The 72089-nt window shown below is 41.2% G+C and overlaps 1 protein-coding gene across 1 annotated transcript; it reads right to left on the minus strand.

Annotated features, from left to right (window-relative positions):
• Nucleotides 1–6807: 6807 nt before the first annotated feature.
• Rnd3 (Rho family GTPase 3) lies at nucleotides 6808–25297 on the minus strand. The gene is made up of 5 exons (XM_005068956.4): nucleotides 24874–25297; nucleotides 24387–24474; nucleotides 13122–13231; nucleotides 10031–10165; nucleotides 6808–8840 (listed from the first exon to the last, which is right to left on the minus strand). Exons 1-5 carry the CDS (start codon nucleotides 25021–25023, stop codon nucleotides 8589–8591), a joined length of 735 nt encoding a protein of 244 aa, XP_005069013.1. The 5' UTR covers nucleotides 25024–25297; the 3' UTR covers nucleotides 6808–8588.
• Between the last annotated feature and the right edge of the window lie 46792 nt (nucleotides 25298–72089).

Below are 72089 nucleotides of genomic sequence, written 5' to 3' on the forward strand. Positions count from 1 at the left end.
GAATATTTGTTCTTTTTTGAGGAGGGGTTCAAGACAGGGTTTCTCTGTGGCTTTGGAGGCTGTCTTGGAACTAGCTCTTGTAGACCAGGTTGGCCTCGAACTCACAGAGATCCGCCTGCCTCTGCCTCTCAAGTGCTGGGATTAAAGGCATGTGCCACGACTGCCCTGCTGGCTGGAACCTTTGAATTCTGTTTACTATACTGAAGCTTGAGATTTGATATCTGTCAGCTTAGTGACCTTGGCCAAGTCCTAGAATGGAACTGGTTCCCATGATCTTTATAAAACAGACAAGTTAGAAAAAAAGAATTCCTAAGCCAGAGAGTACATCCATGGATGTATATCCAGGCAAGACAATGGAGTACTTAAACTCATGGCTACCAGGGTGGATATTTGAATGTATGGATTTAGGCAGGTTTTAAGAAAAAAGACTTACAGATTTTAATAAAGTTTAATTTTTTAATGGAACTAATTAAAAGTAATAAACGTTAAAATAACCCTGAAGTGCTGACCTTTGATGTCCCTTTTCTATAAAATTTCTACTCTTCTAGGAAAACTGAGTTAGTTCACAATATGTGTTTTTCTCCTCTGATTGTCCCTTTTCTGCCTCATCACTTACCATTTTATAATAGGTAACACACTCTACATGCCTAGGCAAACTGTCCTGCTAGCTGTTCAACTGTTCAGCTCTCCAAACATCACACAAAAATGATCATAGTTATGACAGTTCTGAAGATTTTCTTCACTCAGAACATGGGTTGTTTCCCCTCAGATGTTTATGCTTCTCAGGAGCAGGGCCAGAAGTGTCCCCTACTCAAAGGAGTTTGGAGGGCACCAGGGGCTATGCAGTGAAGGGCATGTCTGTCAAGAATGCCACATAAGAGATCAGTGGGCCATCGGCTTGGGGTAGAGAACCAGTCAGATCTGTGACACTTAGGAATGGCACATCCACCATTTTTTATGAGTGACCTGGCTCTTTAGAAGCAATTCTATGCCCGAAGTCCACCATCTCTTACTCTAAAGAAGCCAGAATCAAAGGCTAAAAGAAGAGAAGCTTGTGTTTAGTATCGCTTTATTGACTCCTGTGTGATGGGAGAAGTTTCTGTTTTGCCAGGTCCTGCAGCCCTTTAGTCACAAATAAACACACTGAGGCTTATATTAATTATAAACTGTTTGGCCAATGACTTGAGCTTCTTATTTAGCTAGTTCTTTCTTAACTGTTAACCCATTTCTATTAATCTATGTATCTCCACATGTTCTTGGCTTCCCAGTGATGCCAGGGAATTCTTGCTCCCTCAGCAGCTACATGGCGTCTGTCTGGTGGCCTGTTCTCTGTCTTCCTCTTCCCAGAATTCTCCTACTCTGGTAGCCCTGCCTATCATTCCTGCCTGGCTACATCCTGCCTGCCCATTGGCCCAAACAGCTTTATTCATCAACCAATAGGAGAAACATATTTTCACAGCATACAGAAGGGCACCTCCCCCATCACCTGTGGACCACCATCTGAGTGGTTTAAAACAATGCAAATTTATCATCTTAAAAAAAAAAGCATAGACGTTTACAGTCCTTCTGCAAGCTCAGAGGAGAATCTCTTTCCATGACTTTTTCAATTTCTAGGAGGCAGCTGTGTCTTTTCAAACTCTTGTCTTTTCATGGCCTTCCTCATCCATCTTCAAAGCCACCAGCATGACATCTTCACATCTCTCTCTCTCCTCTAGTCTGAGCCTCTGGTGTCACACTGCCACTGGCTGACTCTGACTCCTCCTACATGACTTTTATAATGAGTTGTTGCTCTACAGAACTCACCGGGATACCCATGATCTCAAGTGTGTTAGCAGGGTCCAGAGCCAGTCTCCTCCACCACAGAAGCAGCATTCATGTTTAAATTCCATCCAATGGTAGGCATGATTTGGAAGCCATTATTTGGACAACTACAATACCTGTGTTTTCTTACTTTTATTTAGTTAATATGCGACACTTTTGTCTGAAGAGATGTCCTAATAAAAACTATGTGCACTTAAGGAAAGAGCAGAAAGAATTTATGTGGCTGGGTATATAAAAAAGGCCAGAAAAGAGAGCAGAACTGCATGGATAGAGCTTGAGTTTTTAATAAATCACCATCTGACTAAGGACATAAAAAAAATAAAGAAATCTTCCCCACCAATGATTTGTCAGACCTCCTGTCTCTACACTGTTTATGGAAAGGCCTGAAGAATTTGGGAAGTGTTTAAAATAATGATAATAATAAAACATACACATTAAGATAGTATTATACAAATCTTATAGCTGTACAAGAATGAAGTGAATTGCACATGTTTAGTTATGTGTTTACACACTGCTGAGTCACTTTGTGATGGATATAAAAACACAACATAAGAATGAGTAACTTCTAAAGAACAGAAATTTATTCCTCCTAGTTCTTGGGGCTTAGAAATCTAGAATCAAGGCACCAATAATTGGTAAGACCTCCTTACTGCATTTCACAAGGAAGACGCCAGAAGGAAAACAGACAAATTGTGTTTCCTCCTATGTCAGAAAGGCACAAGTGAACCTGCTCCCGGAAGCCATTGCTGTGCTATTAATGTAACTACCTGAGCAGTTCAACCAAACACCTCCCGAAAGACCCATATGCCAACAGCACCACACCGCAATCACACTTCCAGCACAAATTTATGGGGACACATTCAGACCACCACAGCTGATTAGTGCTCAGGTGATGTGTGGTAAGGGACTGCAGTGAGGAGTGGTGGCTGAGGGGGGAGAGGTGCAGAAGTGCCGGGCAGGTAGCCACATGGCCACAAGTCTTTCCTATGCTTTCCCTTCGCCTTAGGGAACTTCCAGCTCTAATAAGCTTCTGGGGAACTACAGAGAGTACTTCAGATCCAGAGTGCTAGAGAGAATCAGATCAGGACTTGGCAGTCCCAGAAGCATCCTTTCTGTTACTAGTTCAAGTCATTCATTAATTCATTAACTTGTAGCCTACTGTGGCAGGTACTGACGTACAGTGACGACTCAACCACAGTCTTCAGTAAGTATTGAGCATCTCAAATTACCCTAGAGCACATCGTATCTAGGAAGGAGAGAACTTGCCTGTCCACAAACTGAGAAAATTCTTATCACAAGGTGACCAAGAAAGTCCAGCTCATTTTCTGATTTTAGACCATTTTAAAATAATAAAAGTCACATTGGCTGATTGCTTTTGGCCTTGTTCTGAAAGACCATGTTTGAATACATAATTATGAATTAATAACAATTATAAGTTAAGGCTTAGACAATAGGTGAATGGAGATTGGGACTGAATGAGTTGCATACTAGGAAGGAAAGAACAAAGAAATAATATGTAGTAGTCAGGAAATGCACAACAGTGTCTTCAGAGAAGAAAGCCCTCACCACAGAGTCTTAATGATGGCATGAATCACCTCAATCTACTGGTGGCAGTTACTTTAATTGCGCAGATGACTGTCAGCTCAGTGGGGACACTATCTTGTTTAAACTGACTCTAGGTCAGGTTTCTATTTGCTTCCCTATTCTCTGGGACTGTATGAGACCCTGTGTAGAGAAGTGGCTCACTCTCAGGCACTCTCAACCTTTTAAATAGCAATTTACTGAGGTCATACCTTTGCGAACATAAAAGTGAATGAGACAGCATCCTCCTCTGACTGGATTCCTCAAAATAAATAAACGTGGACTCAACATAATGTGGTTAGTGTATCTGATCACCCCGTCACTATTCATCATACCCACCAACAATTAGACACAGAGCAGAAGATTCCCAGTAGTCCATGTCAAATCTTCTCCTTCTTTTCAAGTTTTTTTGTTCAGTGCTGGTACCCACAGCATCCAGTTAGGGTTGGATTCTAGAGTTTTTGCTATGGAACTCCTTGACTTTTGGACAGTTCCAGAAGCCCTGGGGTGTGGAAGTCATGCGTATTAACTGTAGATGGGGCTCCTTCCATCATCGCGTCATGCTCCCACCAGTCAAGAAGGAGGGAAAAGACAGAGGTGAAAGAAGAGAGGCCACAGGCCAGGAGACTGACAGGTGTCAGGAAACAGTGTGAATCAGAGGAAGGTTTCAGAGGATGAAGAGCTGGGGAGGCTGGGGAGGCGCAACCACACCCTATTGCTCACACAACGACCCTATGGCCGTGATGTTCTCCTTTTGTGAGCCCCAACACCACACCACACTCACAGATGACTGTGGGTGACAAGAAGGTAGTGTGGGAGAACACTGGAGTGTCTACACTGCTTGCCTGAGCTCTATTATTGGATCTTTCAAATGACCCTGTGGATGGCCAATGACTACACCCCAACAGGGAATTAGATGGTCCTTCATTTACCTCACATTCTTGTGTTAGCGAACAAGTGAAGGGTGTGAACTAGTTCAAACAGGTTCTGACACATCCTCATCTCATTGCTGCTATGACAATACTGGGTCATAAATGGACCCAGTTTCAGTTCTTATTGTGGACAGTCTGGTTTTTTCATTTATGTTTAAATTAGAAGTGTCTTGTTAGTACCTCAATATGATCAAGGAAATAAGGCACTAAAGAGCCACTCAAGGCAAAATCCAAGGTAAAATTCCAAAGACACATTGGCTTTGAAAAGCCTACCAAATTGTTTTTTTTTGGGGGGGGAGGGTTCATTCAATTTTGTTTCTGTGTTCTCAGTGTGAGACATAGATGAGTACTTGCTTAAAATTATATTTTAGACTATCACAAAATATATATTTCAACACTCAATAAGGAAGCCTCTACTTTCAAAGAAAGGATGTTTGTAATTAATTTATATTGTACCAATGCCTTAGAAATAATTTCAATTTGTAATAGGATTCTATAGATTTATGCCAATTTTAATTTTTATTCAGCAATTTAAGATTCCGCAGGAGAAAGTTCCAGGTTCAAAGCCAGCACATTTTATAACTGATGGATCTTTGGGGTGTGTCCAGGATTTATTGAGGAGTGTCTCCTAGTGACTCTCTAACAAGCTACTAAAATTTTGTTCAATGTACAAATAACACAGTAATGACTGGCAATAGGCCATTGCTCTTGTGTCATCATTAAATGGGACTGTAGCCATTAAGGTGAACTATGAATTCTTCCTGTATGCCGAATTACAGCATTGTGAATGTGGTATAACAGGTGAACCAGCTACTCACAGAAGTTATTTCTTTACCAGCAACCCAGTACCTACAAGTCAGTTCATGCCAGTGCGGATCAGCCCATCTTTGATGTGATCCACCTGTCTGTCCACCTTGACTGCCTTTCACTATGAATTCTCTCTGATTCTCAATCAGAGATTGTGTGCTCTAATCAGTTAGGGCATCAACTCGGCAAATTGCTAAGCATACTAGAAGAAGACTTAAGAAACATCTGGTGAATTAATGGAAAAATGACCAAAATAAAATGTGCATGGTTTAATACTGATGCCAAAATAACCTACCCAAAAGAAGACAAAACACATGGAGTTTCAAGAGTCACACACCCAATTCCCAGGCCTACCTTTCAGTTTATGCTCAAGACACCCTCTCTGTAACACTAGAATCTTCTAAGCAACTATTTCTGAAAAGGATGAATAGAAATGAGACAACTACTCAGAGTTTGAAGACCACCTTTTAGTATTTACAAAGTTCTTAATTGTGACCACTAATAAATTAAAAGGACTGTTCACAGTTATGTATGCAGGGCCTTTTGAAAAGCCAGGGTAAAGGTAGACCAAAGTGAGCAAGGACTTTTTCTCTTTTGACTTCAGCAAATTAAAGCTACTGAGAACTGACCAGAAGGGACCTTACTACCAACCCAGAGAAGCAGCCAAGGTCAGCAGAAATTTTCCTCTCCCATACTTCCCCCTGCTTAGCAGAGATTGTTGAGAAACAAGTATTTTGCATGCCCCATTTAGACATAGGCATAGAAGCTACTACTCATCACCAGCATTGGGACACTGCTTTTATTTCCTTTAGCACTTGAAGACAAGAATGAGTTACAAGCACATTCTGTAAATGCTAGTGCCCCAAAATCTTTTCTCCAGCTCTCCCCCATTGCCCATGCTCTTCAGATTGCTCACATAGGATCCTCTGACTTCCCTTCTGTTAGGTTCTTTTGAGAGCTCTTACTAAACTCGTAACTATACCACAAAGATTTCTATAGTAATTTTAAAAACAAAAAACAAAAAGCCCACAGGGTACAGTTTTATACTATCTTGGCTGTGTTGGATCATAGTTTAAGTCTCACTGAGTATTTCTAGACACTTGTGTATAGATGATTTTAGCTGAGGACAATCATCTGGGCTGATGGGACCTACATTTTCCCGCAGCCTACTCCATGTGTACTTGATGGTTTTCACGTCAGAGGGGATGCCTGTATTATCTTGTTCTGTGTTGAACAATGCCTCTACCATAAATAAGACTGGTTTTGTTTTGCCTCCACTACATTGCAGCCACACTGCTGGACAAGAACACACATTGCAAGGGGGATACCTGGGTCTCCAGGAGACACAGTAGAAACTAAGATCACATTAGATTTCCTTGTGCACAAGGTCTACACCATTCATTTCCACTAGAAAAGACTTCCAAGGAATTCTGTTACTTTATACAAATTAATTCTATCCTATTTGTATGGACCCAAATCACTCAAGTATGCCCCATTTTCTTGATTTTCTTTAAAACATCATGTCAACATCTTCTATCCTTAGATTCATCTTTTTCCAAGAATCAAATTCTGAACTTTCCTAACTCAGTAAATCTTAGTTCAGATTCTGCAGTCACCCCTGAAAGAGCATAACTCAACAGTTAAGAAGTAGGAACCATCTCAGGTAGACAGGACATGGTTACTTTTTTATTTGGAGAAAAAAAAACACATACGTTTTAATAAATACTGTGGAAACACTGACCAAACAAACATACAAAGTGACTTCAACATTAAAAAAAGCAACAAAAAAATTCTGCTTTATAACAGTTATAACTTATTTTCTTTTTACAATATTTAAATACAGAAAGCACTCGCCAGCTATTTTGTAATACTGCCACAGCATAACGCCACACCAGTCAAAGCACACTATGTTGGTAAAATGTCTGAGTTTCATGGGAAAGGATTGAAATGGCACTTTCTTGCACAGACAAAACAAAGTGCTTGTAAGACACAGAACTGGATGTTGTAATTATCTTACGCTCCCCTCCTGCCACAGTTTAATGGAAACACAGCTTCAATGCTTCAAAAATGAAGTGTTATCATTGGGGGAAAACGGCTTGTTTGTAGCAAGCACCACCTAGAACAGGGGCAGATCGGACATCTTCTCCGGAAGGAACCACTCACAAGGAGAAACCTGGGAACTATTTTAAATGCTGATTATCTATCACTCTATCATGGTCAAGTCTTGAACCTGGCCCTGCTGAATCTGGTTAAGGTTTAGCAGTCATTTGAGGCTCATATAAGGGCTGAAATTATAACTATTTTGTGTTTTTTTCTTTTCTTTCCATCTGGGACTTTCTAAAGCTTGGGTAAGTGGGGACTTTGTCAGGACAATGGGAGTGGCATGAGCCAACAGTTCACTCTCTGCTGCCAGTCTGGGGTATAACAGACAACAGTGCTCTATGTATTTGAAATATGACTTTCTTCCAGACAGCCTGGCTCACAAACTGTGCTCTCTGCTACAGTTCCTTCATCCATTCTGTCTCCTGGTGAAAACAGTATCCATCTGCTTCCTCTTTAAACCACTCTATCACATCAAACCAAGACACCTTTTATTTGACTTCGCGTTTTTTACCAACGATGGCAAAAAGAAAAACAAAACCACACACTCTCTTTTCTAAACAGCGCACAAAATATTACATTGAGCAATTTACCACTTGTTAATGACAATCACAAGGATGAACAAAACCATCAGACAGAATATAAAGCAACACTCTTTTCTATTTGATCTATGCGATCTTTGCAGCACTGGTCTATGCATCTTGTAAGGCCGCAGAAGCCTTGCTTTCAAACCATCTCGCTCAAGCAGCGACCTTCAGGAAGTCAAGATTTCAAAGCCACGTGAAGTTTTCCTCTCAAATCCCACGGGTCCCGATACAATTTCCATTTTAATGATGAGCTAGGAGGAAATTAGATCACATCCCCTAGAAAACTAAACGCTAAGGTCACAGTGCGAGTTCCCCGACAAGGACGGTATACTAATATATACTTTTTAAAAATGAGATTAAAACATTGGAAAATAAATCAAAGCAGAGATCCATGAATAGGTTGTAACGAAAACACAAAAACAAAACTGAAAATAGGCAAGCACCATTCAGAGCATGGATTTTCTTCTCGGAGGTGCCGGCGTTCCTCCTGCTCTAGCCCATTTGTAGCTCCCTTTGTTTTTGGCATATTTTTCAAGTCACACTTCAAAACTCTTCAACTATTCACTTCTCACCACTCGGTCTACATGCCGAACCTAAGGACAGGATTCCAAAACCTGGGTATCCTTTCAGGGGCCTCCTAAGCCTGTGTCCATGTGACTTTGGCTGTGCACTTGGTTTGACTCCTTTCCGTTTTGCTCTTGGTTTTTGTTTTTATTCTTTACACCTAGATCCCCTCGTCCTCATTGAAGACAGCGAGGCGTCACATGACAGTGCAGCTCTTCGCTTTGTCCTTCCGTAAGTCCGTAGCGACTGCAGAGAGTTCTGGTCTGCTGGGCATGTGTGAAATCCGCTTTGTGGCCCTCTGTGATTTGTTCCGCTTAACGTTTTTATTTGTCTTATTTACACACGCCAAGGTGGCGACATGAAAAATGTCTCTGACGCTGTTTTCTGACTGTAAGGCTGAGCATTCGATGTAAGTGGCTGCTCCGATCTGCTTGGCCATATTTGCCCCCTGTGAAGTAAAAGAAAGAATTCCCATCAGTAGGGAGACTTTAGAGATGTTGGGAAGTGTTAAAGTGCCGCCAAACAGTCTTGCATACTGAAAATAACCCATATGCCAAATGGATTTGAAAGTGTTATAAAACAAAACAAAAAAATTTTTTCCCCCTTCATGAGCTACTTTGTTACATCCTAATCAAAAATCAATTAAAGCCCTGGGTTATATCACTCAGTAGTAATTTCTCCTGATTTACTCATACAGTAGAACCTTGAGCATCCAACTCCCAAGAGGAGATTCAAAGAAACAAGAGAGATGCAAAGATGCCATTTGACCCTCTCCATCACATGTAACCAAGAAGTAACCTGCTTTGGAGGTCACAGATAGGGCCACTGTGAAGCACAGCCTCTTGCTACAGAGTAACCCTGAAAACATGAAGACTGCATCTTTCACACAGATCTGACAAAGGTGCTTTGGCCCTCAGAGTCAATCCCAGTCCTTCATGAGGCTCTGGTTCCTCTCTTACTGACTATAAATGACCCTCCATCCCAGACAACAGGCTGTACAAAATATAGGGCGGCAAACATAATTTGATATCAATTTTAAGTAAAGTCAGTTTCTACGGTTGCGTTGAGTTTGTTAATAAGAAATGCAAGATGAGCATGAGTGTGGTGTTTTTTTCTTTAAGTTTTTGATATACTACTGAGCTCTGTCCCCTGTTCTACAACTGAGTACTTTAACTGATGCACACCACAAACAGCTGTAGCTATTTTAAAATGAACTCTTGAGAATCTAGTGGTGAGTTTTAGGAGAAATTATTCCTAAACAGATTTTTTTCCTTTGGGGGAATACATGCAGCTTGGATCTTCAAAAGATGGCATCATGGAGTGGTCTCTTTTATTATCAACTTGATCTAAGATGTTATCAGGCAACTGAGGACATCAAGCTCTCTTAAAGGGAACCACATTCTCTCCTACACATGCTCAATTGTAACCACTCGTGAACAGAAGCATCCAAGGCAATCAGCTGCTCATACGCCTTAATTTCTGGTGATTTTTACTACAGATAGGCAGAACGTGTCATATTTCTGTTGACCACTGCCTCACCTCTTGAAAAACTGCTACATTTTATTTATTACAAACAATATTCCATTCCTTTCAATTTTTTTGAAAAGTAACTTTTCCACAGACAACACACGTACGTACCTGATCATATGACACGGGTGTCTGCCTGTGATTTGAGAGCTCCACTAATGTACTGACATCTGTCCGCAAATCAGACTTACAGCCAACCAAAAGCATCTTGGTATTGGGACAGAACTCCTGGATTTCACCTTTCCACTAGGGAGGAGGGAAAAGAAAAGGAAATTTAACAAAGTTTGACAGGCATGCAATGAAAACAATTTCCTCACTGGCAGACATTGAAATGAGACTTCAAGTGAAGAAGCAAGCTTGTATTTAATTAGTAAGTAGATACCGAACTTTCCAGTGTTCGGAAAGTCCATATTGTTTTATATTCCGTGTGAATCACTGGTTCCTCGAACAATGATTATATTGGGTATCAACAGAAGGTAGCTTCAACAATGTCTTAATTATGGAGGGATTTAAAAGACAAAAGCTCCTTAATAATGACATATCCAAATGGATGACTATGTCCCCGGATATGCTGAGTTTCTTATTTCCAAGTAGAAGGCTGGGCATAAGGATTAGCCCACACCAGCAGAAGCATTCATTCAGACTCCACCACGAAAGACTGGCCATGCTACTCTGTGCTGGGGGCTCTGTCTAAGTGTCTGGCCTATGTTCAGGAAAGCAGAATGTCCTGCTTCCAGGAGCTTCCACTCAAGTGGTGGAAAGGACACAGATCAGCAGAAAACTATCTCTTAAGCTTCCAGAACAGCAACTAGCTTTGTAGCCCATAGGACTTAGAGTTAATTTTTAACTGTTACGCACTCCTATTTAGTCTACAATTTAACTAACCAACTATTTCCTGTCCTGATGAGAATTATGAGAACTTCCAGAAGTTTCTGGCATGGATTCCAGCTGTTCCCTTTAAAGCAAGTAAATGGCTTTTTATGGTTTGCTTCCTCTATCTTGAGTTCTTCAGCATCAGGATGGGAGCCAAGTCCTCCAAGAACATCATCGCTCCCAGAGATGAGGGGATAGGGGTGACGAAACTCCTTCATTCCCACCCACAGATGTCTTTTGTGCTCTGGGAAGTTCTTTAAAGGTGATGTAACTATGTCTTTCCAAGGAGTTCACAGAGCAGACAGGGTAATAAAATTTTGTAAGTGTAATACTAGATAAGAGGGACATTCTGGAAGAGTGATTTAGTGTTTTTTGTTTGTTTGTTTGTTTTCTTTCAAGACAGTATTTCTCTGTGTAACTGCCCTAGTTGTTGTGGAATTAGCTTTATAGACCAGGCTAGCCTTGAACTCACACAGACCCGTCTTCCCTCTGCTTCCCGAGTGCTGGGATTAAAGGCGTGCTGTCGCCCTGGAAGAGTGACTCAAGAGACCACCAGAGGAGGTCTCCAGGTCTCAGGGTGTAACTGAGGCAAGAGCATCTAGAACAAAAGTGCCTGAGGTTTTCTTTTTTCTTCCCCCCAACAATTATTCAAGAGCCTTTAGCACATACTCCTAAAGAACTGAAAAAACAGAATAAGAAATCTTCTCTACTTTAAGTCACTCTCAATTCTCTGCTATTAATAGACTTGAAGACCGATATTAAGACAAAATGCAGACGAAGTTATCATGAGCCTTAAGCCTCATGCAAACATAAAACGCATGTATTAATAGCTACAGGTCCAATGTCACTATTTGTTTGGTCTTAAGAGACAGAAGCAAAATAGGACAGGAGAAAAGCTCTCTGTCATAAATTATGTATAACCCAATACTACATCAAGTACAAACTCCAGTAAGTAAGTGCCCCTTTTATCTCCAGACACAACCAGGCATGTTTTTGTTATGTTGTTAGCGGTGTGATGTTTCTGGCTTCCCCTGTACTTGTTTACAGTCCCGAAGACAGAAAAAGGTGTGTTCCTAACAGAATGTAACAAAAGTCAACCCCTGCTTCACACATTACTCCGAATGCTTGCAAGGTTTAGTAAAAACTGAAGGAGGACTATACCTTAATCCCTAAATTTATAAATACCAACCCAAGCAACTAAGCACCACACAAAAATATAAACGAATAAAAGCACAGAAAATGCACACTACTGAAAGTGGAACCCAAAAGAACACAGCACAAATGAAACAAACCCAGACTCTCCACAGGAGCTCTCCCTTTCCTCACTCTGACCAGGCCACAGGGACCCTCTGAGTGACATTCTGTGCTCTTAGCCATACCTGACCTACACAGAAAAAGGGGGAAGTGCAGCTAGAGTCTCACTCTCAAACCCCACAGCACCCCATATGGGTGATCAACATGCTGCCCTGTGTATTAGCGCTTACGACCATTAAGAACTACCAAAGAACAAAGTCTAGGTTGCTTGAGGTCGAGCAGGGTCCCTGCCCACACTGACGTCCCTGGAACTCACCTACATCAAGGTGCCATAACTACACTATGGACCCAGTCCTCCGCTGCTGAAGTCCAAGCATTGCCCCCTAACACATAGACAGTGGCTTCTTAGGCCGTAAGATCCAACTGCAACAGGTACCATCCCTCTTAGTCATGCTTCCTTCTGTCTACAGTTTCTGCTAGTTCTGTGTCCATTTACAGAATCTGACCCTCCTTTGCTTCCAGAAACCTGGGCTCTGTGGTAATGTACATGTTGAGAACAACTGATGGTTTACTAGTATTTGGTATACACCCGGTTATAATTCATAGTTACATGTCTAGGGACAAGCCCTATTACACATATTCCTCTTATAATAATTTCATTTATGCTTCTATAAATTACAAAATACAACTTCCTTGTCAAAATGACTATTATTGCATTTAGGTGAATATCTGAATTGAGATCAACAGTAAACATGTAAAGGAACACTCTGTCTAGTGAATGAAAGGAAGGCTCAGGTAGGATCTTACTGTGGGTTCACAAAAAACCAACATGGAAGCTCATATAAGATTATTTTGTTCTGAGCTTTATGAAGCAAAGTTGCAAGCAGATTAACTACCTAAACAACTCATGGCATTGATGTGTGGGAACCTTGTTTTGGTGTGGAAGTAAGATTTCAGGTGTTTCCATTAGAAGACAGGACAAAAGTTCAGATTCTGTGTCCCCAGTCAACCACCTGTCTCCAATTCTATCATCACCCAAAAGCGCTGGACAGTGACCTCAGTCCGCAGCACTTACCTTTTTTAATACGCTGTCCAAAGTCTCTGGTCTACTGATGTCAAAGCAAATGAGGACAGCATCGGAATCCGGGTAAGAGAGGGGACGGACATTGTCATAGTAAGGAGAACCTAAGAGACAAAACACACAGATCTCAGATAAAAACCTCCATCATCTATGAGGCATTAATTCTACCCTTTGAGATAAATCCCTTCCCAGTTATAATGTAACAACCCCACTTGCCCACTCCTGACCCCCGGCACACACTCAAACATAGACACAAAAGACAGGTATTAGAAGATCAGAGTGCTCCTTACTATGCATGGGACCTCAGTTCCTGGGAAGGCAGGAACTTATTAGGGTGGAAACAGATAGAATTCAAGGATTAGTGTCACAGAGACCCTAGATGAAGTGGGGAGGGTATGGGAACACGTGATCTTGAGTAAAAACCCATTCTCACCACTAAAGGGGGAGAAGCCCATGTCTTTAGGACTGGGTGCCTCGGATTCTTCAATCATTAGACAAAATGGTGACAACCTATATCAGAGGGATCTGAGCAAACCCAGGTGGCAGCTGGAATTTAGGAGGAGATCTGTACATATTAACTAGACGTATTGTGGCTGCACTATCGCTGTGGTGAAGGACTGTGGGGTAGTAGCCACCGAAAATGGTGCTGCTTCCTGGGAAAAAGATCCAACTCCAGATTAGTTCAATAGTCGAATGGGGGTGAGTGGGGGAGGGAGAAAGAAGGCAAGATTAACACGCACAGAGAGCCACAGCAAAGCACATGGGTGTCACTGGCTCCAGTTACAAGTCTGCCTAAGCCATTGACCTTTGAGCTTACCCCCAAGCCCTGTGTAAGTTTACTTCCTGCTACAAGCAAGAATGTCATATAAATGCCATGTTGGATCTTGTTGCTTCTCTACACAGTTCCACCTGCAAACATGACAGGGGACATAATCCAAGGTCCTTGGGCTGAGTTAAACCCAAGTTTGTCTAAAAGCTCAAATCAGCAGCCAATCAATCGAACCACAGACCTTGCTGGTCATTTAGGACTTTTTTCTTTTTCTTCTTTTTTGGACACCTTTATGAATTCCAAATGTTGGGAATTCACACAAGACCGATAATTATGAATTATGAAATAGCTTGACTATAAAATTGAAGGTAACCTGCCAGTTGCTACTTTTAAGAAACGATTTTCACCATACAGCCATTTCCCACACAACATGGAAATCACTTACTAGGCAAATGCTAATACAAAGCTTCTTTGACTTTTAATTTAGTTTTCATATAGTTCTGCATTTCTGGCAGAAAAAGAAAAAGCAGAGCATGTATTCTCTAAGTCAAAACTTCAGTAGTCAAAGTCGAAAAGAGGTGGGAAAAGCTCCCCCCGAAAATCTTTGCAGCCAGGCCCGGCAGAGGGGTAAGGCCGGAGGATCACAAGTTTGATGTCTACCTGAGCTGGGGAGTGAATGCAGTTAGTGGAATGAGCCGGTCTTACTCTACATGAGTACACTGGAATCTCCACATCACTTCTCCATGGAGCAGCTTAGTGACACCATGTCCCAAAGCAAACGGACAAAGATAATCGGCCTCCAGGAGCCTGTTGCTGCATCCTGGTCCTACAAGTTAGTGTAGTCAGGGCATGTGTTCTGGGCCCTGGGAACTCACTGCACTCCCTGGCCACACTGTGCCTGCCTCACTACCTGTGTTAGAGATGAAGATACTGAGTCTGAAGAGCAAAGGGCAGGAGATGATGGATGTTTTAGGGATCAGGAAGGGAAGTGCCAACAGGGAAGGCAGTCTAAGAAGTTTTCAGGCATGCCAGCAGCTTCCCAATGGCCACCGGAAGGCACTTCCCAGATAGAGCCTTAATTAAAAAAGGCACATCATTTAAAATATTAAGTTGTACAAGAAGATGGGCCGTGGTGGTGCATGCCTTTAATCTCAGCACTCGGGAGGCAGAGGCAGGCGGATCTCTGTGAGTTCAAGACCAGCCTGGTCTACAAGAGCTAGTTCCAGGACAATCTCCAAAGCCAGAGAAACCCAGTCTCGAAAAACAAAAACAAACAAACAAACAAACAAAAGACATACAAAAAAAATGAAGTCATTCCTCAAAATGGCAACCCTTTCTGTCACTTGAAGAAATTGGGGGTGATGAGAATAATTGATTTAGTGTTAAGCTTTTCTTGAGAGGCACCAGAAAGGGGTGGCTTTACCCTATGTGAATATATTGATATTTCGCATTAGTTCTGCAGTCCTGACTCTCTGCTCTACAGCTTTCCTTGTTTGTCTGTCCAAAGTCTAACTCTGGCACAGCTCTGGCTGTAAGCACTAGAATATCTCTTTCCTCAGAGCCAGCCACAAAATGCGAAACCGGACAGAGAAGAAATTCAAATGAGGACAGAGGAGCCTCTCTTCTGTTCTTCAAAGCTAGCTTAAAGGACCTGACCCGACCTACACAGTCAGAGCCAGCCTGTGTCAGCCGAACAGGTGTCAGAAAGCTCAGGCCTTATGCTTTCCCGTCTCTAGACCTACAGGACATGACTAGTATCTGCAGGTGCCAGGCTCCTTCAGGACAGGATGCTGCCTGCGCTGCCTGGCAGAGCGACTATTCTACAGGACAATGGAGACCATCTTTTCCAAAGGTGGCTGAAGAAAGTCAAAGGGGCAAAACTAATTTAATTAAACTTGGGGCTGCTGGGAAAATCCAGAGACCGGGGTTGCAACATTCCAGTCACCATGTGGCTGCGGAGAACACCCTGCCCTTTGTGGGCTGTTTCCCCTCCCCCACCCATTTTAAGGCCACAAAGGCATCTGGCTTTGTGCTCAGCCCTCTGTCACAGGCTGGGGATTGCTGGCTTATGAGGAGGGAAAAGGGAAGAAAGACAGCAAGGCGGCTTTTGTGCTCGCTGGCTATATGCAAATAAGTGAGAAATTTACTCTCTTGATTGACTTTAAAAAGAAACGGCTCTCTTCGAGTTATACAGGATTCTCATGGAGGCCTGGCTCTGCTTTTGTTTTCATTTGGCTTTACAGTTTGGATGAAAATACATATGTAGTGTAGGGCTTCAGGAGAAACCAGCTACTGAGCTTGGAGGTGAGGCAGTAACTCTGAAGCGTTTTAACAAGATCTAATTAGAAGCAGCACTTTGATCTGTGCCTAGTCCAACCCCCCTGCAGTAAACAATGCAGCTTTTTGATCAACAAGTGCCCAAGGGCACTAATAAAACGGATCCCAGAATTCATTAGTCATAACTGTAATATGACCACCAGAGAGAAGAGTAACTTGCCACGGAAGATGCGAATTTATTCATTCTATTTTTTGATAGCTTAAGGTTAAACTTTTTTTTTCCTGGAAAACAAAACAAAACACCAAACTATTGTTTCCATTTTTTCAAAGTAAGAAAGTGAATGATAGAATTACAGAACTGGCCTGACAGGAAAGGTCTAACAGTTCATTGGTTAAGAAGGCCCCTTTCTTCAGTGTTTTTCCCTATAGGGGGCCCTGTGATTGCACAAAGGCCAGAAAAGGACTGATCCCCACAGGCATGTGTGGGATAACTCAGAGGGAAGAATCCTAGGAATGCCCAGCCAACTGGGGAGTCCAGAAGACAGGAGAGACTCCAAACGGAGTGGAGAACAATGACAGCCCATGACTCCTGTGGCTTGCTGCATCCCAGGACAACCTGGGAAGGCAGGCTTCTGGAAACATTAATTGCTATAGATTCCAGTTAAGTTCATCAGGTGCTAACAGCACCTGTTTTACAGTGCGCCAAAACACAGTAGGTCTGTGCCTTAGGACCTAAGAATGGACTATAGCTAAAACTTAGTAGACCTAGGTAGCAAGCTCTGCTTGTCAAGTCCAACTTGCTCAGCATGTAGAATAGGCTTCAAGCATACAGGCGTTTTCAGGGCAGCACTTCCTTTTAAAGTAACCCACCACACTTTCCCTTGGCAAATGGCAGGGAGCTGTGTTAGGTGTAAAGCTACAATTGGACGATATGCAAAACAAGCGTCTCATCCTGTCCACCCCGCCCCCTGGAAGGCTTTATTCGGGCCTAGATTAGGACAAGCATGCTTTCGGGGCTCTTCGTTGCTCAAGTTTGGCAAACATCAGCAAAGTTCTAAAAGACTTTCGAAATTGCAGGTCCACACAGCCTTGTCTTCAAGATCATTAATTTGGGATGAGAGGGAAATTTCCAGCCCCAGAATAGTCACCCAGTGCCTCACCTAGAAACTCATTCTTCAAACACATGCCTGCCTGCTGAAGTCACCGCATTGCAGAGGTGCAGCACACCATATAAGTACATCATGGAACGTATATGAAAGAGGCATGTCTACAAGGGAGCCAAACCTGTTCAAGCACTGAAACTTTAGAAGAGCCTGCAAACCAAAGCTCCTTCTCGCTGGCTATTTTAACAGTGTAACACCTTACACTTGAAGTAAGTTGGAAGCTTTTCCTGTATGAAATTCCTACCAGAACAGGAAATTGGGAATAGTGGGGTTTTGGGGCAGAAAAACAAAATACTGTAAGTTTTGATATTTTCTGTGTTCACCAAGGGCACACAGGTAGTGAGGGGCCATCACCCGAGAGGGAGCTGTGGGAGAGCTGCAGGCTCAGGAATGTGAGGTGGAGTCTAGACAAGACTCTCTTCAGGGTCTGCTGAACCCTTCCCCCAACTGTCTGCATCACAGACATCAACCCTCTCCCCCAAATGCCACCACCAACAATGATATTCTATTGTATCTTCTACTGAATCAGACTCTTGGAGATTGTGAAGAGATCTTATGGAAACACGTGAGTTGTTCCATGGTTTCTATTTCTGGGGGCTGTGCAGATACACAATTGGATATAAGTTCAGAGGGGGTAGAAGTAGTATCACTAGTTGAGGGCTCTAAGTTACATCTTGGTAGTTAATTCTCAGTCTTGAGGTACTTAAAAATAGTAAGGTTCCTCACATTTTACTGACGGTGGGACCACAATGAATCACAGAACGTAATGGGATAAGATTATGGAGGTAAGTTTTAAAAATCCACATTATCATTCAGTCTAGACTAAAGGAATCATGTGTCCCCTGCTGTGTAAGAGTCCATTATCTTAGCATGAAGGCCCTCAAGCACATTCACCTTTCCACATACTATAACATTAGCTTTGTATTTCAAAACCAGCACGCTCAACACCTGGCCAAACTTTTGACGTGACTTGTCAGAAAAGTATGATTTTTTTTTTCTGCCAGAAGGGACTCTGAGAATGTTGCCAATAGATTGTAAACCAAAAGACATTTCAAAGACATCAAAAACAGACAGAGGCCCAGCCGATTCATTGGCACAGCCCACCATGCATCACGAGCAGAGTGGAGACACTGGTGGTCCATGGTGTCCTGTTTCCGTGCAAGAGAACTACATTAGTGAGGAGACACCTGGTTATTTCAGGAGCATTAGGACGACTGGATACCTTATTCAAATGTGCAACCTAGGAAAAACCAAATGGGAGAAAAAGCTAGCACTGAACGGATTAGGAAAAAGAAAAATAGTGTAGGGACTGATGAAGATCTGCCTCCAGTCATGCTGTCTGGAGCCCACATTTCAGTGTAGGAAGTATTACAGCTGGGTGTGATTTCGAAACCCTAGTTCCCAAGGATCATACTGTCTTTGTAAAATACCTGGTTCTGTGGTGTTTGTTCTGCTGTTCAGATGAAAACCATTTTCTAATTTGTAAATTCTTAGCCTACCTGAATTCCTAGGTTACCTCCAAGAAACTCAGGTCAGAAATCTCAACTTTGAGGATCTGTTTTTTTCCATGATAACCGTTAAATGTAAGCATGTTTTAAAGTGCAAGGGACTTTAAGGACTTTGGGAAGTCTGAGTCAACTTTTAGAGGAGGTCTGGAACTATGGGAGCTTTAATGGCCAGGAAGACCTAAGTTGGGGGCGTGGACTTGCACAGACATTCAACACCTCTTGAGTCTTGTTGCAAGTGAATCCACCCCCCCAGCTCCCTCACTCCCTCACCGGCCACCCCGTGCCTCTTCCTGTAACCATGTTTGGGTTTGACTAGGGAGTGTTAGTAAAAGTTACCCTGGGAAGGATTCCTCACCTTATTCAAGTCCACAGACATTTCCTCCTAGGTGCACCCCATACTTATCCCTGGTTTCTCATTTGTTTTCTTACTTTACCCTGGAAGCATGAGTATTTTAACTTTTCTCCTCTATTCACAGCAAGTTTTGTTTTGCCTGGCCACCCTAACTAGGAAGTAACCTGGTGACAGAAGTCCCTCCCACCCCACCCCCTTCATATCACCAGTGGTGTTCAGGTGTTCCCAGATGGCATGCCTAACAGTTTACAAGCACAGCTTCATGTATTTTAAATCACAAAAATGGCTAACATAGATGAATCTCCAAAAGGAAGCATTTCCATTCTTGCCAAGAAGTATTTCATTAGAGCACTTCTTATCAAGAGTGGTCTTCAAATTGGATGTAAAAGCTGAAATATACCTTTGTAGTTATATTTGTTTATTCTGAAACTGTCCCCAAGATAAAGTAACTAAGATTGTTCTTTCCTATCTGTTGCTTCAAATATAAAATAAGGAGAATATGATGTTTTTTAATACTACTAGAAAAAAAAATGCTTTAGCATTTAGAACCCAAAAGATGTTCATAGGATTCAAAAGAGTTTTCACAGGGCAATAACATCGTTATTAACTGGGAATCAGCAGTTGAATTGAATACTTTAAACTAATAATATGCCTTAAATAAAATGTGCATTAACTTGTCCTGGTTAAAAGCTGGCATGAATGACTATTACTCCCTAAATCACACATGCTGCAATTACCCTGCAATCTAGTCCTAGGGAAAGATATGGTGATCTTTAAATGACTAACTTTCTATTATTAGTAGGCATTTGGCTTCATATTACAAACTGCTTCTGTGTTTGGCAAGTGTAGCAGATTTTTGAAGTACAAAGTTTTAGAACTATTTTGGTTTCACTTATCACTTTAAAGTAGCAAAACTATTCTCTCTCTCTCTCTCTCTCTCTCTCTCTCTCTCTCTCTCTCTCTCTCTCTCTCTCTCTCCCTCCCCTCAATTAGTTTGGGGAACTTTGAATATTCTCCAGTACATTTCGGTAACTATTAACACTCATTTTATAATGAAAAGAAAATACTTCTCAGTAAAAAGAAGAAATGGACCCAAGACTACCTTTAGAACTCCCCTATTCTAGAATATTTTCATGACACTTATAGTCAGATTTTGTTAACTTTGGAGCATTTTAAGTAGTCATAAAAGGCAATTGGCACTGCGTCCCAGTGTAATGGGTGAATGCTTGCAGAAAGACAGGGACACTGGTCCCCTCCTAAAGCACTGGTTCTCGACTGTAGTGCATGACCCCTTTAGGTCAAAGGAATCTTTCACAGGGACCCAAGACTCTCTGGATATCAGATATTTACATTATTTATAACAGCAAAACTACAGTTTTGAAGTAGCAATGGAATAATTTTATGCTTGGGGTCACCACAACATGAGGAACTGTATTAAAGGGTTGCAGCATTAGTTTAGGAAGGTTCAGAATCACTGACCTACAGACTGTGTAGGGCTCTACAAACTATTGGGGAAGTTTCATTGAGAAACACACTGGCAACCAGTTAGAAGAGGCCACTAGAGTTCAAGAATTAAGTGCATTGTAGGTTGGCATTAAGCTAGGTCTGCATCCTAGGTCTAACAGAGGACCTGCTTATAGCAGATACAGAAAAAAGGAAGAAGAATACAGATGAAGGAAATATTAACTGCCTGGGCCCCCAGATGGGAAATGAATGCTTTTTTTTTTTTTTTTTTTTTTTTTTTGGTTTTTCAAGACAGGGTTTCTCTGTGACTTTGGAGGCTGTCCTGGAACTAGCTCTTGTAGACCAGGCTGGCCTCGAACTCACAGAGATCCGCCTGCCTCTGCCTCCCAAGTGCTGGGATTAAAGGCGTGCGCCACCAACGCCCAGCCAAATGAATGCTTTCTTTTCCTCATATTCTACTTGTATGTGGTATTCCTCCCCACATTCAAATTGACAGTTTTGCTCTTCATATGACTGCTTGAGGAGGACACAGACCACTTAGGAGATGTGGTTCACACATAGAACGTCCATAAAGAATTCTCTCTGTTTCCTAAATCATTTTCCCTCTGCTGGAAGGGTGAACACAGTAGCAATATCACCAAAGGGCACAGTTTGTCTCCACCCAACTTTCCCAGTAGAAATCTCTCTCACATAGTCTTGAAAGAGAATACAAAATTACATTCGGGGCTCTATAGACTTGTTGGATCTTCTCTCCAGAGATAAGCGGGGAGCAGTTGAGGAAAATCAAATATATATGAAGAGACATAAAGTATGTGCAATTATTTTCACACCTCAACAAAACAATGTCTTTGTGAGGGAGAAAATGTTAAATGATAGTTAAAAAAAATATCTTCAGGAGATTGTCAGGAAAAACAAGTAAACAGGAAAGATGGCAAAATTACTGGGAAGCCTGAACTTCCTGCTGGAAGCATGCTAACCTGAGTGGCAAGCCACTTTTGTGAGAAACAACCTATTCCTGTAACTGTGTTTAATTAACTAACATCCCACTTCGCAAACAACATAACAGAACTCCAGATAATTCCCTATGTCTCCTTTTCCATTTGTATAAATCTGAATTTTAAGTAAGGTTTCACAGCTGGATAATTTTGCAGTTACAATACTGCTGCAATCAGCTTTCAAACCTTTGTGTTTTACAGAAATATGCATAGGGTTGTCTTTCACTAAATAAAAACACAAGTCATTATTTCACTACTGATTTAACTTCAGGTGATTAACTTTAATTTGATGAAAAGCAATATTTGTGAAGTTGCCATTCTTAAGGCACAGGTAATTCAGTGCTAATTAATGCCAGGAGCCCCATCTCCTTGGAAACTATGCATATCATTATTAATTTGTTCATTCTTTAGGTTTTATTGGGTGACTGTTGTGTGCAAGGCACTCTGCTATATGTACAGAGACTATGAACTATGTAGTTGTAAGGCCTGAAAATATCTGAAGTCATATTTGCATCGGCTTCCCACTATAAACTGTTCAGACACATTCGTTTTATTTGCTAGTTCTTGAAAGGTTTGTGCCTTTTTCTCTCTTAAAAGGAGGGAGGTGGCAAGTTTGGCCCCTGGGCACCTAATCTAAAATCTCAGTTGGTGGTCTTGTGACTCTCAAAGCTTGAGACAGGGATGTATAACCCAGCATTCCTAGGAATCCACCCATCCCCCTCCTTATCCAAATAGTCTCTCATTCCTAAATCCACCAGGAAGCCTGGCTCAGCCCAGAATCTGGCTTGGTTTGCAGGCTGTGAGAACCTCAGCACTGGATGCCAGATCCACTGAGACTAGGGGCTGAAGCCAACCAACGTCCTGGGAAACAAAAAGATTTGCCTGTCCAGACTCTAAAGCCAAGAAGCGATAGCTGGGAGAGATCCTGCACATGTTCCAGCTCAGCGGCTGCCCTCTTTTTACAGATGATGAAAATGAGACCCAGGGAGGTAGAGATTTGCACACAGGAATCCCTGGTAACCAGGAGCTAAGATCTAAACACAGCTTTGTATCAAAGATGGTATCTGACCCACTGTTCAACTCCACGACTAAATAGTTCTTACCGAGCAGACGTCCAAAGAGGGCCGGGTGGGAAAGGGAGTGCTGGTGCTAATTACTGGTACCACACCAGCTGTCCTGTCCACTAGGCATAACAATTACCACGACATGTCTGAGAGCGGGAGCCTAATAAAAATACTAGGCTATGTAATAATTCTGATGATAGAAACTAGTAACAAACCACTAGAATTCCACCAGCACTTTCTCTATAGTATCAAGTCTGTGTATGTAACCCCAACAACAACGAAAAACACAAAACGCCCTTGGCGCAGCTCAAGGAAGAGCCTGACTCTCCGGGGGAAACTAGATCCATCCTTCTCACAGTAGCAGTCTGAGCATCTGGCACCAACCGTGAGAGGCGCCGGTGCGAGACTTCCCTCTAGCCTTTGTGCCGGGGACTGCCTCTGGAGACCTTGTGACTCTGGCCCCTTTCTCCCGCTGTCTAATCCCCCAGGTCCCTCCGAGGTTCCAGCCCAGGGTGTGGGAAGCTCGCTGAAGCTCCACGAGGCCACTCCCAGCTGAGCGCGGCTCCACCTCGGGCCACCCCGCCTGCCAGCAACCCTGCGTGTCGGCGCTTGTGTGCTCCCCCTTGCCAGTTTCGCCCGAATCTGTCTGGCAGCCCAGTTCCCCACGCGCACCGGTCATTCCCCTCCCTTCCCGGTAGCTGCTGCTCCTCCGGAGAATGCACGGTCTTTACAAACAGCATGCTTTTTCCCAGGGCGCTTCTGGCCCGGCTTGTAAGAGCTTGGGTACCAGGGGATGCTCAGTACGGTCCTTACAGTCTCTGCTCCCCACTTCTCCGGGGCGCCAGCCTTCCCACCCGCGGGGATCCGTCTTCCCCACCACTGTGCCAAGTAGGTGGGTGGGCGCCTGGGAAGGCAATAACCTGGCCTTGAACCCTAGACCTTTAGACAGAACCCACCACGGCGCCAATAATTCAAGTAGACAGGAAGGTCAAAGGAGAACGGTGCTGCCTGCGGCCCTGCAGGAGGGCGAGACCGAAGCAGTGGGGGTAGGGAGTGGCATGTTCGGAGAGCTGGCACGGAGTGCTCCCCGGGCAGCCGCAGAAGCGACTCAGCGCCGGTGGCACGGAGGCTGCGGGGGCGGAGGCTCCGCGGTGGCCGCTGTCCGCACCACCAGCGCATTCCTGGCTGCAGGCGTCACGGGCGCCAGCGGCGGCCGTTCACCCTTCTCCCCCAGCAAGGGACCCGCACACAACCGGGTGGCTTCGGGGACCTTCTCCCAGCTCAGCCTGCCCCCCCTGGCCCGCGACCAGATGGCTGGTGACCCCACGAGGGGTTTCCTCTGCTAGCGGGAGGGCTCCACGCTGCTCTGCCTGCTCTAGCACCCGGCCACCCCGGCGGCCTGCTTCGGCACGGCCCCAAGGACGGACAACACAAGGCCACGCGGCCACGGGAGGGCTGCTCCAGCAGCGTCACCCCCGGACACATAGCGTCCTCCTGTCCCCACAACCACAGTCACCTCCGTTGCCTCCTCTGCCCAGAAAGGAGAACATTTTCCCGCGGCTCGAGCCCTGCAAGTCCCCCTAGGGGCCACGATCGCATTCGGGGCGCCTGATCCCGAGCCCCGCGGCGCACCGGCTCAGAGAGCCACGCGGTGTGCTGAGTCTTACCTGAAGTGTCCCACAGGCTCAACTCTATTCTTTGTGTGTCGATTTCAAAACTGGCTGTGTAATTCTCAAACACCGTAGGGACGTAATTCTGTACAAACGAAAGGACAGAAGAGGAAGGAAAGGTGGCAAAGAGATTACTAAAAACGCGACATGCATCGAACACTTTATGGAAAACACCCCAAGCCCCCAATTTAAGAAAAACAAAAAAACCCGCAACCCCCTACACACTAAACACGCAGCTCACTCCCGAGAGCCCACCCGGCTTCCCACACTGCAACCAGCAAGTTTCCGAGGCCGAGAGCCCAGGGTGCTGGCACGTCCCAGCCCAGAGGCTTCCAGGACACTTTCCCTTCCAAGCAGTGTGGCAGTGGAGACCGGCTCGGCCTGAGGAAGACTTTGAAGAGGAAAATCACAGCGAGCGGACGCTCTCTTCCAGCCTGGGGACCCCACCGGCCGCTCCCCTCAAAGCCGTGCGGGTCACACTCACTTCGGGGAAGCAGTCCTTTGCGAAGACGTGAAGCAGCGCTGTTTTCCCACACTGGCTGTCGCCCACTACCACTATCTTGCATTTCACGTTCTGATTAGGATCCATGATAGATTTACTGGATAATTTCTGGCTGGCTCTTCTCTCCTTCATTGATGTTGCCTTATTTTCTCTTGAAACAGGAATTTTCTCTTTAGAAGAAAAAAAATATATATGTATGTCTCTCTATAAAAAGCAGATAAAAAAATAAATCGCAAGGCCGGTGGGAACCCCTTAAGCGTAGCGCAGTGGAGAGGCAGCGGCTCTTAACTCCCCTCCAACAAGTTTTCTGCCTGACTCCCGCGCCTCTCCTCCCAAGTCCAATTCCAGTCGGTCTGCTTTGTTTCACGCTTTCTGCGCGGCTTTATACGCCGAGTCTTCCAATCCCCTCCGCTTTCTCAATGAGAGAAGGAAACTGATCCGCCTCCTCCCCTTTTATGGAGCCTGGGAGCCAGTGCGGCCGCCTAGTTGGCGGAAAGTGTAGGCAGTGCGCCCTCTAGGGTAGTGTGCAGGATGGCTGGCAGACCCAGGTTCTGGCATAACCAGAAGGCGCCAGGCGGGGTTTGCTGTGGACAAACAGTTCAGGACCAGGGTGAGGGGGAAACGGGTATCTGTGCACACGGACTTGAGCTGGAATTCCTTGCAAATTGTTTCCCAAGGGGCACATCTCCAAGAAGTCCCGTGATCATTTGTAAAAACGAAAAAAAATAATTTAGCACTCAAAGCCTAATCATGAGACAGAATTAAGTCTTGAATAGGAAAAGACCAAATGTTTATACCTAAACATATAAAATAATATTTTAAAAATTACCTCAAACACCACAAACGGTTTTCCTGGATCTTTGGAAAGAACTGGCTATTGAAAGTTGTCAGTTTCAGTCATTCCAGAGGAGGCAAAAGGCTTTGGGAAGCGGATAAAGAAAAACAAATGGGGGGGGTGTGAAATGAGGGATGACATAAACTAATAGAAACAGGTGTCTAATTGCTCTACAGTACCTTCAGCTGTAGCCTCCAGCCCCCTAGAAGCAAGGCACTCTACACTGGAGTTAGAAGGCACACAAGCCCAGAGTTGAAAACTCAAGGACGCCCCCTCCTCTGCATTCGTACCCCAACCATTCCAACTCTTCCATCTAACAAATTTTAGAAGTGACAAAACTTGAGACTGCATTTGTTCTCTTGCTTTCCGAGGACAGTGTCTTCATTATCTATAACCCCAATGGCTGGGAGAATTCCATTATTAAATTTGTAGTGAAGGTGTCTGGGAAGATAGTTCAGGCTGTAAAATGCTTGTTCTTCTGCAAGCATGACTTGGATTTAAGGAATTGTGCCTGGAGGCACTCCTGTAATCCCAGAACTGCCAGACAGTCCAAGCAAATCAGGGAACTCAAGATTCAGCTAGAGACCATGACTAAAACAGCATAAAGAACACCTGAGGAAGATACCTAGTGTCAACCTCTGAATTCCGCACATATAAACACCCACCCACCCACACACACACACATGTATACAGACACACACACACATCACACATAACCGTTTATGGAAACTTTCAGCCTTGTAACAAAAGTTGAGGATTAAAACAAAAAGTATATTGCCTGTGTAAGCAGTGAATTGCTAGGATTATGTATTCAGGGGATCCAAAATGCTATCTCATTTCTTTCAGAGCGGAGAATTTCAGATCCTCCCACTAAAGGACTCTTGTCATGGTTAGGTCTGTTTCTTACAGGCTAACCATGGAAAGGGGAAGGTTTGCCAAAGTTCGTGTGGCTGCAATTGCCAAAATTTGCTCGGAAAAGCATTGTTCCCTTCTTCACATAGCTCATGGAGGAAGCAGTGCCCAGCATTTTCTGGACACTTATAGTGTGCTTTGCTGTTACAGAGGGGAAAGTATCTTATGTAAATTTAATGTAGTTGAACCTACATATAGTTGAATGTAGCATTTCTCTAACCTAACCTATTTGTTTGGTAGAGAAGCAATGGGTATAAGAGTGGGGGCATGCTATCATAAAAGGGTGTATTTTCTCCTGTTTTTAACCATGACACATCTCCTCTCCAGAGATATGACTTGACCTTCTACATTTCTGAATTGATATAGTTTATAGTTTATATAGTCCCTTGAACTAGAACTCATTATTAGTTATGAATTGACTCAATGAGCTGGATATCAGATAATTTGTTAAGTTATATCTCAGAACAAAGGGAAACACCACCAATGATACAGCAGACCTCCAGTTATAAAGACGCTTACTCCACCAAGTAGTAGTAGTAGTAGTAGTATAGTAAGTTCCCCAGGGAATAATCTAGACTCACAGTGGATAGCTATTTTGGAGACCAGATGACCTGAATCTGCAGAACCATGCCAGCTGCTAGGTGAAATTTAATGGATGTATGACTGAGTAGAAAATCAACTTCCGGAAGCCACCAGATTTGAAAATTTCTAGGAATGAATCATTTCTTTTTTTAAAAAATCATTTGAACATGTTTTTAATACCCAAACATTTAGCTTAGCAATTATTATTAGGTGCCTGCTATCTGCCAGGCACTGTTCTAGGAGTTTCAAATGGGGCAGTAAACATGCAAATTTCTTTCTGGCCCTGCAGAACATACACTTCAGGCAGTGCTCAGGAAAACATAAGGGAGAAAGAACACAAGTCAGAACAGATGTGTTAAACTCTGAAAGAAAAGCAGGTTCCTGTGAGAAAACACAGTCTAGTGGGGACTTCCGAGCGTGTTTGTGGGGAGATGGGGTAAGGATCAGTCATGAGCAGGTCTTACAGAAGGCTGCTCCACGCGGGGCCACACAGCAGAAAGGTCATAAGGAGGGTGAGTTTGGCAGGTTTGAGGGACAGAAGGGAAGCCAGACTGAGATGCATTGAAGGAAAACCTTCAGAGTAGGAGATCCCGGGAAGGGCGGGGGCTGAGTAGCTGGTCTTAGAATCTGAATATTCTGGGAAGGGCCACATGAGACTAGTCACAGGAGTACCTGAAGCAGGGTCACGGCATGAATACAGGAGTGAACAAATGAGCGAATGGATGATTGCGGGTCTGCATCTGAACCTGTCATCACTAGCTGGGTATCCTGAATGAAGCCTCATCTTCACTGTGCATATTGGACACAAGCACTCCTTATCCCCCAGGACACACAAAGATGCTAGAATGCAGTGAAATCTTTCCCCTATGATGCAGACTCATCTGGAAGCCATGAAGCCCATCTAGGGGATCACCTCTCTTCTTTGTGAGGTTCTCCTTGCTGGTGCTTCTTTGTCTGCTGATAACTCTTCCTTACCGTGCTAGACCATGAAGACCAAGAGAAAACAAACAGAAAGATTTCTATAAGGTTGTGTTCATTGCCCATATCCAGTTGCCCCAAACGGTCTGTGCTGAAACTTTATTCCTTTCTCTCATGGCTAACCCTTTAACCTTTAATACCAGGGAGGGTGTCTTCCTTCCACAGAAAATGCATCCCTTTAAATGACAACAGCAATAGATGATTTTACATCACGAGAGAGGACTGGTAGTCCACATCTAGGACGGCTCTGTGTTCTTTCTGTCAGGAACTTGCATTTTAGTTCTGACGAACCCAACGTGCATATTGTCTGACCTAGGACAGTCTCTGCATTCTTTCCCTTACTTACATGAAAGGAGTCATCACTATGTAACTCCTTTAGGTTGCACAATAAGGTTGTTTAGAAAAATCACGGGCCCTACACTGTAAGACATTCCTCTTTAGAAACACACTGCAGACCACCCTGGCTCCACATTCCAAGCTCAGTGTGTTCACAGATATCTCACACAGAAATGCCCACAGTGTGATAAAGCATGATCCTAACTGTTTATACAGAATACTTGTCTGTCTTCGGATGGCAGCAGATGTGTTTGAAAATGTAGGGCATGGTGGGGAGAAAGCACGGGTCACCTGCAGGCATAATCCAGGAGCGGAGACAAACTGGACATCAAAACAAGAAAAGGAACAGCCTGCCCTCAAAGACATTATGTCAGAAAATATGGACACGACTCATAGGCATGCTCTCTGAGAACTTAACAAGGTGATGGATAGTAAATAGCTTTCAGGTTGTGGGGAGTAAGGGCAACAATGTAAGCACAAGCTTTTCTACACTGAGCAGTGTCGATTTCACGGCTGTCTCTTGGGAAGGAATCAAAAGAGGACACTCGCTGGACCAGCCTTACACATTAATGACATAGGAACATTTTGGTTTGGGTTTTGGTTTTTTTTCTGGGAAAGAACTGAAGAAAGTTCATGACATTCAATAGGTTAAACCTGGTATTTGGGAAGAATTCATTCTCATCAAGTGCAATCTTTTTCTTCAGTTTTTTAAAAAAAGTTCACCTGTGTGCCCTGCCAATGGGCACTGGCCGGTTTTCTAGTCTGTGTGGTAAGAATACTCCAGCCTGGGTTGAAGTAACTGGCCTTGTTTGTGCTCATTAATACGAATACAATTTAGTGCTACCATGTGGATTTAGGCCTCTCTGTGTCCAGAAGAAAACACTGTCCTGTGAATGTTGAATGATTAGACACTGGTCAACTGATCACCCTTTTCTCTGTTCATAACAAATTTGAGAAAGAACTTCTTGCCTTATGTAGTGGCTGGCATCATATTCATTTGAGTCTATGGATTATAGGGCACATATAATCCTTTCCAACTGCCTCTCCCTAATTTCAGAGTTTTCCATTGCTGATGACATTTTCTATACTTCATTATTTCCCAGGAAAAGAAAATGAACAACAGATTACTACAAAATCGTCGACTGGTGCCAAATATTCAATTATACTTTGTGGCAGTTGGTAAATAGAATATGAAATACATATTTGAGAATGACCTTTAGGAGAAAACATTTTTAGGGAGTTCCTTTTAGATTGCTTTCTTTGAACAGAGCGTGTGGTGAGTTCTAGAGAAGTACCTTTTTGAAAGTTTTAGGCACAGTCAGAGGAAAGCAAAGGTTTTGCTGTGAGCCTGGGCTTCGCAGTCCATCTCAGGAGATACACTGAGTGGGTTATTGATGGCTATGGGAGTGGTCAAGTGGCATTTGACATTCTAATTCAATACTAGCCGGTATGCAAAAAGTTAGTTGATTAATGCAGAAGAAATAACGGTTAGATTAAGAAGTGTTAGGTAAATGAAGGAAAGCATCTCACAGGTATTATTTGACCAGTTCTGGTCTCAGAGTGAGGAAACAAAAGACAGTTGACTGAGATAGTTTGAGAATAGTCACTGGCTTCTACACAAGCAAATGGAGAAAAGTGGATCTGGAGTACTTAGCCTTGACGTGCTCACTCATCCCTTTTTGTTCGTAACGGTCAGACAGAAATTTGCTGCAGTGGCTCCCATATGTATTTGTGAGCTATGAACCTCTCCTGTGATAAACAGAAACAATCTACCAACAAAGAAAACATGCAGATGTCCTCTAAAGTTTTTCTCTGCTCGGAATTAGAGGGCAGGTGGCAACAACCTTGATGAGAGACCTAGAAAATTCTGTTACGTCTTTTACTCTTCTGTAGCATTTCTATAAAAGCTAAGCTGTATCAGAGCCAGCTTATGGCTCTTGATGGCACGTAAGCCAAGGTTCACTGGCATTTCCTGGTCCAGAGTATGACAAGTGCTGTAGACCATTTGGAGAGGGGCAGGCATGAAGAGGTGGGGTGGATGGGTGGGGCTGTACTTCTGACATAACCAATTTGACTCCACTAGAGCTTGTTCTCAGCTGGAGAGGGGAGAATGGAGTGCAATCACCAAGTGTGTGGCTTTCTGGGTAATGACAGCAGCAGAAAATGACAGTGCTGGCTCTTTCCAACACAGAAACAGAGGCATAATGATATAATTTTTGCTTTCATTACATTATTCAAGATGCACTGTTTTGTAATCATAAGGGATTCTTCTGTTTAATGTTTGTGTATGTCCAAGCTGTTTAAGTTGAGACACAGACTCCTATTCTTTCCACTTGGAGGAAGAGGCCATATATGAAATAGCCAAAGTGCTAAAGATAGAACAGAAGACTATCGAAGGTAATGCAGACCCAGACAAGGTCTGACAAACACTACTTTTTTCCCCCCTTTAATTACATTTGCTTTGCTCCATCCTCCACGTGGGTCCTGCAAACAAACTCAAATCACTGGCATCAAGTGTCTTTATCCACTGAGCCATCTTTTGGCCCACAAATGCTGCTTTCTAAAAAAAAAGTTTTCGAAGCGAGAAGACCCAGGTTTATCGGCATAAGTCTGACGCAGAGGGATTGTAATTTCCAGGCCTACCTGGGCTACAAAGTCAGTTCGGGGCAAACATGGGCATCTTAGTGAGGCCTGTTTCAAAACACAAAGCAGGAAGAAAGTTTGAGATATAACTTACTAGCAGAGTCCAGTATGTGTGAGGTCAGGAGTTCCAGGCTTACAACAAGATAGAAAGAGGGATGGGGCGGGAGAGGGAGAAAGCTGACTCCTGAAACCTATTCTTTGATCCCTGTCCCACTGAAACAAATACTTAAGTATCTAAAGCTAAAATGAAGACTCATGCCTCTGAGAAACATCTCCTGATCTTGACACTCCTCTGCCTTTTCCTTTCATGGCTCCTGTGACACTCTGCAAGGGAGCACTTCTCCAGTGATGGCTAAAATACCATTTCTGTGTCAATGTAAGATGATGGTTAGCACCTTGGAACCTGCCATATGAGTCAAGGACAAATGACTCAGTCCTCTTATGTAATATTTTCTGTAGGTCACGTCACTGTCACCAAAGCAGGGCAGACTGACCATAGGTTGAATGAATATGTAAGTATTATGATGTAATGTCTAATGACCAACAAGGTAAGTTGTATGGGGGCAGGGATTGTCCTGTCCTTTAGAAGCAAAGAAGAGGTCTTAATATATCCATAATGTCATTCATCTTCATTCTGACTCAGAGCGAAAAGTATGTGGCCATCGATTTTAATAAATATTTACTGAGCTTTATGCTGGCACAGTTTGTTCTCATGTACAGTTTCACAGAGCCTCAAAAATACATCATAGGGCATCTGTACTGTCACAGCAATGCTATGGAATCAATCAAATGCCTGCTCTCAGGAGTATCCCATGCCATCAGGCTTGGCTGATATTGAATGAGGTTACCAGAATCTCAACACACTGGCAGCAGGGCACACGAGGTGGTGCATACACAATGAAAACTTCAAACATGTAGCAAAAGAAGCCTGAAAAGGGTTGGATAAACTAAAGTTAACATTTGGAGGGAATGCCCTGAGAGATTTCTATTTTGAAAATGATGAGTAATAGCTGAGAATGGTACCCAGATATAGTAACTTGACCCTATGCTAGGAATAAAGACATTGTCATTTCAGTTTCAAATTGTCGTTAACTAGCTCTGTGTTCCTGGGTAAATACTGAAACACTCTGGGTATCAAGTTCTTCATCTTGCACTTGGTCTGTAAGACTCTGAGATCCTATATGGCTGTTGACACCATGTCCTATTACCAGATTGTTTTGTCAATCAGTGGGAGAAACCATATATCCTAAATTGCCTGTCATCGAGAACCATGAATCTAGGCATATAACCCAGGATTATGGATCCTCCTAAGCCCTCAATTCTTTACATATTTGTGTTTACAAATTTAACTTCATGACTGGTTAAGATTATTGGCAAATAAATGAGCAGACTCCCATCTCATATAACTGATAGGATTTATAAACCATTGCAATTGATAACCTTTGTCAACTTGCCTAGATTTAGGATGGAAGGCACAGCCATAGGTTTATGAAGATGTTTCCAAAAAAGTTAACCTAGTGTGGGAAGAGCCATCCTGAATGTGGGCAGAACCATCCTGTGACCTGAGGCTCGAGACTGAATTAAAAGGAAAAGTGAGTTGAGCTCTAGCATCCGTTTCTGTGTGCTTCCTGACTGACAGGGCAGTGTGAGCAACTGTTTTATGCTCGCACTATTTCTTCCCCAATGTGATGGGCTGTCCCTTCAAACCGTGAGCCAAAAGAAACCCTTACTTAAGTCACTTTTTTGTGTGTATGTGTATTTGTGGCAGGGGTTGAACTGAAGACTTTCCACATTCAAGCGAGGCAAATGGTCTACCACTTAGCTGTATTCAAGTTTCTCCTTGTCAGGATTCTGTCACACCAGTAACAACAAAAATTTCATTACAAGCAATGAGAAAAACCCATTCAAATCCAAATGACAGAGAAGATTGCAACCTGGCCAAGCAAACAAATGATATATATATATATATATGTATATATGTATATATGTATATATGTATATATATATGCACATAAATATTTCTGCATAATATGTCACATCCCACATGCTGTGGTGATTTTATTGAGGTCTAACTCCAGAAAAAGCACAGAACCTGAAGTATATGCGTGAATATATTTTAACAAATAATTATGTATTCATGCCTTCAGTATCCAAAGTGAGGCTAAACATTGTGCTAGATGTTTTCTTCATGACCCTGCGTTATCAATCTCTCTTCAGAGCAGTCACTGTGTTGATTTCATCTCCATGGACCAGCTTTACTTATTTTTTTGAATTTATATATGTATCCTATCAGATTCATGTATGAGGGGGCAAGTATTTTCACTTTGTTTTCATTTGTTGTGAGCATTAATCTACCAGTTGAGTATATCATAGTTCATTTATGTACTTCTTTTGAAAGATATTTGGATTAATTCCAATTTTAGGCTTATGAACTAAGTTGCTATGGACCTTTCCTTATGTGACTGTGCATGATTCTTTACAGAAACATTTTTGTTTTGAGAAATAAACACCTAACAGTGGACTATCAGAGCTAAGTTTTATGTGTATGCTTAACTTGAAAGTAAATTATTAAATGATTTGCAGGATGGCTATAACATTCTACAGCACACCGGCAATGTATAAGCAACCCTTTTCTTATACAATCTGACTGGTATTTTATAGTTTATATTGTAGCCATCCTAGGGGAAAAATAATGGAATTTCCTTACAGTTTTGATTTTCATGCTCCAATCTACTTATTACACTTTCATGTGATTATTATTGATATCCTTATGAAGCAATCATCTAAGATTTTATCCACTTTTGTCAGGTACCTATCTTCTTATAGATCAATGAGAACTTTAAAAAATGCCCATTTTCCAGGTATATGTGAGGTATTCATACTGATGATGTTTTTACCCAAATTGTGACTTGAGTCATTTTCAGTATTATTCATCATTTGTTGCAGTCATTCATTTTTTGTCAGTATTTTTTTGTTTTTTACTTTTCAATGTCAGAAAGTCTTGTAAACATTTTGTTAAATAATTCCCTATATATTTTCTGTTTTCTTCTGTTATATTGTAATTTCTAACTACTCAGTAACATTCCACAAAAAGAGAATCTATATGTGTATATTGATCCCAAGTCTCCAAGCCAAGCCTAAGTCACACAATTACTCACTATGTCTAATTGATTTATTAGGACGTTTTGTACCCCCCCCATGGAGATTCCCTAGAATTTTCTTCATTTATATAAAATGTTTTCATTATTTTTTCTAAATGTAGTCATTGTTGGAATATTAATGGAAGTACAATGTTGAGAAGAGTTGGCAAAAATAACTGGATAGTTGTAGTCTTAGTGGAAAACACTCAGGATGTGTTGAGTTCTTCAGATTTCCCTTGTTATAGCCAGGAAATTCCCTGCTTCTCAGTTTGCTAAGAATTTGTTCCATATTTACTGAAATGATAATGAGTTTTCTTCTGTAACATGGGAATATATTGGCACTGCATTTTTAACACAAGCTCACACTTATATGTGGCTTGATTGTGATTATCAAAGTTTCTTAAGGTCTTTTTTTTAACTAATGAAAGATCCTGACCTATTTATAAATCTCCATGTGGTACTCTTTTCTCAATTTTGATAACTGGGTTATATGGCCTCATAAACTCACTGAAAGGCACACATTGATTTCCTGGAGATACATAGAGTTTGAAGAAATTGTCAAATTCACTCTAGAGACATTTGATACACTTTCTTATTGGAAATTGTCTAAGTAAAAAACTTGCTGTTTTAATTGTATAAGCGTCACACATGAATTTTTATATTTATCCTTTTCTCATATTTACAAGCGATGTGTTTAAGGTATTTGTCCTTGTCATTTATGTTGTCAAGTTTTTTTTTTAAGTTTGTTTTTGGTATTTTCTCCTTTCTTTTCTAATGTCTGTCTGTGGAGTTGGCTCCTTTTCATTTTGAATGTTTTGTGACTTCTAACTCTATTATTAGTTTTTTGGGTGTTTGTCAGTTTTATTCGTAATTAAAAGATACAACTTTTGAATTGGCTTACTATATAGCTAAAAATTAAATATAATTTTAAAAATTATTTGATCGATGTCTGCTCTCCTTTTTTGTTGTTGTTTCTTTTATTTACTTAAAACTTAATTTTATTTTTACATTATTGGTCTAAATTTGCATGATCGGGCAAGAGAGATCACTTTAGGACTTGATGCATTCTAACCTGAACAGTCAAAGTTATCAAGTTCCCTTTAACCAATCAGTTATTTTTCTCATTGTTGTGTTAAAATACCTGATAAAGGCTGCTTTGAGAAGGGTCCATTCTAGTTCATGGTTCGATGAGATAGTCCACCATGACAGGGAGACATGTCAGCCCAGGGTGTGCAACAACTGTCCCCTTGCATCTGCAGTTAGGAAACAGAGGTGACTGCTAGTGGCCTGATGGCATTTTACTTCTATCTGGTCCACGTCCCAGTCTATGAGATGCTGTTGCCCGTATCAGGGGAGTAGTCCCACCTCAATTAAACTTTTATGTAAACACCTTCACAGACACACTCAAAGGTGTGAGTCTGTGGTATTCTAAAGCCGGTCAAACTGACAATGAAGATTAGTGATCACAGGCACTGTGATAGAACGTATCTACAAATGTCAGTGTGTTGTATTTGTCATTGTTCAGACCAGATGTGAGTTCTTCCTTGACCTATGGATCATTTAAAAATGTGAGCTCCTGACACGCAGACCCAAAGCTGCAGGACCTCCAAAACACAGAACAACAGTAGGATGGCCAAGAGGAGTCCCAGTGAGGGCCCAGCATCAATAGTAAAATAGAAACCAGAGGCCTTGAACCAGACCAACGACTCTTTGAATGAACACTTGCAAGTAAAGATATATGGACGAAAGGGTTTACAACGTGATTCACTGTGCCACACTGCAGCTTCCATGATGAGATTTTTAACCCCCACGTTTCTAAATCTTCCTCCCCTTGGTTTCTTTTTTTTTTTTAATTTTTTGGGGTGGGTACAGGGGTGGAAGGCAGATGAGAAGGGATGGGGAAATGAATGGGGTCAAGATACGTGATATAAAAGACACACAGAATAAATAAAAGAAAAAAACAACAATTCAGTCCCAAGTGCTCACACGTGCGTGCACAGACACACACACACACACACACACACACACACACACACACACACACACAATGCTCAATATCCAAGCATGTGGGGAATTTATTGACTTGTTTTGCTTCATTCCTCTGAAATTTATGGAAAATTTCAAATTTATTTTGTTCTTTTGGTTATTAGTTCATGCATTTTGAACATCTGAATCAGACATGTGTAGAATTTCATTAAACCCATGAAGTCATTTGTTGTCAGTGCTGTACAAATGAAATAAAGTCCAGCTGATTTTTCTAAAAATGTACTTGTTTATCAAATGCTGTGCCTTGATGATTGAATTTGCCTATTTTTGCCTATTTCATTCTGTTAATTTTTGTTTCATGTACTTTAGGTGTGTCATACATAAAACTGTTATTTTAAATGAATTCATTCTTTGCTATATAAAATGTTTCTATTTTTAGTGTTCAAGGTTTGTGTGTATGTGGTGCTAGGAAGAGAATCTGGGGCTTCATACGTGTTAAGTAAGAGCTCTTCTCTTTAAGACACATCTCAAAGTTGTCTGATACTTCTCAATTGACCATACTTTCTCTTATATAAATAATGTCGAACATTGGCTCTCTGTGGTTATGGTTGGAATGATTCCATTCATTACCTTTACTTATAAACTATCTGAGCCTTATATATAAATATCTTTTTTTGACAGCATGCAATTGGGCCTTGTGTCATTATTATATCTGTTGTGATAATGGATCTTTACATGGTGTTTTTTTGTTTTGTTTTTTCCGTTTTTAATTTAAATTAGAAACAAGCTTGTTTTACATATCAATCCCAGTTTTCTCTCTCTCCTCCTCCCCTGCCCCCACTAATTCCCTATCCCATCCCCTTTCTGCTCCCCAGGTAGGGTGAGACCTTCTATGGGTGATCTTCAAAGTCTGACATATCATTTGTAGCAGGATCTAGGCCCTCCCCCATGTGTTTACGCTGAGAAAGTATCCCTCTATGTGGAATGGGCTCCCAAAGGCCATTCTTATACTAGGGATAAATACTGATCCACTACTAGAGTCCTCATAGATTGCCGAGGCCTCCTTACTGACACCCACGTTCAGGGGGTCTGGATCGGTCTATGCTGGTTTCCCAGCTATCAGTCTGAGGTCCATGAGCTCCCTCTTGTTCAAGTTAACTGTTTCTGTGGGATTCTACAGCCTGGCCATGACCCCTTTGCTCATCACTCTTCCCTCTCTGCAACTGGATTCCATGAGTTCAGCTCAGTGTTTAGTTGTGGGTGTCTGCTTCTACTTCCATAAGCTACTGGATGAAGGCTCTAGAATGGCATATAAGGTAGTCATCAATCTCATTATCAGGGAAGGATGTTTAAAGTAGAGGAGACCGCTTCCTGAACATAACACCAGTAGCACAGACAGAGAGATTGACAATTAATAAATGAGACCTCGCAAAACTGACAAGTGCTGTGCCCGCTGGGCAGCTGGTATCCGAGAATGTACGGAGGGTGTCGGGATTGATGACACAGAGACCAGTAAACGATGTAAAGAAAACTTTAAGCAGGCCCCAAAAAGGCTCAAGAAAACTTCCCAAGAAAGGCTTCCCTCCAGAAAAGCTTCTGCTCCCTGTCTTACCCCTGGCTGGTTCTGTTCTGACCCCAGAGACTGCGGTGGTTGGCTAGAAAGAGGCCGTTAGTCTTTGGAAAAGGTCAAGACCAGGTTGTTCCCATGGGCAAGCCCTTTTCAGGAACTTATTGCCCTGGGCATTGTATTGTTTTTAGTAAACATTTTCTTACAGCTGCCTGGTCCCAGGTTGATGGGAAAGTGGGTCTCTGGCCAAGGTTTGTTGTCCCCACAGAGAAGTTTCTGTAAGGCACAGGGAACAGTCAACAAGACAAAACAACAGCCCACAGAATGGGAAAAGATATTCACCAACCCCACATCTGAGAGAGGACTGATTTCCAAAATATACAAAGAACTCAAGAAGCTAGTCACCAAAACACTAAATAATCCAATTAAAAAGTGGGGTACAAAATTAAATTAGGGAATTTTCAATAGAGGAATCTAAAATTACTGAAAGACACTTAAGTGTTCAACATCCTTAGCCATCAGGGAAATGCAAATCAAAACAACTCTGAGATACTATCTTACTCCTGTCAGAATGGCTAAAATCAAAACCACCACCAACAGTTTATGTTAGAGAGGACGTGGATTAAAGGGAACACTCCTCCACTGTTGGCGGGAGTGCAAACTGGTATACCCACTTTGGAAATCAGTATGGAGCTTCCTCAGGAAAATGGAAATCAGTCTTCCTCCACAAGATCCAGCAACTCCACTCTTAAGCATATGCCCAAAAGATGCACATTCATACAACAAAGACATCTGTTCAACTATGTTCATAGCAGTAATAGCCAGAACCTGGAAGCAACCTAGATGCCCCTCAACTGAAGAATGGATAAAGAAAATGTGGTACATTTACACAATGGTGTACTACTCAACAGAAAAATACAATGGAGTCTTGAAATTAGCAGGCAAATGGATGGAAGTAAAAAAAACCATCCTGAGTGAGGTAATGCAGTCACAAAAAGACAAACATGGTATGTACTCACTTATATATGGATTTTAGACATGGAGCAAAGAATTACCAGTTTACAATTCATACCACCAGAGAAGCTAAGAAACAAGAAGGACCCTAAGAGAGACATATATGGTCCCCCGGAGAAGAAGAAAGGGACAAGATCTCTTGAGCAAACTGGGAGCATGCGGGGAGGGGAGAGGGAAAGAAAAGGGGAGAAGAGGAGGGGAGAGGAGGACATGAGGAAGTAGGGGAAGAATAGAGAGCAAGAAAAAAGATACCATAACAGAGGGAACTATTATAGGTTTAAAGAGAAATCTGGCACTAGGGAAATGTCCAGAGATCTATAAGGATGACACCAACTAACAATCTAAGCAATGGTGTAGAGGTTACCTTAAATATCCTCCCCCCGGTAATGAGATTGATGTCTATATGGTGTTTTAATGTTTAGACTGAATATAGTAATTGATTCAATTTGTTTAACTATGACTTTTTATTAGCCCTTTCTTTTTCATTTCTTGTTGTCTTCTAAATGTTTCTGGAAGTTATCACAGCTGGGACTACTTTCTGTCTCTCAAAAAAAATAGATCAATAAAATATAAAATCCTCTAAATTGAATCAACTGAGTGAAGTAATGGACCAGTGCCAATTCTGGTGGCAGTCCTGGTTTTGGCAGTGGGAAAGACGTTCTTTTCTCATTTATAAAAATATCAATTAAAGGAATAAATAATGTATTGCTATCTGGAATAGTTGGACAGTTTGGATAGCTCAGATAGTAATATGAAATATGTTAAAAATCAGTCAAATAAATAAATAAATAAATGAAAGAAAGTACATCTTCAACTGATATGCTATAAAGCAAATACTTCAAAGCTTAGATGTGCCTTGGCCACAGAGGTAAAACTAAGATTCAGATTCAGTGATAAAGCATTTCAGAATAAGGTCATAACCTCTGTATTTGTCAACAGGGTACAGTACCCAGTTCTAGATTCCCTGATCTACAGAATAAGAGGATTTCAGAGGAGGATCAATACTTGATATAATTAGAGGCAATTTTATCCATACTCTACACTTCACTGTTCCTAACCCAGAGAAAGGCTGACGAAAGTCAGACAAAGGCACAGAGTTCATTTGTGGCCATGCTGTCTCTAAAGCCTGTCCTATTGAACTCTGGCTAGTGCATCTTCCAGTTCTCAGTGTGAATTGGGAATTCTGAAATTAGAACAGATGAGGAATGATGAAGAAATGTGATACAACTCAATTTTGGGAGAAAATGTTGAGAGGGAAAACATCTATCATGAAATCTGTAGAATACACAGAGAAATAATTCCATATTAACTACTATATAATGATAATAGCTCCCCAGAGATTTGAATTTAAAAATACATCATTGCATATATTTAAAGTAGAGAAGATGACTTTGTAGGAGACACACACACATACAGTAAGTTTCTTACTACTGTCGACTAAACATAATATATTATTTTACATAAATTATGTGGTGATTTGAATGAGAATGCTCCCCGTAGGCTCAAGTGCTTACATGTTTAGTCTCAAGTTGATATGCTGTTTGGAAAAGATTAGTAGGTGTGTTCTTCCTTGTTTGAGGAGGTGGTCACTAGGGACGGGCTTTGAGGTCTCAAAAAGCCCATAACAGGCCCAATGTCTCTCTCTGACTCTCTCCACCTGTTGTATGTGGATCAGAATGCAGCCCCTAGCTACTTCTCTTGCACCATGCCTGCCTGTTACTGAAGACAGAGGTTTCTGTGCCACCTCGTCCTGCAGCTGATTCCCCCCAAAATAAACACACAAAGACTTATATTAAGTTATAAACTGTTGGCCAGTGTCAAGGGCTTCTTATTGGCTAGCTCTGTCTTAATTATTAACCCATTTCTATTAATCTATATATTGCCACGATGTTGTGGCTTACTTGTAATCTGTCATATTACTCCTTGGGCAGCATGGTGTCTCTTTGTGGTCTCCCTCTGCCTTCCTCTCCCCAGCCTTCTTCTGGTTTGGTCACCCTGCCTGTGCTTCTTTCCTGGCTACTGACCAATCAGTGTTTTATTCATCAACCAATAAGGGAAACATACATACAGAAGGACATCCTCCATCATGTTACCACATTCCCTGTCATGATGATAAGGGACTAAGACAAACCCCAGTTAACCACTTGGTCATGGTGTCTCTTCACAGCAGTAGAGTAACTGAGACAAATTATTCATAGTTTTGTGGCAGGAGCACTTCTATTATAATCTACCCATTCAGAAAAATTTCTGAATACAAACATTAGTATTAATTATAGTCTGTGTACACGTTAAGTGTTTATAGGTTCTTCTGTCTAAGGCTGGATTTAGAGCTGAGTGAAGTACTAGTGAAGATGGGTCACTCTGATTGGTTTAAAAAAGAGCTGAATGACCAATAGCTACATAAGATTTCCAGACACAGAGGATGCTGGAAAGAAGGACAGAGATGCCAGGAGACACAAAGCAAGAAAGATAGGCAATATGGAGATGAGGTAATAAAGCCACAAGGCAGAAAGTAAATAAATAGAAATGGTTAATTTTAGTTATAAGAGCAAGTTAGAAAACAAACCTAAGCTATCATCCAAGTTTTCCAAATTAATAAGTCTATGTATCAGTATTGGGGGGCCAACGGTCCTAACAAAAAAATGCTGCTACATTCTAGCTAAAATAACTTAAAATTCCAGGCTACATAGTCTTACTTTCCCATACCTTTTGTTTGTTTCTTATTTCTTTTGTGAAATCACTCTAGGAGCTGGAGTTACAATGTGAGGCCAACTGAATATTCTTTGTTGTGATACCATCCAAAGTCATCCCCCCAGTAAGTTGACCTGGTGCTAAGCCTCAAGTTGTGGTGTTACTATTTCTATTTTATATTAACTATGAGCTTATGATATTAGATGGAACAATTTATTTATGTACTCATCTTGATTGGATGAAATATGTTCATAGATACATGAGCAAGGATGCCACTCCTTGTCAATAACAAATGGAAATTTTGATAAAAGCTAGCAAAATTTTAAACTATTTATGTGTGACATTTTGGGTATAATAACTTATTGTTGATTTATCTGAATACTGTAACATATGCAAAACTATAATTAAATATGATTACCTATGTGGGTTGCTTATTTGCTTACAAATAAAAAGCATGTCCAAGTAACATTAAAGTCTGTACCATGTTATTTCAAAGAACCATTTTAATGGTCCTAGAAGTTCAGAGGCTGCTTTATACTGTTATTTATCTCCTCCCCTGAACATTCTAGTCTATAAATAAAACAACACAGACTTTTGATAGCTGAAAGTGAAATGAAATTCCTTTTTAGACCAGTGCTTTCAGTCAAGAAAAATCAATGTATTTCAGTTCATTTCAAGGTTGATTCTTTTCCATTATGGAAGAGTGTTTACAAATGTTTCTGACAAAGGGCACACCAGCAAATCATTATTCTGCTTTCAAGAATGCACCTCTGTAAGAGATAACAAAATAAGAACCAACCAAGGAAAGTAAATAAGCTTGTTTACTTCCTTTGAAGGTCTGTGGGGACCATCTGACGTGTCCACATCCCACCTAATTTACAAGGAAGAAAATCAATTACCCTACAATAACTGACTGTTTAGAATAGCTTTGGTGTTTTGAACAGTAGCTAATATTTTAGGTGGGTTCCTACTGAGTAATATGTACCCCACTTTTGGAATCTGTAGCATACATTTTGGCTCAGTTGCTCTTTCCACAAGAAGGTATCTGTGTGTACTGGAGTGAGTAAGAGCTTGAACGGACCTGGTTTCAGATTTTTGCTTTCTCTCTATTTCCCGTGAAGGAGAATTGTGGGAAAGCTCTGGAGGCTCCCACATCTCTGAGTTTGTGAATGACAGTTTAACCTGCCATGCCATAACTAGCAAGGTCACTGTGCCCTCTGATTTTCTAGTGATTTTCCTTGCCCTAGTGCTAATTCAGGGAAGAAGCAGAACAACTGCACCGTGTGGAAAGTTCTGAGTGACATTTGCTACCTGTAAGATGTCCCTCCGGGTCCATGTCCTCTGACCTGGAGGGAATATGTGTCTTTCTCTATCCTGGACAAAAGGAGTCTTAAGATTTCCCTTGCATGTAAATGTACAGAGCTTGCCATCATTTAGTTCAAAACTACACATGTGGTATATATTATCTCAAAAGTCATTCTTATGTGACTCATGATAATCCTAAATATACTGAGACCAGACTTTCTCTACTACACCACGTAGGGCAATTTTTGTTATATGCCCTGAGTTCTTAACAGCCAAGTGTTTCATTGCAATAGAACTATTCTGAAGACTGCCATGAATTTTAACAGCACAATACTTTATTCTTTTCTAGTACTTTTATTGTGTATATAAAGTACCTTTATGCGCTCAGAGTGCTATAACAAAATATTGCAGACTCCAAGGCTTAAACAGGAGAATTTGGGGGGAGGATTCTGGGTGCTTGGAAGTTGAAGATTAATATGGGGGCATTTCGGTTTCTGGTGGAGTCCTCCTGCTGGCTTCCAGATTGTCACTCCATAACAGTGTGCTAATGCCCACTTCCTCTGTGCATGTGCAGAAAGGGATACGGCTGTTCTGAGAGGCACCTGTGCCATCCAGAAGATGCCCTGCTCCTGGAACCTCATTTACCTTCCAGTACTTCCTAAAAATCCTTCCTCCAATGTAGTCACATTGGGAGTTAGAGTTTTGGCATTAAAATAGCATAAAATAAATGTGGAGATTCAGTGGCAGCAATTCAATCACTTCAATCCATTTTTTTTCTGAAAAAGGTGACTTGATTTTTGTAAGTTTTTGCTATGTTTTTTCTTTTCTTTCTTTCTTTCTTTCTTCCTTTTCTTTCTTTTTTTTTTTTTGAGACAGCCTCTCACTGTAGCTCAAGCTAGCTTAGAACACTCTATCGAGTCTAGCTTTGACTCAAACCCATGGCCTTCCTATCTCAGGTTTGCATTACCACCATGGCCAGCTGCTCTTGACTGAATTTTAAAGCAGTGTACTTAGAGTGGCGGTTGGACTGAAAATGGTCCCCATAAGCCCATAGGTAGTGGCACTATTAGGAGGTGTGGCCTTGTTGAAGGAAGCATGCCTGTCACCAGTGGTGGACTTTGAGGTCTCAGACGCTCAACCTAGGCCCAATGGCTCACTCTTCTTTCCAGTTGCCTGAGGATACAGATGAAGAGCTCCCAGCTTTTTCTCCAGCATCATGTCTACCTGCACACTGCCTTGCTTCGCACCATAATCATAATGGACTAAACCTATGAAACTGTAAACCAGACCCAATTAAATGTTTCCCTTTATAAGAGTTGCCTTGGTCCTAGTGTCTCTTCATACCAATAGAAACCCTAACTAAGACACTTGCACACTTTTTTTTCAGTTTTGCTAAATGTTCTACGAAGTAGTAAATCATCTTATTATATTACAGTTTTGGGGATTCATGAGATCACAGTAGCCTTTATAAGAACTATATAGAATGAGAGCATTAACATCACAAATAGGGTCAGTGAGACACAGGTCAGGGCCTCTACTACGAAGATCACAGAACAGAGGTCTAGAAAAGCCACAGACTAATTAGCAGCCAGACATGCATGCATCCCCAACCACTGACTCTCACTTCCTTCCCCTGAATTCATTACTCTCCTATGCAGATTTGCTAGAGTCTAGAATCAACTTTAAAATTCTCCTCATGAATTGGTTCAAAGTGTTCCTAGAGTGGAGTTTGTAACTAAGAGGAGTCTGATGGCTGCAGAACAGTATCAGATCTCTGACCTTATACACTGATGCAGTAAAGCTGAATTTCAGAGAAAATCTACTCTTAGGAACTGGAAAGGTCATAAGATGACCTCACTCAGAAAATCAGGTGATGTAATAAGTATCGTTGGCATATTTAACAGCTGCTGGGTAGACTATAATACAGATAAGACCTGTGTAAGCTACTTTATGAATTGTATTTATAGCAGTTAACTGATCACTAAGCATCATTTACTAAAAGATTTCTGGCAATACAGTGTTAATGAGACAATGGCACTATGGGTCTGCTTTCCAAGCCACAGTCAACATTCTAGTGGCTCTTACATTTTATGCTAAATGTAAGACATACTCAGCCACTAAAATTTGAACATCAAAATCACAGATAGTTTGAAGTATATATGCTAGTGATTATTTTATTCTGTCTAAAGTGGCAAGGACAGCTCCCAGTCAGTATGCAGTGAAGGTCAGACACAGAGATTGAGAGGAAGCCAGAGGGAAAGGGCTGCACCCTAAATACAGCTTGCCCAGGAGTCTCTCTTGCTCAACCAAAAGACACCTGACAGCAGTGTGTTAGCTTGCTTAACTTCCCTGGTCTCGTGAGCCGGCTCAAGCTCCTCAGTGGGGACTCAGAAGCATGACTCTACCTTGACACTGTGCTGTAAATGCTTTGATTAATAGTAGTGTAGTTGAGTGCCTGGTTCAGAGCGGGTTAAATCAAGGGCATGGAGCATTCCTGCCTTGGGTGGAAGAACTGCCGGTGGTGTCACTGGGCACCAATGTCAGGTTAACTATGAAAGGCAGCAATTAAACTCATACCTTCAACTTTGTTAAATGAATTATCTAAAATGCTCCACCCCATCTAGGAAAATAAATCAAACAGTCTGTGTCTCCTGTTAGCAGCTGCAGTGATTACGTGGGAAATGTAGTTCAGGATTAGTTGTTTAAGCACAAACTGTATGTGTAGAATAGCAGACCCACTCAGAAGACAGGCTGCTACCAGGACAGCCTCAGTCTTATAAGCCGTGAATACATAGCAGGTAAAGCCAAAATCTCCTGCAGAAATGATTCACTCTCATTTCATCGTGATAATACTTTTTACATATGGGGGAAAATATGTATATTTTCATTTACTTCTTAATAAAGTTGTGTATTGTAAAATTTTACTAAATGCAATTAATAAGGGGAATGCTTCATATAAACCAAATGAGAGAGATTGAATAAACTATATTGAAGAGTGTCTAGATTTTTCATAATTCAACAAATTCAAGGTAATGACAATTTGATAAATCAAAGAAAGAGAGATCTCATTCAATCTAAGAGAGAAGATTGAGAGATGAAAACAGACAGGTGTTAAATTCATCATCTTCCACTGATCTTATGAACTTAAGAAAAAAAAACCTGTGTTTTGCTTTGAGTTGGCTAATCAGTGTGTGTGTGTGTTTTCTAAATTTAGCACTTTTCACCTTTCTTCATGTGGTTTACATTGTAGATTTTCTATAGCAGGTACCATGCACTGGAACAGCTTATCAAAGAATGACTTTCTCCGTGGAGGTCACTACTTATTGCTTGATCTTTACTAAAGAAGCACAGACTAATCTTCCCAGGAAGACTGAGTCCTCTTACTTAGAAGAGATCATTTTCTTAAAGAAGAGTTTACTTGTTGTGTTTTCTTTGCTGAACTGGCACTAGAAAAATTATCTGGAGATGTGCAAAACATCCATAGACTTTGAGGTTACCTCATGTTCTAGAGGCATACCACTCAGATACCTAGAGGCATCTCAACTAAGTGGGCATGACTATTCCAATTAGGCAAGAGTCCTCACCATTAAATGTCATTAGATTTAATTTGACGCCCCAAGAAAATTGTTGATGAAGTCCATTGTTAAGAGAAGCTTTTTCCTTGCTAGCCGCTTTGGTTTATCCCCCGCCAGTCGCCTGGGCTCTGCCGCGCCAGCCTGTTTCGAGATCCGCATGAGTCCCAAATAAACACACAGGAGGCTATATTAATTATGAAGCTGTTGGCCTTGCTTGTCCCTTACTGGCTAGCTCTGCCTTAAGTAATTACCCCATAATTGTTAATCTAAGTATGTTTCTTACCGGAGAATAGTTCCGGGCTCCTACCCATGGCGTTACATGTCGACCCTCTTCTTTTTCCTACCCAGCATCCTCCTGGATTCCTAGCCCCACCTATCTAGATTCCTATTGGCCAGACAGTGCTTTATTAGCATAAGACTTCCCTAACAGTCCATCTCATTAAGGGTGGAGATTTGTGTACTTAAACCCAAGCGGGGTGCTCAGAACACACTTCCACAATAAAATCCATTAAGTCTCCAACAATAGCATTTGGCAACATATCCATCGAAGCCAACACTTTTACTTTACAGATGAAGGAGGTATGGCTAATTAGGAGAAATAAGACTAGGTTTCAAGCCTCACTCATCTTCCACCCAAGAGCTCTTTGCATGATACCATCAAACCTCCCAGACATGGTCTGTGATTGAAGCACGTATTTAAGACAATGACCTCTTAGCTTGCTTGTGTTGTTGGTTGCATACAGTAATCATGAAATCACAGTGCTATGAGTTCTGACTGGGGTTTTACCCTTGCGGAAGTCAATTGTGGGCCAATGAGATGGCTCCTCAGGTGGACATACTTTCCACCAAGCCTGATGAAGGGAGTTCAATCCCCAGGACCAATATGCTTGTCCACTGGCCTCCACATGTGTGCCACGGCACATGAGTTCAGACTCCCAGATAAATATAATGCTTGTTTTTTAGAAGAAGTCAATCTTACTGCATCTGATTTTTTTGACATTTATAAATTAGAGATAATCTTTTGTATGCCATGAAGTCAAGGTAAAGAGGAGAAGATTTATTAAAGTACTGCACGACAGAGTGCTTTGTAAGTAATAAATATGTCTGAAGATATGCTGCTAAACTGGTGATGAAAAATTGTTTTTAGGACCTTATTTGTGACTTTCAATTCCAGGGGGTGGATTATATACCTGTTTCTTTTCCTATTCCCACTATCCCATTTCACAGGAAATGCCACTAGAAATAATAGAGATGGAAGAAGACAAAATTCTACAGGGAAAAGGGATGGACTTAATATGCTAGTATGTCGTCCAAATGAGTATTTAAGTCACTAGCATATTGAAGTCCTCCTAAAGAGATTGAAGCCACTACTCAGGAGAAGTCAGCTTAGAGGCAGTGGTAGTTGTCGTTCTACATAGAAAGCCACTGGACCCTGCTTCTTAGGGGCACCAAAGCAGTATCCCCCATTTCCTGCCAGTTCTCTGCAAAAAGATTAGTGGTATAAATTTCCTTTCTATGTACTAGAGCTATATCGTAGACTTTATGCTTCCTTTCCCATAAGTATGACAAAACAAATAAAATCCAAAAGCAGTTGTGGGAAACTTACAGTGTGACAGAGAAATAAACAGATAAAACATATAAACCCCAAGAAAAACAAGGTGATTGAAGAAGCAGATGAGAACAAGGCCACACATCTTCAGAAGCATTCTCAAAGTCAAAAGGATCTTAAACCCCTGATAGCCAAACAATGACCTCTTAGCTTGCTTATTCTGTTGGTTGCGTACACTGGACAAAGATGAAAAAGAGCTCCTGAAACTGAAAAGACATTGTTCAAAAAAAATAAAATAGATGTAAGAGAAAGAAGATAACATCATTTAGAAAATATAGTCAAAACAGTATGTGTAAAGGAAAGAAAATCTGTGAACAATAAGAAAATGATCAACAGAGCACATGCAAAGTCTGGGTAATGAAATTTCACAAGAAAGAATCAAGGTCAGACAGGACAACATCATAAAAAAGCAAACAAAACCCAGCAAAGACTTTGCAGGGAAAAAAGGAGCCTTCAAATGGAGGCCTCAGTAACACATACCTGAGTGCTGCCTATTAGAATGTAGGATGTTTAATAGCAGTGAAGAATGTAAAACTTACAGAGAAGACCTGGAAACATCAGTCTGGGTCCTAGAAGAAATGAAAACCCAACACACACAATAACGCATGCACAAAACAAAAAAGCAAGCAAACCAACACCCCCCCCCAAAAAAAAACCCCAAATCCAACACCTTCAAAACTAGTCTTGGCCTACAACCCAGCCAGACCTTCAGTGGCATTGTGTTACAGGAAGCTTTCCACCTCAGCAACAGAAACCTTCATAATAGGTTTATTGTGGGTCACCATTTTGAAAGCTTTAGTCCATGGTCAGCGGCTCTGTTCCTTCCAGCCTGTGGAAAGGAGGGAGATACCCACCCCCATACCCACCCCACCTCTCCCGCACACAAAGACAGGAAGGGGCTAGGAGCCCATTATCCCCTTGAAAGGTGCCCTCTTGGAGCTTAACTTCTTTCACTTAGCTACACTTTTTAAACCAGTGGTTCTCAACCTTCCTAATGCTGTGACCCTTTAACACAGTTCCTCATGTTGTAACGACCCTGAGCCACAAAATTACTTTTGTCGCTAATTTATAACTGTAATTTTGCTACTGTTACGGATTGTAAGGTAAATATATGTGTTTCCTGATGGTCATAGATGACCCCTATGAAAGGGTTGTAACCCACAGGTTGAGAACCCTGTTTGAAAGGTTCCACTACTTCCTAACAGCATCAAAAGCCGGTACTGACCTTTTAGCACCAGACTATCCAAGGGACATTCAGCAACCATAGGATTACACTTGGTTTTCGAATAAAATTGCTTTAAAGAAGTTTGAGAGGATGTTTCTTGGCAAATGAGGAAACAAACTAAGAAAGTGATATCTTCAAGCTAGAAAAAAGAGTTGAAAGTAATCTTGGAAGGACAGCTACACAACCAGGATTGTCTTGATTTGGGGATTTGGTTTTAAATTTATCTCTTTCTTGTAAATATCTCTTCTTATCATATGCTTACTAGTTGTCTGTACTTTTATTCATATCTTTCAATTATTATTATTTTTTACGATTTGGCTATTAGGTTTTTCCTAATTATATCATTCTTTGCTTCTTAGGAATGTATCTTTTATTACATCGGATGAAAGAATTTCCTCACATTTTGCTGCTTCTTTGAGGTTTTTTAATTTGTAAATATCCCAATATGAGGATGTAGACCATTTATCTGACTTTTCTTTATCTTCATTAATAATAAGTTAGAGCAATAGTAAACGACTGAGCAAATCTTATTGGATGCTCACTGTCCAATCAGAGCAATCCAGTGGGGAAGCACATCTTTGACAGCAGGTGGACCTCTAAAGAAAGAGATTATAACAAAATGCATCCTGGGGACATGTGTGCTGTGGGAAAAGGTCTTACTAAATTGAAGCAAAATTTGCTATTTCTTTGAATTCTTAACTTATTTAAACACATGGATTTGACTTGAGTCCTTATTAGACATTAGTACAGTGTCAATGAAGTGTACTCAGTAGGTAATTAGCAGATGTCATATACACCATTAAATTCTTCCAAATCTATTCATCTTACTGATTATTTGTTTGAAGGAACAGTTGAAGAGCTGGCTTGGAAACCCGAGAAGTCAATTTCCTTTGTCTTTAATCATTCCTCCCAATATTTTTATTTCTCCTTTTTATAGACTGAACTTCATTTCATAGAAATGTGAGCCACCCAGCAACTTTCTAGGAAATATTATACTTGGCTTCTCAGGGACAATTTATGCATTTTATGCATTCATGTGATTATGAAAAAATAACATTTCCTTTCAACATTTTGCCCAGCAACTCCATCCAAACCCAGCCACTTTCAACCCAAAACGGAAGAAAACACGAAGCTGAGCAAGTCTTTTCAGACTCCCCTGACTCGTCCTCGCCACTGACTGGCCTTTGAGTTCTACCTTAATCAATAGTCAGCCAGCTTGAAAGGCAAAGATGAGCATGAAGGCTTACAGTCTCCTGACACCCCTTTCATTTCTAGGGTGCTAAACACAATGGGCAAGCTATTCTGCAGCTCCTGAGAAGCCTTGGGGATTAAAATGCTTGTCAGTGCCAATGCAGAGCCAGGTTCTGCTGATAGGACATTTTCCCAGCCACCTACTGAGCTCAGGTTTTGTCATTCACCAGGAAGACTTGATTTTCTCCTCCAAATATCTTGCCTGTAGTCTCCATTCCAACAAAGATCGTGCATAGTCTCAGAATACCTTGAATTTTCTAGTAGGAAAAAAAAGCTCAAGGAAATTGGCTCTACCTGCAGGTCTAAGCAATCAGAGATTTGTTTCTGAATAGCTCTGGGGGATTTCGCCATATGACTCCCATTAATGAAATTGCTGGGCTAATCTCTCTGTGTGACATTACAAACACCAGTTTCCTGCCCAACCACAGCTGAAGCTTTGTCTTTTTTTTTTTTTTTTTTTTTTTCCTGTTAGAATCAGGACTGTGAGCCTGGAAAGGATTTCCAAGATCAACCAATCCCGGCATCTAGGGCTGTTACTGGCTGTAAACGGCCATATGATTGAGCAATTTGTTCTATAGATTGTATAGGCTGTCTTGGAATTTAGGGAGCACATTTTAAGGCATACTTTATACTAAGTTATGGCATAAGTTAAGGAAATGTGGGGAAGGACACAGGTAACCTGACACCAAGGTAGAAGGGGTTTGCTTTTATCAATGTTTGGAAGGTCCTTATCGAAAAGAATATATTATAGAGGTAATATTAATGTTCATCTGATCAGTCAACTATAGGGGCCCATTATTATTGTCAATCAGGTTAATATAATAGGATAAATTCTCTCAAATGTGTACCTTATCACAGTTATGGGAATTTGAAGTCTAAACAGTAATAGTGTCATCCAATTAGATGGCAAGAAGCTGGAGAGATGGCTCAGCCTTTAAGAGCACTCGCTACTCTTCCAGAAGACTGGAGTTTGGTTGTTGGTACTCACATTTGGTAGCTCACCACAGCCTGTAGCTCTAGCTCCAGCGATTTGGTGCACTGTTCTGCTCCATTTGAACACCTACATACACATAGCACACAAACAGACACACATGTATATACAATTAGCTTTGGCTCAGCAGGTTCCTATTGCATAAATTACTATAAAATTTTAAAAAAACAAAGTTAATTCTGAATAACTCTGAAATGGGTTGTGGACAAGGCACAAGAGGTTGCAAACCTTATCTGTGTTTCCCTCGAATCATTGCCTTTCTCAGTAATGTCACAGTTCTAAGTGGCTTGTTGTAAATGAAATTCTTCTATCTTCTGTCTTCATGGATCCAGCCAGTTTATTCAGAGCAAATAAGATACCTGTTTTTCATTCATTAATTTCTGTTTTATTTTTTGTTTACTTAGGTTTCAGTATGGAAAATATTCTGTTGTACATTTTAGTATATTGTCCCACAATTAATACGTTAACATATTACTAGAGTCACTCAAACACGTGGTACATTTTATAAGCAGTGACTTCACAATCAATCATTTCATCAGATGGGTCTGAAGCATTTGGCATTTATTGTGATTGAGGATCCTCTAGACTTGTATTTGTGGGGGTGCCAGTGACCTAGCGATCAAAGTCTTAGATGTGCACTCACCATCTCGATTCAAACTGTTATCTTCGTCTCTTTAGCTTCCAGTCACTGAGGTGTAAGGCTGTAGAAACCACAGCTTCAGTATCTAGTTTCTCCTCAGGAAGGGGCAAGTGCGGGACTAGCTAGAAGAAAATCCATCTGTGTCTACACTCCATATTCAAACCCAAGATGTGCATTTCTGCTCTGGCACTTTCCATTTCATCAACTAGTTCTGAGAAATGAACAGCCACTTATTTTAGTTCACAACTACCCTAGCACACTCAGCACGTGGGAGTGGTTTGCCTTGCTCTTTTCAGATCTTCATTTTTCTCATGCTTTGAAAACAGATGACTTCTAATTCACACGTATAACACTTTATCATGGCGGAAAAAGATGGTGTAGAGACTGCAGTGTACAAGTTGCTATACTTGACCCTTTCCAAGGGAAGGATTGTCCTCACGTCAGAGACAGATTCTGCAATTAGAAACAAATTATTAATTGGAGTTTTCAAAAAGGGGAAACAGAATTATGCCTACAACTTGAAACAAAAAGAGGAAAGTACAGAACCCTTCACGCCCAGATCCTGACATTTGCTTACTCCTTTTAGTCCTTACTCCTTTGTAAAATATGCTGTAAGAATTGTGAACAAAAGACCCTAGTTGAAATAATTCCTCAGGATTTAATAAGAAATGACAGTACAGCTTGATTGAGCCTAGACAAAGCATATGTCTTACATATCTTGGTTTTGCTCTGCCTAAATTCTCCTTCAGACTCTTAGCAACGACACCTGAACTATTGCACACATTATATGAAGATTAGTGAACTCATGACAACGAACCCAACAAACAAAAACAAACTTAGAAGCTCAAGTTATGAGGCAGAGTTCATGTACAAATGGTAATTTAAAGTATACTCCCTAAGTATGTGCCAGTTTTGAAAGAGGAGTCAGAACTCAAAAGCTGGGACCCTGTATTGTTAGAGCTAATATGACTTCTGGAAATGGCTTTTGAAAAGACATAGAGGTCTGTGGATAAAAGCATTCCTGGGATATTGACAACAGGTGACTCTTCTCCTCTTCAGGGGCATGGACAGAGGGAGTGTGGTCAATAGCTTATAATTTTCAAACACCATAGTTTTTGATTAGGTGGAAATCATTATTTTTAAAAACACATAGTTTCAATGGTGCATACTTGATTTATGGCTTAAGAATTGATTTTTTTTCTCTCTATGCTGTTAGCATCCTCCTGTAATAGTATTCTTTTTGAAACTAAGATCAGAGTGGTTTATTATAATACTGAATATAAAATTACCAACTCTGTGTGTGTGTGTGACAGAGAGAGAGAGAGAGAGAGAGAGAGAGAGAGAGAGAGAGAGAGAGAGAGAGAGGTGGAATCTATGTGATTTTTAAAATAAGCACAGAACTGAGATGATTATGTGGATGACTTAAGACTCAACTCAATACAGAAAACTGAGATGAGTCATTTCATGGACTTGAGGTCAAACTCCCTGGTCTTCTCAACTTGGCAGACAGGTATAACTATAATGCTGGCCTGGCTGGGTTGGAAAATCTTTGCTTTTCTTTGCATCTTAATCTTGTCAAAATGACACAGGTGTGTTAGCCTGGTTAGATTTAACTGGATCTGAACCAGAGCACATACTTCAAATGCAAATCAAGTCTCCATTGTTTCAACCATAAAAGGCATGATCGTGAATTCCAAAGCGGATTTCACATGAAGTGACGTGGATAATAACATTACTTCCTTTGTGAACCTCTTCCCACAGGAGTTACCATTTCCTTACCTGTCTCGAGGCATGTTGGTACGTGTTCATACACATTATGGGAGTAAACTTATAATTAAAGAATATATCCCAGTCCTTCAGCAAGTAATTATATTGACTATTATTCATCCTTTACAAGAAATTCCTTAAAGATCTAACGAGTGACAGCCTCATCAAGCTTTCATGACTTCCCTTGATGCATGTCTATATTTGGAAGCCTAGTCTCACTTTCGACTTTACATATAGGGACACAAATGAAACTCGAATAAAGTTACCTTGAAAGAAGAGCTTCATTAAATAATTTCCAAATTAGAAAATTACATACTCAAACATCATGTGCATGCATAAAAAGATGAGATATACGTGTGTCTGCATGTTTGTATGGGATGCGAAGTCTCTGGGATATATAAATATGCATAAGTTTCTCATACAACATCATTAGAGAAAATTACATATCTAGCCAATTAGTCTTCAGAGCATCTTTCTCCCTTTTGCCCTCAGTGCCCTTGATAAGGCTGCTTTCGCTTTCTGTGGTTGTCTCCTGCTTGCCTCTTCTGGTTCCTCTCCAGATCCTCCCAACACCATGCTTTCGCTGCAGGGCAACTTGCTTCCTCCTGCTCCCTAGTCCCATTCATTCCCCAACTGCTTCCAGTTCTCAGATACTGGGCAGGACTCCAGCTGTTTGTGGGTGTACAAAACATGTACATAGACAAGCTAATAGAAACTTTCTGTCTGATGTCATGGATGGCCCTAGACCACTGCTGGTGCTCCGCTTGCCCCTCAGCCACACAGAATAATAAGTCATCACTCTAGGGAGAATTGGATTGCCGAGGTGTATTTCCACACCAGCCCACTGGCTTATGGAAAGTTCAATGTAAATATGCAAAGGGAAAGATGCACAGGGTTGGGAGAGACAGCCTCTCAGGCTAAGTTCTGCCTTTGTTAGGGTAACAGGTGAGGAACCACAGCTCTTCACTCACAAGCTGAGCCCTACGGAGAGCCCTGTAAGTCCCCATCTTCCAGTTTAGCATGCCACTCCTGGGCAAGTCTGGGCAGTCCATGTTCTGCCTCTGCCCTCTGAGGAGTGCTTATCTTCAGGTCTGGCAGAGCAGATCTGCAGCAGTCAGCTCCACCTGGGCTCAGAGGACAGCATCACATGGGATTTTCTCAGAGACCCAGCTGCTCCCCACCCCCAACACTCCTATGACAGCACTCCTTAGCCTTTCTCATTATTGCTTTTCCTAGGAATATGTGAAGACATTTTCCCCTAACACATCTGTAAGTCAATAAAATTTACCTAATGAAGATTTGATGCCAGAGACACACTTACTATGCATCTCTATCTCTGTATCTGTCATCTGGTTATATAATATTCACGTATGTATGTATGTATGTATGTATGTATGTATGTATGTATGTATCATATGTGTCATCCTACATCTAACACCAGTTAGAGGTTTTTATCTCTCCCAGAGAATCAGTTTCAGAGGTAAAGGCATGCCTATTAATATTCAGGTTGCGTGAATGTTCTATATCTCGGACACCAAATTTGGCACATCCAAGGTCCTTCTGAAGCCTCAAGGCTGCCTACCTTGAAAAATATCCTACATCATTTTCCTGCACCCTTTCAGCTATAGTTGATTTCACTGTGTATCCCCAGATCAAAGGGTTACCTAGGGGACAGGGAACAGATGTAGGACTGCACAGGTGATGAGAGCAGTAAACTGTGGGAAACATTCCTTGGGAGTTAACAGTCCTATGGAGAACATTTCCTTCATTGCAGGCTGGATTTTGTCTGGTTCTTTATCTAAACCCCGAAAGGCAGAGGGATGTTGCACAATACATGCATTGTTTAGGAAATGTTTCCAACGTAAACATGGATTGGTACTGCAGGGACCTTATCTTGATGCCTACTACAAGAGTTGTCTGGGGGTGTTGGAAAGGGTGAGGCATCTTTAAAATGTGGGCAGTACACTTGGCAAAGTGTACAGAAATGATATTTTCAGCATGGGAGTATTACACACATTTTGGAGACACAGATATGCCCTCTCTTAAATTCCTTCTTTGTACTTGTTCTATATAATGTCTGAGGTTTCAGTCAGGAAAGCATTTTAGCAAGATCAGTCATTTCATAAATACATCTAATGCCTTTAAACTATGTACAGATTGGAATGTATTCATGTTAAACAAGCATGGTAAGTCCCCCAGGGAATCCTGCTCATTTATCTTTTAGTAGTTTCTGACTTGCTGTCTGTGTTCTCCCTAAAAGGCTAATTCTGACATCATGGTCTAAGCACTACCTCTGGTCATGCTGTGTTCTCTACTTACATAACCTCCTATCTATTGCCACCTGCTCTTTTTACAATTCTGCGATCCTGTCGTTTTTTATACCTTCTAGGTCAGCTTCTACAAAGTAGCGTGTGATATTTCCAAGCAGCTTTTCATTCCTCCTCCTTCTAACTTTTCCTTTATCCCCTCACACAGTCACCAGAGAGGAAACTAGGTTATAATGAAAGGCGGAGTTGTGGTGAGTAGCTTTTCCACTACACAGTCAAGCAGGGTCTACATACACTGGGCTTTACACCTTCTTTAGTGTCTTGCTCAAGCTGAGGACACAGTAGTGCTTCGTGTTTTGTTGTTTCTGTTTGTGTTTTTGCTTTGGGAAGCAACAGCGAAGGGCTTGGCTGGAAACACCCATCTCCACCCCTATCCTCCTTTGTTCTGATTGTCTTTATATCCTTTGAGGGGGAAGAAGTCGCTAGGACCAAGGAGTTGTAGAACCTAGAGGGCATACCTGCTTGTATTTTAATATCGTTGATTAGCAAAGCTAAAGGCAGCATCTCTGCTGGGAGCTGGGGAGCTGATGGGCTCCTTTCATATAACTGACTGTCCAACAACTCGGCTCAAAAAGCCGTGCATTTCATCTTCCCAACTGTGCTTTCATTTTCTAATTTTTCTTACACCCTTTTCTGGATGGTCCCTGCTCACCAGTCCTATCAGATTATTTAAACAAGGTAACCCTGAACAGCTCTAGGTGACAGTGCTCTGTGAAAAGTTATTTTGTGTTTAGAATCCTGCAGCAAGGTGGAGAGAATTTACAGCTCTTTGGTATTTTATTTTCTCCCTACCTTTTTGGTAACCATGGGGACAGGAGAGCAACATGTACCAAGCTAGTGGGAAGGAATAACCTTGGAAATTCTCCTACTGAGGAATGAGTAAAACTATTGTGACATAGGACTCATAGGTACAGCTTACTGTCACCCAAACCAGAAAATCCAGTATCTGGGCAGTTCCTGGAGCCGCTTGAAATAGCACCTTCCCTGACAGTGGAATTTTTCTAAATTCACTCTGAGAGAGTACGTGTAACATAGGGAGAGCCGAATGCTATTTTTATCCAGATAATGGGGGGTGGCATAGTATTATTATTCCTGTATTGTGAACAACTCAACTTTCATTTCTAATTTAGAGAATGAGGAATAGTCAAAGAATTTTTACCTTCCCATATCTAGTCATAAATTCTGATAAAAACAATGCTGTTTTGGTTGTGAGTTTGAATCTTCTCCTGAAGCAGGTATGTGGATATGCATGTTCCTTGGCACGTTTTTTTAGTTCAAGAGATTTCTACAGTTCTTTTGGAAAAACATTTTGTAGAAATGGTTATTTTGGATCACCCTTAAAAAGAACAAGCATGAAAGTGAAAGTATGAAAACCCAGTGGATTCTATCCCTTAAGTTACAAGAGGAGGATCAGAGAAGAATATAGGTGTAGACACCCTGCCGGTCTAATTTCCATTTGCTTATCTGAACATATCATCAGAGACCATTTTGATTTTTTCTTTGCTTGTATCACTGATGTGAATAGCTGCATCCATATCACAATTCTCTTTGTATTTCTCCACATTATTGAACTATATATTATGCTCCTGACAACTCCCTTAAACATAACAAAAGCTTTTAAGTATTTTTATATACAACAGATGTGACATTACTTTACCAGCTAATGTTTCTATCACACCTTCATTATCTTTCTTCATCACAATTCAAAGATGTGTTCCTCGAACACTATGTTCACTGTCTGAACCAACAGAGTGAGTAGTTTTAACTCCATGCTTCCCAGCCACCAACAGGTTCCATGCCTGTTGATCTCATGCTATTCTGCAGAGTCACATTCTGTCTCCTCTCTAATAATTTATACATTAATAATTTTAATATTTTATTATTGTGTACGCATGTGCATGGTATAGATGTGTAATGCGAAAGTGAAGCTCAGAGGGCAATTTGGGGAATTGATTATCTTCTTCCACCTTGCCCTGGGTTCTGGGGATGGGACTCAGATCACCTGCATGGCGGTCCGGGTTGCACGGCGAGTGTCTTTGTCAGCTGAACCACCTCACTGGCCTTCTACATGTTTTTGATGCTGACTCAACCTTCCGCACTACATGATTTTTTGCTTGTTTGTTTGCTTTTTTGTTTTTGGTTTTTTAACGCGTGCTCTGCCTTGTTTCAGCTTGGATGGCTTTCTTTCTTTATATATGTATATATATATGTATATATATATATTTATATATATATATATTTTTTGCCAATTCTTGCTCCACACAGTCCATTTGTAGGTGTCACCTGGAGCTATTCATCTGTGGGAACCACATCCTAAGATCTCACATGCAGGCATGAGCTGACTGCACGCATTTCTTTCTACTAGCTCATTTTGATTATCACCACCATTTATTGCAACTGGCTGGACTATACAAATCCACTCTGCCTCTAAACACTGAATACTGGGAACCGAGTTTCCGTCTCAAATGGGTTTTAAATTCACCTTGCTTGCCAGCACCAGATACACCAAACTGTAGCCACATCCTTGATACCTTCACCCCCCAACCATCTTCATTTCTTTATACACTTGCTTTTTCTGCAACGCTCTGCTTCCACAATACGGATGCCTGACTCATTGTGTGCTGCCCCAGGTCTCCCATTGTTCCCAGCATGGGGCACATGGCCGACAAGGAGCAAAGACAATGAATTTCTTCTCCTTGCCTGGCAAATTCTGCCTTTAGTATGACTCTGAAGTCACTACAGGTCCGTAGTAGAAAGTCTGTGGCTTATAAATTGGTTCTATTTCAGAGATCACTTCAGGGTTTGGATGAAGCAGAAACTCATCAACCATCTGTGAAGATGGAGCCACAGAAACACTGTGTTATGATTCCATGAGTGTGGTAGAAGGACTATGTCAAATTGTCTCATGGCAGTAAATGGCAGGGAATGATGCAAGGGGAGGAAACAAGGCAATTCCCCTGGTACCTGTTGTAGCTTTGTCAAAATTTTAGAATAAGATTCATTTAAGGAGTTTCTTCTGTTTTATTTTTATTTGCAATTGTCCCTCAAATCATGCAGTGTGCTTCTTACCCACCCCCACTCTCCACCTCCTTGGTGATTCTGCTGCCTTTTGCCTTCGCTATGACAATTCTGCATGGGTGGGTGATGACAATGGCTACACGAAGAAGCTGACTTCAGTCAGAGCGACAGCTGTGCCGATTGTACTAACCTGCTTGGAGCTGAAAGATTAATAGCATTTTAAAGCCCTCTGTTATTTGCAATGTGAAGTATGGCAAATTATCCTAGCTCTTGCCTCTCACGGCTGCCCACTTTACATGTACACGCTCCATCTCATGTTGAGAATAGAAAACTTTTCTTCGCATGTGCATGTGAGAAAGCAACGGTTTTGTACGCAGGCGAATGCTAGTCCTGCGGAGGGAAGGAAAGCTGGCTGCCTGACGTTCTGGTGGATGAGCTTGATTTTGGAGTAAGGAATGTATAGTATGTGGGAAAAAGTCTCTGCTTCAATCCCATCTTGGTCTCTATTTCAGTCTTTGCCACTTAAGTAAATAATCCCATGAAAATCTTTGGTGGAGAATGTCACCCTCCAACCAGTTTTCTTTATTTGCACACGATTCTAGAAACTTGATTATGTCAGTTAGGTAGGGTTTCTTGTTTCCTTGTATTCTCCAGGGAGCTTCACGTTTTAGTCTTTGATAATTACCATGCAGCTAGGAGTGAGAACAAGTTTTGGACATTAGAAGATGTTGCCAGCTTCCTTGAAGTTCTTAAGAAAGAATATCCTTGGGGTCAAGGACATGAACAAAGGACTATATGAACTGCAATGATATTGCCTTCATTGTTCTCCTGCAAAACCAAGTAACACCTATATTCTATATGATATACATAAAAATTATATGTAAAAGTATACATGACCAAACAAATATATTTGCTTTTAGCTTTTTATTTCTATGTGTTGTACAAAATACATGCATGTACACATGTACCTATAAAGTGCCATGCACATAGACTGAAGTACAGTTGTTTCTGAAACACAATGATAATGCTAACATCATCTTTGACTGTGCATTACTCTGAAGGCCTGCCGAGAGCTCTGCTCTGCAATCCTTCTGCTGGAACAGCTGAGTGAGCACATTCCCAGCCCTCTCAGGCCTCAGCCATGTGCCTTTAACCCATAGGGAATTGAGTTAAAGTACAGGCTGTTTTTTTATTGTGTCTTGTTGACACACATTCTTCCTTGCTCAACTGGCAGCCCTCTGTGGTTTCACACAGAAGGGTCTTTGCTCACTACTGTTATTATGACACATTTTGCCAATGGTCAGCTCATGTGTGAAGAGTCTACACTGTGCAGGTACTATAATGAAGAGGGTATTCCACTTATCTTTAGAGAGATCATAGTCTGGAAAGAGTTATTGCCTTGTAGCATGCAAGCAAATCATGACTATGTGTTTAGGTTTACTGGCTCAGAAGTCCACAGGAAATGCTATGGTATTTATATACAGAAATATTAACATACAAGGTAATTGTATTACAGAGTTGTATTCTACAATTCTAACTGAATATCTAGGTACTAAATTGTGTTTCAAAAAGTTAACATAATGAGAAGATAAAGTGCATCTAACAAGTGAGACATAGAGGTTTTGGCCTGTGAAGAAAAGCATAATAGTAAAGTGCATTTTTCTGACAATGATGAGTGAGTTTCCAAATATATGCAGCCCAAGTTATTAAAATTAAATATCAAAACAATATATCTTCATAAGTTCTTGTGTACTTTGACTTTACAACTAACCATGTTATTGATCAAATATGATTTCCCTTTTCTGAGCAAAAAAGCAAAGGCCTTTAAAAATCTTTCATAGCACACTGGTGACCACGTACCTGGTGGAAAGCCACATTCTGGTGAATAAAGGGAGTGAATCAGAAACACATGGACTGCATTACCACTAAATAGACAGACTTTTAGAAAAGCAGAAAGGGACATTCCTGGCAAAACGCCTCCTTGAGTTAGAGTACGAAAACCTACAAAAGGTGGGTACTAGAAAATTTTAATATAGAGACTCCAAAAGACCTTGAATAGATTTCCCCTTTCAAAATTGCCTAGGGCTGTTCTAGAAATGCACAGACATTCTTGAAATGACTGACCTATGTGAAAAACTCAATCATGTGTTGGGTTTGTGGAATGGCACAAAAAGAACCAACTGCACCATTTTCCAAATATTCCCAAATAAAGAACAATTTCTAATATGTGACCTAGAAAAGCCTGTATGGGTGGTGGAAGTTTATATATAGAGCATTGTACATTCATGTGTTCATAGGCACATATGCATGGAAAATACCTACCAACATACTTTTGGGAATAGATTTATATTACAACAATGCATTCCCCATCACTTTCTATGATATGTTTGCAGCTATTTCACTTACATATGCAATGGTAGCCACTATAATATTTTCACAGAGTCAATCTAGATAGCAGTCTTCCTGAGAAGGGAATGTGGACACCTGAGCCTTAGAACCCGTCAAGGGAGAGAAGAGTATAGCCTCTCCGCCACGCAGATCCAGGGGCATTTGCCACAGGTTTCTTATATCTCTGCCCCACTTTCATAGGATGTGTCAGGTATTCCAGTCTTTCTAATAGTGCAGTGAGTGTGCCCGTTCTCTGAAAAAGTTCCTCAGGGAGGAATGATACAGGACTCTGAATTTCCATGGAATCTCACTGTGTCACCTGCCAGGACAAGCTTCTCTGTGGAGATTCTTCATTGGTCAAATATTTTTTCTGTAAACTTTTTCTAACAGTGTTTTATAATTTATGAAATATTTTGTCTCTTTCTAATCTGATCAGAAAATGTAATTAGGCCTGATTATTTGTTTGTTTTAAATTTGGTTTTAGAAGGGGCCAGCTACTATAGCGTTATTGGAATAGGAAACAGGAAAGTGTAACTTGGTTTTCCACCTGAATACCTTGCTCTATTTTAATACCATGTGTTAAGTCCAGCACAGGAGATAAACCCTTAAGAAATGTACAAATTCCATCAAGGAGTCCAATAGGAAACCTTCTGTGCGTCACAGTAGACATGTCAACTGTCAGTTGCTACAGATACCTGGAACTGCTCTAGGGCATATGAGCCTGTGTAAGGAAATTCCTGGGCTCCATCATCATCCTGCACTTTATCACAGTTCAATACACTGACAACACTCTAGTTAAATATGAAAAATGCATATGAGATTCCATACTGTACTAACAAATGGCCTCTGAGCTTTTGGTGAGACAGCCCTTAAAAGGGAATGACTCAAAGACAGGATATTTGTTTTTGCTTGTGATGTTGTTACTAATCTACAAGGCACCATTAGTGCTGAAGATGAAATTATGGTGATTTTAAAAGCTATTTTATCCCTCTGGCCAGTATAGCACTCCTGGGAGCAAAAGCCAGTTGTGAGATGACAGAGAAAACCTGCTTCCTCACTGATGTTCCTAGGGGTCATATGGGCTCCCAGCATTCCATGTTTCTGTACTAGACTGGTCGCTAGCAAATGCATTGCTTTTCCTGCTCCAGAGGCTTAGCCTCCATTTACATCATGAGGACTATTCCACTTTGTTACACACACACACACACACACACACACACCACACACACACACGGTCATGCACACAGTAAACCTTCTGTCTGCAGTGTCCCTGCTCTCAATGCCCTAAAACAGTCTTCTCAACTGACCAGTATTGATAGGCAAATCTACTTTGGGTCTGCAGCTAAACAATAACTTATGACCTGTTTCATGTTGATGGAGTGTCTTCCTTCTAATCAATGGTAGCCAAACTCAGCAAATCTGGAGACAGTCATGAAACATCAATAGAACTGAGTGTTGTCAATCTTAATATAACCAAGATGTAATACTATTTTTAAAAATCACTTTCTCCAGCTTCTGATATATATACATACACATTACATATTACACACATAGCTTTTGATATACTTATATACATATACATCATATATTTATATAACACAAACATAAACACATGAAAGGAAAAGAAGGAGGCAGAGGGGAAAAGTAGTTATCTTTAAGTTATTTCTTTTAATAGGAAAGAAATTATATGTACTTGCTTCCAGGGAACTTTCCTCCTGTTGTGTGACTTTTTTTGGAGGGGAAAAGATCTAATCATAAATTCCAGTTCAGACTCAAACACCTGTAGGATGTGATCTGTAAATGACAGTCAAGTGGGGAACGGGACAGAAGGCCCTGCTGGAGTGCAGAAGAATGCTGTCTAGAACTGAACAACAGTGGTAAAGCAAGGATGAAATCTGATTTTGGAGTCTAATGATCTAAGCACAAGTACATAGCAGTAAATTTTTATCATTAATTTTCAAGCCCACAGAGTCTAGAATCACCTAGAAGAAGGGCCTTTAGCATGCTTATAGGTGGCTATCTTGATTTTTTTCAACTGAGGCAAAAAGAGCTGCCCACAGAGGGTGACACCATTCCATGGGCAGAAGATTCTGGACTGCATTAAATAGAGAAATGGTCTTTCTCTGCTTTTTTACAGTGAATGCAATGTGACCAGCTAAGCCAAACTCCTGCTACTGTGACTTCTTCACCATGATAAACTGTACCATGAACTATGAACTGAAATAAAACCACTCTCTCTGAAGTTGTTTTTGTCTTAATACTTTATACAGCAACAGAAAAATAAAGCAAGACAACAAAAATAAAGCAAGTTTCCCCAAGACCAATTTATTGGTCAGCAGATAATAATCGTAGCACTCTGTTGACAATATTTTCCTTAGAGTTGGCTAGAGAATTCCTGCATTAGTGATAGTGTCTCAGGAACAGCAGCTGCATATATGCTTAGTGAGCTTTGTTTTCTCATCTTGTCCCTGGAGACCTACCTAGAGTGACACAGGCAAAATAGAAAACAAACCAACACGAAACAAGAATCAAAGGCAAGTTGGGGATATGGCTTAGTTAGCAGCATGTGCAAAATCTTAGCTTTCATTCACAGCTCCTCATAAAGCAGGCATGGTGATACAGCCCTGTAAACACAGCATTCTTGAGGTGGAGGCAGGAGGATTGGAAATTTAAAGCTTAGAGGGGGAGGGGGAGGCTGGAGGATTAGAAAGTCAAGGCTTAGAAGAGGTGGAGGCAGGAGGATAAGAAGTTCAAGGATTAGAATTATTGGCTATATAAGCAAGTTGAAGCTAACCTGGCTACTTGAGATTGTCTTAAAAAAATCTACCGCATTGTCAAAAGGAACTAAACACATCTTTCATCCTACTTCTTTGAATTTCTTTGGCTCTCTATTTTAAATTCAAATTAAAGTTTTAACAGGTCCATCAAAATAAGAATTGTACATGCTAATGTTATATCATGTAAATATTTTGATATATGCATATGTTGCATGAATTTCAAGTCCTCAGGAGGTTATCATTTTATTATGACAAAGTCGTATTCCCTAGATCTTTGAAATATGTAATTCTTTACTGTTATTTGTAGTGACCCTGGACAAGAGCACACCAGAGCTTCCAAATCCTATCAAACTGTCACTGTGTACCAGCTGACCAGCCCAGCCTCACCCTCCATTCATCCTTGCTGGTGGTAGCATTTTAAATGCAACAGACCATGAAATTGATTTTTAAAAAGTATTTATACATTTTTCACCTGGGAAAGCAAAGTTCTCCAATAGGTCACAAGGCCACATGCCAACCATCTTGTCCCCTTTTTTTAGCCTATGGAAATCCCTGTCCTCTCTGTGAGAGCCTTATTGTGATGAAACATCTTCCATGTATTTGTGAAGGTCCTAATTCGCCAACAATATATCATAAGTCATCAGGTCAGAAGGGCAGTCTCCAGCTGGCTGACGCTGTCAACCTATGCTTAAGTGAAATGAATAGTGAGTAGCCTCCCAGACCTTGTCAGGGAAGCTATCAAAGTAGCTTAGAAGCTCTATCCAGAGCCTATAGACAGTGGCTATTAGGTAGAAATACATACTGAAGATGGACTTCTTTGACTTGATTGGCTAATCATATCTACATTCATTCATTTTAAAGGCTCCTCCCTAAGATAGAATTGGGATACTTCATCATTGGTGATGGTCTGGGGAGGTCACCATCCTCAGGGATCAGAGAATGACAGCCATCAACACTCATGTAGGCTCTTCATAGTCAAGGTAGTTTTTAACTTCATGGAAGAATTTCATCTTTCTTACCTAAGTGTTTTGCTGCTGTTGTCATTCCTATGTTAACTAGAGCCATGTGTACATTTTGTCACCTCACTTATGAAATCCCACAGGAGAAAGCTACATTTCCAGACCGCTTGCTGTAGTATGACATCATATAAAATAAACCAAAACAGATTGTTCTAGCATACTACATATGACAACAAACCCTAAGACATGGCTGGTGTCCAACCTGCATTCTGTTTCAAACATTTAGTTGGAGAAGAAAAGACATTATAATATAATGTAAAAACCATGTTCACATGAAACATCAGTTACTGAAATTGCAATGTTTTGTTTTGCCATCAGCTCCACTGGGATTTTGGTACCCTTTTCTTTTACTCTTTTTGTGTGTGTGTGTGTGCTTACACTGTGTGTGTTTTAAATACAGGATGTAAGATGACTGAATGCAACATTCCTCAGTCACGTTACTCAAGGGAGGTCTTGTGATGAGCAGGGACAGAAATCCCAGTATAAACAAAAACAAGTCCATGACCCTAAAACCATGAGCTGTATTAATTTCACATGACTGAAACTTAGCAAGAAAAAAAAAAGAAGTGTGTGCTGTTGTCATAGTGAACAACGGTCCTGGAAAGGAACAACATTCTTTCCATTTGAACCATATGTGGAATGTAAACATCTCTGTTCTCTTCAGTCTGGGGAAGTCTTGAGACCTGAAATTTCCAAGCATGAGGTAGGAGCACTGAGTCTTTTTTTTTGTCCTTTATCTAACAATGGCCATGGCACTTTGGATATCATCTGTACAAAGGTTGATATCTACCTGTGCCTCTCCTTAGTACTTAAGAGTGCACTATTCTTTCAGAACTTCCTCCTAAATTTTGTGTACATGTGACAAACTGTGTCCTGGAAAAAAAAGGACAAACTTAATTTATTCACCATGTCATTGGCTAAGCATAGTAACTACTGAGCTGTAATTCTGTTCCCACACGGAAGACAGTTGGTTCTGTGTTGTCACCCAGGAAAATCCCTGCCCTGCTTAGGGTGGCACGCCCCAAAAGCTGCTCCACTCAGCAGCTCTCACTGTCTCTCAGGTGTCTCTTAAGCTTCCTTAGAAATGGGGGTCGATATTTCTCAGTCCAATCAGAAAGAGAAGGGTACTTTTTGCTATTCTGATGTCCTCTGTCATTTACTTCCCTGAGTGAAGAGTAGCTAGTGTGAAAGGTAATATTTCAATACTTCAGTATACTTTTCCCCACACTTTAAAGATGCGCATTGTAACTTGTGAGTTAGCGCTGGGATGTTACAGCCCTGAACAGCTCGTCACTGTTTCAAACCACATCCTCTTAAGTAAACATTTCCAGTTTAAGGCTTATCTTTAAAGGGAATGAATCACTTTTATGGGTCTTTTAAACCGTGTCATCATTTCGGTAGATGAGCTTGTGTATACAAAAGGAGGAAGAATGAGGAAGAAACTCTGTTAGGATTTGAGTCTGAAATGCCCCCAACAGGCTCATGTGTGTGAACTCTCAGTCCCTGGCTGGTACATGGAACCACCAGCACACAATGTCATCTCTCTGGCAAAGCGAGTCTCTAGAGGCAGCTTAGAAGGCACTATTAGTTGCTGGGTCTGGACTGAATTCTCTAATGCCAGATCTGCCAGTGTGAAAAGAGCACTTACACATATCCCTGGTCCCATGAACTCTGCCATGCCTTCTTTATAGTGATGACTGAAACCAGGAGTCAAATTCTTCCCTCAAATTGCCCCCCCCCCTTTTTTTTGTTTTTGTTTTTTTGAAGCAGGATTTTTCTGTGGCTTTAGAGGCTGTCCTGGAACTAGCTCTTGTAGATCAGGCTGGCCTGAAACTCACAGAAAGCCACCTGCCTCTGCCTCCTGAGTGCTGGGATTAAAGGCGTGTGCCACCAATACCCAGACCCTTAAGTTGATTCTATCAAGCATTTTTGTCACACCAATTATCCCTATCAGTTACTTTTGTCATTGGTGTGACTTAGAAGTCCATAAAAGCTTAATAGTCATTATGGTAGCGGTAAAGAAAATGCCCCCAAAAGGAGTGACATATTTAGGAGGTGTGGCCTTGTTGAAGTAGGTGTGGTCTTGTTAGAGGACGAGGATGTGTGTTGCTATGGAGGTGGGCTTTGAGGTCTCATTTATGCTCAAGCCACACCCACTGAGAAAGACTACTAGTCAAGATGTAAGAACTCTCAGCTCTTTCGTTAACTCCATGTCTGCCAGCATGCTGCCATGCTTTCTGCCATGATGATAATGGACTAAACTTCTGAACTGCAAGCAAGACACCCCAGTTGAATGTTTTCCTTTGTAAGAGTTGCTGTGATCATGGTGTCTCTTAACAGCAACAGAAACCCTAACTAAGATAGAAATTGGTACCAGGGAATGGGTATTGTTGTGACAGGCCTGACTGTGCTTTTGTTTGGAGGAATGTGGACTGTGGGAGAAAAACAGATGAATACTTTAGGTGCTGCTTAATATCCTTGGAAGAGCATGGAAGACAATGGTGCCGAGTGTGATTGGAACCGTGGGTGGCTGGATCAAGAGGTTTCAGAAGAGAAGAACATCATTATGTCACCTAGAGACCAGTCTTGTGATATGTTGATGAATGTGGCTGCCATTTGCCATTGTCTGAACAGTCTGCCTGAGGCTAAAGTAAAGAGTTTTGGGTTAATTCCATTGGAAGAGGAGATCTCAGCCTAGTATAGACTCTGTTGTGTGGTTATTAGCGGTAACACTAGTGAAGATTTAAAATGGAAAGGAGCAAGCTGAGCAGGGTAAATTATAAAAATGTAGAATTTGAGAAGAGGGGCACCGGGAAGTAGAATGCAAGAGTTACATTCCGTGTTCAAGGAGGTAAACAGACTAAGAAATGGGATAAAGGAAGTGTGGTAAGATCCCACCCAGCTAAGTTTCCAATTTGTAAAAAGGAATGAAAGAGAAGCTTAGGACTTAGGCAGAGTGATGCACACATTTAATCCCAGCACTGGAGAGGCAGAGGCCAGCAGATCCCTGACTTTGAGACCAGACTGGTCTACAGAGCAAGTTCCAGAACAGCCAGGCTTAGGCAGTGAAGGGAATCATCAAAACGAGAAAGTTGGTGAAGATGAATTTGAATGAGGTAGCCATGTTCCAGCCCCAGCAAGCAGCAGAAAGTGGCAGCTTCAGTCATGTGGTTCTGGAGTTAAGGAGAGAAGAAAAGGGCTGTGGAATTGGTTTCCATGACTACGGAAAACTGCTGAGACCAAGGCATGTGTCAGGGTGTCCTTGAGTGGAGGTCTGGAGAGGCCATTGGGTGTAAACCTGTGAAGCTGAAGCCTTGATTGCCTTGAAGGCTCCAAAATGATGGAGATGTCACAGCCATGAGATGAGCTGCTAGCAGGGAGTGGAACCAGCACAAGAGAGAGAATTGTGCTGCAGTCAACAAGCTGAAGGAGCTGGAGATCTGGAGAGCCCTTTGACATCAGAAATGGAGATGCAGACTTTGGAGTTTTCCCAGCTGGTTTCTGGTCTTGCTTTGGTCCAGTATTTCCTCATTGTGCTTTCTTCCCTATGTTTTGGAACAGTGATGGATTTCCTGAGCCATTATATGTTGGAAGTATGTGATCTGCTTTTTTAATTTGGATTTTACAGGGAATTTAAAAGATTGCATGAATCTCAGAAGAGACTTTGAACTTTAGACTTTCAAATAAGTTTGAGACTGTTATAGACTATGGGGACTTTTGAAGTTGGACTACTGCATTTTTGCATTATGATATGAGTACAAGACTCTGGGGGCCAGGGAGTGGAATGTAGTTTGAAAGAAAATGGCCTCCAAAGGGAGTGGCAATATTAGGAGGTATGGCCTTGTTGGAGTAGGTATTGTCTTATTGGAGTATGTGTGTCACTATGGAAGTTGGCTTTAAGGTTTTACATGTGCTCAAGCCTTGTCCAGTGGGACAGACTACTTCCTGTTGCCTATGAGTCAATATGCAGAGCTCTCAGCTCTTTATCTAACATCATGTCTGTCTGCATGCTACCTTACTTCCTGACATGATAATAATGAACTAAATCTCTGAACTGTAAGTGAGCCACCACAAATATGTGTTTTCCTTTATAGGAGTTACCATGGTCATGGTGTCTCTTCACAGCAATAGAAACCTTAAGACAGTCATTATGGTAGGAGTCAATAAAATCATAATGTGGACAGAAATATGGACAGTGAGGATCAGGCTTATGGGCTTCAGATGTGAACAAGCACTTTACCAGGAAACTGGGTGGGATGTTACATCATATTCACATTATATTCCAGAAAGAATCTGGCTACCTATTACCTGTATCCTGAAAATTTGAGTGAGACCAAGTTTAAAAGTGGAGTGTGTGTGGGGGGGGTCACTCTTTTTCTTTGCAGAGAAAATTTAAAGGCATCATAATTCCCAGGCTATGGTATGACCATTACTTGCTGCTTTAACACAAATTTATAATGAGTATGGGAGTTAAAAAGTGGAACAGAATGGTGTGACAGACATAGATGGATGAGGTTAAAGTCGCAGGCCTGGAAAGCACAGACAAAATGACTGTATTTGCTAACGAGCTCAGCAGCATTGAATAGAAACCATGCACTTTGTGCTGAGAGGATAGGAAAAGAGGTTTGAAGACAAGACCTCACCCATTGCATTGGAAGAGAGTGTTGACGAAGAAGTATCTAGTGGGCATAGTAGTGTCTAGTCTTTCCCTGGCAAGCTCTCAGAGAGTCTACAGCCTGGCAGGAGTAGGAGGGGGCGAGGTGTGAAGATGGGAATGGGAGTGGATGGGAGGGGCCGCACCTCAAGCTGACAGCAGAGGTCTATTTTGATTAGCAATGAACACAGGCATCTTTCACAGCAATGAAAAAAGTAACTAATACATTCTGGTAATTTAAACAAAGTCTGATGGGGGACATCAAAGGAGGAAAAGCCAAATTCATCAAGGTTTGAGGCAGATAATTCCGTTTTCCAATTTATTCTCACACAAGTGAGTAATTTTCTTACTTACATTCTTAATTGGCACAAATTGGTTAAATAAGAAATTAAACCTCTCAGTTAAGTACAGTGAGGGAATTTCTAACCCTATCTTCATTTCATCCAAAGGCCCACCAAAGGCATAGCAAAGTTGCATTATCAGGATTGAGCTGCAGCCAGCTTTTACCCACTGAGACAACATCATGGTTAAAAATCTGGATGCTTGTAGGTCATCATCAAACTGTTGGTAGCCCAGAGACAGTCATAGAGTGAGCATTTAACCACTGATTTTGGCAAATTCCACACATCTGAGTTTTTCTTTCTGCTCTTCTTTTCCTTGGAGCCATTTACCAGCACACCAATGAACAAGCCCATGGGGAGGAGATAAATGAGAAAGGTAAGAAGAACAGATGGGACCCATCAGCATGTAGAAGCAAAGATGCAGATATTCAAGCTGTAACTGAATTAACTGACTGTAGAAAACAAGAGAAACATTCAAAGGAAGGTTCCCCCCCACACACACAGCCAACTACTGGGGAAAGCATTGTTTGGTGTAGAAAGCCTGTAAAGGTTTATGAATTTCGCCTCAGTTACATGAGAAAGCAGAAGGACTGGAAACAGGAAAGAAAGTTGAAAATCTGTTAAAAAGAGAAATTGGATCCTTACAGCATCTTATTAACTACCACCTCCAACTGGTGACCACTCCTCCTGAAGCCCGAAGGAGACAGAAGTGTTTATGTAGTCTATCAAGTGTGTGTACCAGAGATACTCAGAGTCAGTGATACCCTGTCCTGAGAACAGGAAAGTAAGTGAAAATTATACCAAAGGGAGATACTCAAGATCTCTCCTCTCACAGAACTCAAAGGATGCTGGCAATTAGGCTCACAAATGACAGGTGCGTGGCTAGAAAACAAAAGTCTACAGATATAAGTCTACAGGCATGAAAATAGCTAGAGATGCTAACTATTGGAGATCTCTTTACCATGGACTAAGACTCCAGCAGATTATAGTGGTAAAATCCATTGGCCTATTAACCTTTATCCATTGGAAAACCAAAGTTTCTAACTAACAACTTATTCTTAAGAACTTTATACTTAACATTCAATTTTCAAACAAATGTCAATAGATATGAAGGAGGGCACAAAAGAAATATAATCAGTAAATGCAAAGAACATAGAAAAAGAAAGCCAAGGAACAGATAAGAAAATATTTAAAGGTTAATATTTTCATCTGGGTATAATGGTGCACACTTTCATTAATCCTAGCACTTGGGAGTTACAGCATGGTCTACATAGTGAGTTCCAGGTCAGCCAAAGCTACATGATGATAGCCTATCTCAAACAAACAAAAGGAAAATTCTCAGGGACACACAAGAGCATCAAACTACAAAAAGAACCTTGTTGGTAAAAACAACAAGATCTTTATGATGAAAAATATGTGAACATAACTTAAAAAGTTAGCAGGAAATTTGATAAAGTTGAGGACAAATCTTATAAATCAGAGAAAGAAGGAAAATTAGTAATAAAAGTTAAGAAAGACAGAAGTAATCTCAGAATAATGTCAGGTTTTTCCCAAGGAGAGAAAGAAAGAAGAGGAAAATTGTCAACAAGTAGTAGAAGAATATTTTTCAGAATGGAAATCAACAAAT

This window comes from Mesocricetus auratus, unplaced genomic scaffold, assembly GCF_017639785.1.
Source record: "Mesocricetus auratus isolate SY011 unplaced genomic scaffold, BCM_Maur_2.0 Super-Scaffold_100004, whole genome shotgun sequence".
NCBI classification, from domain to species: domain Eukaryota; kingdom Metazoa; phylum Chordata; class Mammalia; order Rodentia; family Cricetidae; genus Mesocricetus; species Mesocricetus auratus.

Coding starts and splice junctions, on each gene's coding strand:
- Rnd3 (XM_005068956.4), bottom strand. CDS start 25,023: ATGAAGGAGAGAAGAGCCAGCCAGAAATTATCCAGTAAATCTATCATG. Junction 24,475..24,873: donor CAAAGGACTGCTTCCCCGAA/GTGAGTGTGACC, acceptor TCGTTTGTACAG/AATTACGTCCCTACGGTGTT. Junction 8,841..10,030: donor CACCCGTGTCATATGATCAG/GTACGTACGTGT, acceptor TTTACTTCACAG/GGGGCAAATATGGCCAAGCA.